At 34.4% G+C, this 72,089-nt stretch overlaps 3 protein-coding genes across 4 annotated transcripts in view; 2 read left to right on the top strand and 1 right to left on the bottom strand.

Annotated features, from left to right (window-relative positions):
* The window catches only part of LOC110445333 (putative ribonuclease), a 6,650-nt gene extending 1,586 nt beyond the window's left edge, over nucleotides 1-5,064 (bottom strand). The window contains exons 1-2 of the mRNA XM_021489889.1: nucleotides 4,818-5,064; nucleotides 3,567-3,701 (exon numbers count right to left, since the gene is read on the bottom strand). Coding sequence (XP_021345564.1) covers nucleotides 3,567-3,701; nucleotides 4,818-5,027 — 345 coding nt within the window. The 5' untranslated portion in view covers nucleotides 5,028-5,064. The remainder of the gene's footprint in view (nucleotides 1-3,566; nucleotides 3,702-4,817) is intronic.
* Nucleotides 5,065-12,321: 7,257 nt separating this feature from the next.
* On the top strand, nucleotides 12,322-15,915 carry LOC110445334 (aspartate and glycine-rich protein-like). Of its 2 annotated transcripts, XR_002462346.1 has the most exons (3): nucleotides 12,322-12,756; nucleotides 13,238-13,263; nucleotides 15,664-15,915. XR_002462346.1 is itself a non-coding variant. In XM_021489890.1 (2 exons), the coding sequence occupies exons 1-2, from the start codon at nucleotides 12,432-12,434 to the stop codon at nucleotides 15,714-15,716; spliced, it is 378 nt and encodes a 125-aa protein (XP_021345565.1). In that variant the 5' UTR covers nucleotides 12,328-12,431; the 3' UTR covers nucleotides 15,717-15,915. The 2 variants fall into 2 exon arrangements, 1 of the variants encoding a protein (XP_021345565.1); XM_021489890.1 differs by lacking the exon at nucleotides 13,238-13,263 and having other exon boundaries at nucleotides 12,328-12,756.
* An 11,843-nt stretch (nucleotides 15,916-27,758) lies between these two features.
* Nucleotides 27,759-43,430, top strand: LOC110445336 (dnaJ homolog subfamily C member 1-like). Its single transcript, XM_021489892.1, has 10 exons — nucleotides 27,759-27,908; nucleotides 30,168-30,269; nucleotides 30,896-30,942; nucleotides 31,731-31,902; nucleotides 33,114-33,396; nucleotides 35,586-35,728; nucleotides 36,898-37,017; nucleotides 39,023-39,086; nucleotides 40,337-40,755; nucleotides 41,586-43,430. The coding sequence occupies exons 1-10, from the start codon at nucleotides 27,762-27,764 to the stop codon at nucleotides 41,670-41,672; spliced, it is 1,584 nt and encodes a 527-aa protein (XP_021345567.1). The 5' UTR covers nucleotides 27,759-27,761; the 3' UTR covers nucleotides 41,673-43,430.
* The last annotated feature ends 28,659 nt before the right edge of the window (nucleotides 43,431-72,089 follow it).

The following is a 72,089-nucleotide window of genomic DNA, read 5'->3' on the forward strand; positions in this document are numbered from 1 at the left end:
CTTTCTCATTTAATCCTGTCCCTCTCCCATTTAATCCTGTCCCCTCCCATTTAATCTTGTTTCTCTCCCATTTAATCTTGTCTCTCTCTCATTTAATCTTGTCTCTCTCCCATTTAATCTTGTCCCTCTCCCATTTAATCTTGTTTCTCTCCCATTTAATCTTGTCTCTCTCTCATTTAATCCTGTCCCTCTCCCATTTAATCTTGTCCCTCTCCCATTTAATCTTGTCTCTCTCCCATTTAATCTTGTCTCTCTCCCATTTAATCCTGTCCCTCTCCCATTTAATCTTGTCCCTCTCCCATTTAATCTTGTCCCTCTCCCATTTAATCCTGTCCCTCTCCCATTTAATCTTGTCCCTCTCCCATTTAATCTTGTCCCTCTCCCATTTAATCCTGTCCCTCTCCCATTTAATCTTGTCCCTCTCCCATTTAATCTTGTCCCTCTCCCATTTAATCCTGTCCCTCTCCCATTTAATCTTGTCCCTCTCCCATTTAATCTTGTCCCTCTCCCATTTAATCTTGTCCCTCTCCCATTTAATCTTGTCCCTCTCCCATTTAATCTTGTCCCTCTCCCATTTAATCTTGTCCCTCTCCCATTTAATCTTGTCCCTCTCCCATTTAATCTTGTCCCTCTCCCATTTAATCTTGTCCCTCTCCCATTTAATCTTGTCCCTCTCCCATTTAATCTTGTCCCTCTCCCATTTAATCTTGTCCCTCTCCCATTTAATCTTGTCCCTCTCCCATTTAATCTTGTTTCTCTCCCATTTAATCTTGTCCCTCTCCCATTTAATCTTGTCCCTCTCCCATTTAATCCTGTCCCTCTCCCATTTAATCTTGTCCCTCTCCCATTTAATCTTGTCCCTCTCCCATTTAATCTTGTCCCTCTCCCATTTAATCTTGTCCCTCTCCCATTTAATCTTGTCCCTCTCCCATTTAATCTTGTCCCTCTCCCATTTAATCTTGTCCCTCTCCCATTTAATCTTGTCCCTCTCCCATTTAATCTTGTCCCTCTCCCATTTAATCTTGTCCCTCTCCCATTTAATCTTGTCCCTCTCCCATTTAATCTTGTCCCTCTCCCATTTAATCTTGTCCCTCTCCCATTTAATCTTGTTTCTCTCCCATTTAATCTTGTCCCTCTCCCATTTAATCTTGTCCCTCTCCCATTTAATCTTGTCCCTCTCCCATTTAATCTTGTCCCTCTCCCATTTAATCTTGTCCCTCTCCCATTTAATCTTGTCCCTCTCCCATTTAATCTTGTCCCTCTCCCATTTAATCTTGTCCCTCTCCCATTTAATCTTGTCCCTCTCCCATTTAATCTTGTCTCTCTCCCATTTAATCTTGTCCCTCTCCCATTTAATCTTGTCCCTCTCCCATTTAATCCTGTCTCTCTCCCATTTAATCTTGTCCCTCTCCCATTTAATCTTGTTTCTCTCCCATTTAATCTTGTCTCTCTCCCATTTAATCTTGTCCCTCATCCATTTAATCTTGTCTCTCTCTCATTTAATCCTGTCCCTCTCCCATTTAATCCTGTCCCTCTCCCATTTAATCTTGTCCCTCTCCCATTTAATCTTGTCCCTCTCCCATTTAATCCTGTCCCTCTCCCATTTAATCTTGTCCCTCTCCCATTTAATCTTGTCCCTCTCCCATTTAATCCTGTCCCTCTCCCATTTAATCTTGTCCCTCTCCCATTTAATCTTGTCCCTCTCCCATTTAATCCTGTCCCTCTCCCATTTAATCTTGTCCCTCTCCCATTTAATCCTGTCCCTCTCCCATTTAATCTTGTCCCTCTCCCATTTAATCTTGTCCCTCTCCCATTTAATCCTGTCCCTCTCCCATTTAATCTTGTCCCTCTCCCATTTAATCTTGTCCCTCTCCCATTTAATCCTGTCCCTCTCCCATTTAATCTTGTCCCTCTCCCATTTAATCTTGTCCCTCTCCCATTTAATCCTGTCCCTCTCCCATTTAATCTTGTCCCTCTCCCATTTAATCTTGTCCCTCTCCCATTTAATCCTGTCCCTCTCCCATTTAATCTTGTCCCTCTCCCATTTAATCTTGTCCCTCTCCCATTTAATCCTGTCCCTCTCCCATTTAATCTTGTCCCTCTCCCATTTAATCCTGTCCCTCTCCCATTTAATCTTGTCCCTCTCCCATTTAATCCTGTCCCTCTCCCATTTAATCCTGTCCCTCTCCCATTTAATCTTGTCCCTCTCCCATTTAATCCTGTCCCTCTCCCATTTAATCCTGTCCCTCTCCCATTTAATCTTGTCCCTCTCCCATTTAATCCTGTCCCTCTCCCATTTAATCCTGTCCCTCTCCCATTTAATCTTGTCCCTCTCCCATTTAATCCTGTCCCTCTCCCATTTAATCCTGTCCCTCTCCCATTTAATCTTGTCCCTCTCCCATTTAATCCTGTCCCTCTCCCATTTAATCCTGTCCCTCTCCCATTTAATCTTGTCCCTCTCCCATTTAATCCTGTCCCTCTCCCATTTAATCCTGTCCCTCTCCCATTTAATCTTGTCCCTCTCCCATTTAATCCTGTCCCTCTCCCATTTAATCCTGTCCCTCTCCCATTTAATCTTGTCCCTCTCCCATTTAATCCTGTCCCTCTCCCATTTAATCCTGTCCCTCTCCCATTTAATCTTGTCCCTCTCCCATTTAATCCTGTCCCTCTCCCATTTAATCCTGTCCCTCTCCCATTTAATCTTGTCCCTCTCCCATTTAATCCTGTCCCTCTCCCATTTAATCCTGTCCCTCTCCCATTTAATCTTGTCCCTCTCCCATTTAATCCTGTCCCTCTCCCATTTAATCCTGTCCCTCTCCCATTTAATCTTGTCCCTCTCCCATTTAATCCTGTCCCTCTCCCATTTAATCCTGTCCCTCTCCCATTTAATCTTGTCCCTCTCCCATTTAATCCTGTCCCTCTCCCATTTAATCCTGTCCCTCTCCCATTTAATCTTGTCCCTCTCCCATTTAATCCTGTCCCTCTCCCATTTAATCCTGTCCCTCTCCCATTTAATCCTGTCCCTCTCCCATTTAATCTTGTTTCTCTCCCATTTAATCCTGTCCCTCTCCCATTTAATCCTGTCCCTCTCCCATTTAATCTTGTCCCTCTCCCATTTAATCCTGTCCTCTTCTATTTAATCTTGTCCTCACCAATTTAATTCTGCCCCTTAACGTTCAATCTTGGTCCCTCTCGTTCAATCCTTTCCCCTCAAGTATAATTCTGTTCCTTCACGTTCAATCCTGTCTATTCCATTTAATCATGTTCCCTTCATGTTAATCCTGTCCTTTCCTATTTAATCCTTTTCACTCCTGTTTAATCCTGTCCCCATCTAGTTTCATCCTATCCTGTTTTATCCTGCCCCCTCCACTCCTTTAGTCTGGTCCCAAATTCGTTTATTCCTGTCCCCTCTCGTTTTATCATGTCCCTTTCCGTTTAATCCTGTACCCTCCCATTCAACCCTGTGCTATTCCGTTTAATACTTCTCCTTCCCGTTTTATCCTGTCCCATTCCGTTTAATCCTGTCCTTTCCCAGTCACGCTTACTGACATATTGGTAACACTTACACTGAGTGTTCCTTCCAGCTGTTCCCTATTTAACTGAGCGTTTTTGTGTATATAAGGGATACCCAACATCAGGTCTCCCAGAAGTCTCCTGTCCGGATCAGCAATCTCTGGCAGTGGTTTCCCGGGCTCCAAGTCCTGGGAATGAAGGTGACAATTAATGCATGATTTTTGTGTATTTTTTCTAATAAAGAAGTTATCACCAAAAGACGTCATATAGTGAATAAACCAAATATTCCGGGTTACACCACCACCTGCAATCCCTAATCTCCTCAACAATACACTGTACCAATCCCTACCCCAACAACACGACCACAATGGTTAGTACGCTGATATTACCGTTTGTGTGTTGTTTTACACACTGAAAATTGAGTTCAAAACGGGAGAAATACATTGAAGTTGGGTGCAACGAGTAAACGGTCTTTAAAGTCTAAATTATCATTTGTCATCGGTAGAAACTAAACCATTGTAAGAAATACCTTAATAAGTTAAATTGAGTCGTCACATTTTGTCGTCAAGTCATTCAGGTATAAACAAAAAAAATGGTATTTCAAAACTTCATGAACAAAATTTTAATGAATTTTAAACAGGCCAAAATTCCACACCTTCCTCTGACTTATCTTTTAATTCAAAATGAAAAATGGCAAGAAGCGAAAACAAACTTCCCAAGCGACTAAATTCACTTCCCTTTCTTGTTTTCATCTTTTGAAATTCAAAATACTTCAAACCCAAAAAAAGGAATACATGAGCACTGCCTGAGTGTTAACATTTATTGTGTGTTTTCCCAAAGGCATCTTAAAAAACATTTCATATGAGAAAAAATTACGTTGAATGATATGTACGTTCACTTTAATTTAACATGTGTCAACATGTTGCTACTATTTCCGGCATAATTCTAGCCACGTTAGTTTCAATTTTCAGGTGTGTTTTTTTCTTATAATAATATTGCATGTTTTGTAACATCTCTACCCATTGTGATAATTTTCATGTGTTCTGCCATAAGAATAGCTCTTCGGAGCTAATGTTTCATATAAATACGACACAAAAAAAACACAGTTTCTGGTATCTTGTACCTTTTATGTTTGTTAGCATAGCTACGGTAATCTGGTAACACGGCTATAATGAGTTGGTATCATGGCATTGGCCCTTGTCGAATTGCCGATGCAGAATTCTGATATATAAAACATAACTAGTGTCAAATGTTTACAGCCCTGTATCATGTCTATGCAATGACCATATGAAATGTATACTTACCTCCAGGAATGGGAAGGCCAAAACGTCTGTCGCACCTTCTACGCCTCGGTAAACTATGTTCGCCTCCGATATTTCATCGTCTTCAACGCACTGAATTCCCATATGGAAACTAGTAAGACCCATCAAGCGCCGTAAATAGCGCACGTCCCTCTCCAACCTCCGCAGGTCCAGTTTGATTAACCTCTGCATGTTGTGAATAACTACGGACATGGTTGTGAAACATGTGGTTTGTGAAGCGAAAGTAGGGTGTTCGGAACCTCTTTAGATCTATCTTAAGGATTATATGAGTAGTCTAAAATTGGACACAAACAGAAGCAGGACAAAAATAAATGGTTTGTTTTGAGTGTTTGGTTCGTGTATTTGTTTGTTTTCTTTCTTGGTTAACTAACACATTTGAAAAACATAATGAGATCTTTTTTTACCAGTGAAATATAACATACGTTTTACAGCATCGATAAATGTGATATTTTTCTACTGAAACAAATAATTGTAACTCTTGTTTCATTCAGTACACTAAACCAACCAATAAGAGTACACGATTTACTGTGAAAAAATAGCAATCGGTGTGGTCAGTTTTAACATCACTGACACCTGACGGTGACGTCAGAATACAGCATTTCTTGACTCATTTGAATGTAGCGAGAGATATTATAATCTAATCACGAAAGCCAACGTCTTTACTGCATAAATAAAATGTTATAAATATAATCAATTGTTGTTTTCTTGATAAACTACAGTTGTAGATTTTTGTTTTCATCTTTTTTTTATCGTATCACTCGCTAGTGAAATATATCCGCAAAATAGTCATCCTTCGTAAAATATAACTGTGTGTTTTTAATCCACCACTTCTCCATAGACTCTTTTGCAACTTTTTTGCGTGTGGTCTGCCGTTATTTTTGTCAATTCACGACTAAAAGACGATCAAACAAGATTCAAGCAAACTATTAAATCTGGTCGTTTCGATCATCCGAGGAATAATATCGAAAATGTGCCAGAAAGTATATCATTTAGATCAATGACGCATAAAGGATATACATGTCTGTATATATACAGTGGGCTACGTTTGTTTGTACGTGTATGTAAATAACCTAATGCAGGCTTATCACGGAAATCGACACACTGATCACTACGTCATTGCTATAGCATGTCTATTAATTATGTCCCTAAAAATAGACACGGTCTGACGTGTGTTACTCATCACCACAGGTGCATGACAAACAAATAAACTAGAAACCTATATTGATACACATACATGTTAAGATGAGCAATACTTGACACGTTTATTCACATGCCTCATATTTGTGGTATTAGTTTGTGGTATTTTTTGTGGTATCATTTTTTGCAATTGTATGAACCACAAAACAGTTATGTTACATGTACATTTATAGAGTGGCCTTGCCGTAAACTGGCCGCGCGCAATATTAACTGACCAAACTGACCACGGCCAAAGCCTTATAAGCCGACGTATAGTAGCTTACCATAATAGATCAATTTTCATTACAGAAGCATAATACAACACAGGGAATAAAGCACAATTGCATAAAAATTAGAAAGATTTGAATTGACACTCGGTCGTATTTAATTTACGAATCAATATATCTAGAAGAATTCAGAGATTCATAGTAACGATACATATGCAAGACCACACACTTGCGTTGTTATTGCGCGGACGAATATATTCACGAGAGCGTGGATCGCACGAGTGAATATATATGTCCGCGCAGAAAAGGTTGGGGTCACCTGCCCGACCAGGTGGGTTNCATCCGGGCCAACAAGAGTGATTAATATAAGTTGAAATAAATTGTTGTTAAATAAATAAAGTTTATATTATTTTATATTAGATGATTTTTTTTTTGCAAATACCGGGAACTTTCTGTTCGCCATGACAAGGAGATTTCCATACAAAGTAGTTAATACAACATTCCGTATTGCGCATGTGCAATACAGAACGTGGTATTTCATTGTCTGAAAATTGCTTGTATTACTATAACAAGATTCAACAGGTATGTGATAAAATGCGTTATGGCCCGGCTACATATGTAAGAGTTTGCCCAATCCGTTTGCCTATTCGTTCGTATGACATCTTGATCAAACCACATGGGGCATGAAAAGGAGAAAGCCACTAAGCACGGGACGTGACGAACTGTTGAATAGCTGAAAGTATGGAATCGTGCCAGGATATCACTGCGCTGGCTGTGCTTGATGGTTCTATTTTTATGACAAATTTTAAAATCTACTATAATTTGTACATAAAAGTAAGAGTGAATGTGTGCATTACATGTTGAATATTGAGATGTACATTATATAAACTGCAATGAATAAGTAATAATCGCTCCCTCTCTCTCTCTGTGGTAATTTAAACTATGAAAGCCATCTCATGATGTGTATATACAATTATTTATCTTATAAGGAAAGGGCGTGTATAATGTTCATGTTACTTGTGCCCAATCCTTTTGCATTTCTTTGGCAATAAAATATGTTTAAACTTAAAACAGGGGCATGCGACCGAATCATGTTAGACTTTCAGTCGCTAGATACGTACATACGACTGAAAATGTGCGTTAAGATATATTACTCAAGTCCATTAGTTACCTAACTTCGTTACAGTAAAATCTCGTTTACTGCCACCATTTGTTCAGATAAATTTTCGAGTTATAAAGGTATTTGGGGATAAATGGAGGGAAACATATAAAGAAATTCTTGAAAAAAAAGAAGAAAAAAATGATAATGACCGTGAAATATGTTGGCGGTAAGCGAGGTGGCAAATGAAACGAGGGGCATTATATCGAGGTAAGCGAGGTGGCAAATGAAACGAGGGGCATTATATCGAAGTTTTTATTAGTAGTATGTTGAAACATCATGATTAGAACCACACCAACATATAATCCGTCTTTTCGTATTGCAGAGTTATCTGCTCTTGTGAGCAGGTATTGATTGTTACGTCATTAGTTTGTGTGAGAAAATTACGTCGTTTTCTCAAGAAATTATGACGTTACTTACTCTCACAAACAAACTCTGCAATACGGAAAGACGGAATATACAAAATGTAGCAAATGTAAGTCACTGAGACTGATATTTTCTGTTTCGCTGTTCATTTGACGTCTTTGATTAGACTTTTTGCATTGTACATGTACTTACACTGTAGCTCCATTTGTATGTTTAAAAAAACCTTTCTAATATTGTACAGTATACACTAAAGTTTCACAAGAGTTCGGAAGACAAAGCTGTGCTTGCCATGAAGGTCTGGAGACTTCCGATTGTGTTCCGTTTACAGAACATATTTCCAACTTGTATGTTTTCAGTACTCCAAGTACATGTAGATGTGTTGCATTTTACAACGTTTTGTAAGCTGATATATATATATATGTAAGTAGTTATGTTGATTATATTAGCATTACTTATGTTAATGTAATTATTAAGTAGTTAGATATACTTACTTTGGTACACGGTATATCACACAAGAACGGAGTAATATTTCCTGTGCAGTTGTAAATGAAATATGTTACCAAATGTCGCGTAAAGGTACCATGCAAACTTAACGAGATATGTAAAAAAAAAAGTGCCAAAGGTCACGTAAATGAACCAAATATCGAAGGAAATAGAATATAAAAAAATCTAGCACGGGATATCGGTTGGGATGACCCTGTCTGGTATCCTAAAGAGACGAACCTAGTTCTGGTTTTTGGTTAATATTTTCTTGTCAGAGTTGGAAAATGATCACATCTGATAAAACCATGAACGAAAATGTCCACAGTTCAAATTTTATCAGTAATGGATACTGAATCTCACACTTTCTATATTATAATTGGAACTAATTCCATTATTTCTACGTTTCCACTGTAAGTTCCTCTTTAAGCAATACCAGAAGAAATTACGTTCAAAGATCAAGGAACGCAATTTTGAAGCTTCTCATCCCGTCTCGATTAAAACATGAGACAACCGTTGGTGCCGTTAGGCTGTTCCAGGAATTACTTTGTCGACAGAGACACATAAATATTTCAAATATAAGGTAAATACTAACTAAATATTTAGAATATAAATGTAAAGATTGACTGGCATTTTGCAATATTCATGTCGATATGAACGAAAATCGGTTACATATATATTTCCCATGAAACCCTAGCGGGTATTTTTGNTAACACAGAGAGTGGGAAAGAATCAGCTAACCAATCGTTTCCCCCTAGTTGCTAACACAGAGAGCTTGCGGGGGGGAAATCAGCTAGCCAATAGTTCCCCCCGTATTTCTAACACAGAGAGTGGGAAAGAATCAGCTAACCAATCGTTTCCCCCTAGTTGCTAACACAGAGAGCTTGCGGGGGGGAAATCAGCTAGCCAATAGTTCCCCCCGTATTTCTAACACAGAGAGTGGGAAAGAATCAGCTAACCAATCGTTTCCCCCTAGTTGCTAACACAGAGAGCTTGCGGGGGGGAAATCAGCTAGCCAATAGTTCCCCCCGTATTTCTAACACAGAGAGTGGGAAAGAATCAGCTAACCAATCGTTTCCCCCTAGTTGCTAACACAGAGAGCTTGCGGGGGGGAAATCAGCTAGCCAATAGTTCCCCCCGTATTTCTAACACAGAGAGTGGGAAAGAATCAGCTAACCAATCGTTTCCCCCTAGTTGCTAACACAGAGAGCTTGCGGGGGGGAAATCAGCTAGCCAATAGTTCCCCCCGTATTTCTAACACAGAGAGTGGGAAAGAATCAGCTAACCAATCGTTTCCCCCTAGTTGCTAACACAGAGAGCTTGCGGGGGGGAAATCAGCTAGCCAATAGTTCCCCCCGTATTTCTAACACAGAGAGTGGGAAAGAATCAGCTAACCAATCGTTTCCCCCTAGTTGCTAACACAGAGAGCTTGCGGGGGGGAAATCAGCTAGCCAATAGTTCCCCCCGTATTTCTAACACAGAGAGTGGGAAAGAATCAGCTAACCAATCGTTTCCCCCTAGTTGCTAACACAGAGAGCTTGCGGGGGGGAAATCAGCTAGCCAATAGTTCCCCCCGTATTTCTAACACAGAGAGTGGGAAAGAATCAGCTAACCAATCGTTTCCCCCTAGTTGCTAACACAGAGAGCTTGCGGGGGGGAAATCAGCTAGCCAATAGTTCCCCCCGTATTTCTAACACAGAGAGTGGGAAAGAATCAGCTAACCAATCGTTTCCCCCTAGTTGCTAACACAGAGAGCTTGCGGGGGGGAAATCAGCTAGCCAATAGTTCCCCCCGTATTTCTAACACAGAGAGTGGGAAAGAATCAGCTAACCAATCGTTTCCCCCTAGTTGCTAACACAGAGAGCTTGCGGGGGGGAAATCAGCTAGCCAATAGTTCCCCCCGTATTTCTAACACAGAGAGTGGGAAAGAATCAGCTAACCAATCGTTTCCCCCTAGTTGCTAACACAGAGAGCTTGCGGGGGGGAAATCAGCTAGCCAATAGTTCCCCCCGAATTTCTAACACAGAGAGTGGGAAAGAATCAGCTAACCAATAGTTTCCCCCTAGTTGCTAACACAGAGAGGGGGAAAGAATCAGCTAGCCAATAGTTTCCCCCTGGTTGCTAACACAGAGAGCTTGCGGGGGGAAAATCAGCTAGCCAATAGTTCCTCCCTAATTTCTAACACAGAGAAGGAGAAAGAATCAGCTAACCAATAGTTTCCCCCTAGTTTCTAACACAGAGATGGGGAAAGAATCAGCTAACCAATAGTTTCCCCCTAGTTGTTTACACAGAGAGGGGGAAAGAATCAGCTCGCCAATAATCCCCCCCCCCCCCGCCCTAATAAATAATACAGAGAGGGGAAAGTATTGGCTAGTCACCAATATTCCCCATTAACAAACACTACGAGGGGGGGGGGGGGGGGGGTAATTAGCTAGCTGATTTCTTCCCCCGGTGAAAAAAACTAACCCCGGGGAAAAAATCAGCTAGCCTATTTCTTTCTTCCCCGGGGAAACTTTCAGGCGGGGATAGAAATGACTTTTTGCGTTTAGAGGGCAGGCCCAAGTTTCATGAAAGCTTCCGTAAATAAAGATTTCCCACTTAACTTAAGATTTTGCCTTAATTCCTTTGATACTTTCCTATCGAAACACTAACGAATTTGCATCCTCGAGGTAGGTTGCAATGTAATTACATTGTACAATATTTACTCGCTTAGAAATGTCTCATTTTCGGGGTTTTATCACCATAAAAATCACAGAGTATGCTGCCAAGAAATTAAATACATGTTCTCATGTTTTTCCATCTTTTTTATACTTCATGCAAAATCGCCTTCCATCTCCTTTTCACACATTTTGCTTATTTTACCAATAGTGTGTCTATTAACTGCACGAAGCAGCAATATTGATATATGCTTTAGGTGTCGAAGTGTATGACCTCGACTGACTGGGTCAGTGTACATGTTCGTGACTCAGACCACCTGTCAATCATTTGTCAGTTATTGGTCGCTCACTGATCAGTTATAATTATTGGTCACTCATTGGTCAATCAGTGGTCAATCATTGTATACGAGTAATTGTTATTTATTGTGTATTGGCGAGGACCAATGGTTAGATAGTGCTTTGTACTTCGGTATACATAGCGTTACTTTGTGACGACAAATAAGTATAGAAATAAGGAAACCGTCAGAATTTATTCCTATAAGAATTAAATGTCAGACGTAGGTAGAATTTTATATCAACATTAGTGTCAGATTATAAAACCAACGTCATATTCCTAAACATCGTAATTTCCCTTACATACATTTGAATATACTTAACGTTTCCGGATATTTTTAGTGGTACCGTTTTTGAATTAAGTTTATGGGTTGACGCGAGAATAATGGGGAGGCATTGCTTCGTTGTTGTTTTCTTGTTTTTGTTTTTGTTTTGTTTTGTTGTTTATTTTTATTTTTTCGTTCATATTTTCCTGCTTACAGCAAACAGACAAAACATGTTGCCAAAAGTCGAGATGGCCGACTTAGAACTGCTATAACACAAGGGACGAGTACATCAGATGGTGGTTTAGCGAGACACGTTTTATATACAATGAATGTATATACGAATACAATGACATACGGGTTTTACTTCTCAGTCTATACTTAAGGCTTAATGAGATTAATAAAACAAATGCTTTGTCATACCGATTCGTAGTCTATGTAATTTACATGAACATCTCCGTGATTACAGATTCGCTTGACAGATAATGCATGTACACCTAATGCAGTGAGCCTCGGGGGGTAATGACAATTGATTGAACAGCTATAAAATCTGTCGGGGAGGTGTCCGTACATGCTACTGCGTCATATGACGAGTTCCCGACAAAGAATATAACGTTTATATATGTTTATTACAATTATTTAGAGTTTTTTTCGTAGGTTTGGAGAATAATTTATCATATTAAATCGAAAACGCTCTTTCAATTATTTGCATATACTTACTATTTCTTGAGTGTTCCTTGATATTTTTCACGCGTGTTTTTTTAAAAAGACAGATGCATTTCCGTCATTAATCTATGTGTATTCCCCCTAAGGATGCCTCTTTAGTATGCATTAATGAGCCAAGCCAGCCTATATGTATTGAGTTCGGGATGTCAGATCGTCAGTGCTCTTGAAGTATTCGATCTCCCTGCTGTAAGAGGAATTATTCTGGGACCATGCACATTTCGGCAATACTGACCCTCCTTTTTGTCTGTCTTGTACAAATCACACAAGCACAATGGTGGGGAGACGACTCAAACGAAAGATTTGACGACGATGATTCTTCCCCATGGGGGTATGGAAGGGGAGGAGGCAGACGACAAAGATTTGGTAATCGTTGGGGAAGCGACGAAGACGATGATGATGATGACTGGAGCAGGGGTAGAATGTTATCAAGAGGATTTAATCGTATGGCTCCCCGGAGAAATACCTGGGGTCGACAACAGCGAATCCAACAACGAAACACACAGGGAGGATGGTCGCCAAATTTTTTAACTGGATGTAAGTTTCATTTTCGCTAATTCTTCTATTTCATTAACTGATTTGTTTTAAATTTGGGGGTTAGTGAAAGTTAAGTATTACCGTAATGGGGGCGTTTTAACCTCTTAACGCATGAAGTTCATTTTTCGTGCTGCAATAATTCCGCCATTTGTACATCTACATGTTAACAGCCCGTGTATTCACATGCGGGTACGTAGCTCTCACTAAAGTTACATAATAACGACATGAGGTTAACCAAAAGTCTTTGTTACTGTTTGAAAATTTACAAACCAGACTTGATTTATTATGTTATACTACTCGCCTCAGTAGTATAAGATGATATATCATCATGAAGAGGATTTGTGAATCTGTGTCTCTCAGAACTTACCAATTTCTGAATTACTTGACGTCACAGTGTATATGAAATATATATAATGTAAATACAATGTCACATTATGGTCAAATTATATAACATTCTCACGATGGCAAATATGTCTTTTAGCCTCGTCAACGTAATTACGCCAAACTGTAAGTACTGTATATATAATTGCGCTATTTTTCAGGAAACGCTTGGCACTATAAAAGGTTAAGGTGCTTACGAAATTTTCGTGTTCCAAGATTATTTTTCTTACGCTTATAAATGTGTGAATGCTGCTGCATAAGATAATTGCTCGTGTGCTTAGTATTGAGTGAGAATGGCGAACTTTGCAATTTTACACTTGCTTTTGCACGCTTTTACGGGAGGGTTCAGGAACAGAGTTTCTTGCGTATTGCTACGCAAGTGCGGCAACCCTAGTAGGAAAAGTCATGCCAGATTTACAAAACTGTAATTTAATTTAGAAATAACAACAACAAAAAACCGAAATATGGTTATGGATGTTCCGAATGGCTTCAATAGCGATAACTTTACAGAACAGAAGAGTCTTCTACTTTGAAAGAATCATATATTTAAATTGTATTCCATTTTCTTTTTCAAATTGCACATTTGATGGAAACGTTTATAGATATTAAGGAAATAAGGTGCAGGGTTGGTATACTCTTCCCTTCGCTGTTTCTAGTTTATGATCTATATCGCTAAAGCAGTTTACGGAAAGTGCCGTTCGTTATCGATTTGGAGATATCCTGTTGTAATGTCAAAGATCAAGCGTCCATGAAAATTCACGAATGGTTTGCCGATTGATCTTTGTCGCCTGACGGAAATACACGGTCTATTCCGCCATTTTGTAAAATAGTTCGTTTAAAATGCATCCCAAAACACACAAGGGAATATGTTAATTATAAAGAACTGGGTTTTAGAACATCATAAATCGGTTAAGAAAATAGATGTCATTCCTAATAGAAATGTAAACCTCAGGGTGAGATTATATTCATAACAGTTAACGCTTATGTTTGCGGGCGAAATCTCAGACGAATTGAAATGTATCCCTTCTACAAAAATAGTTCGTCATAAGGAGCCATTTCATAGAAATTAGCTGGGATTATTAGATATTTTGCATAAATTACAATCTTGTTTCTATTTCGTCTGAATTTTTATGAGACCGTCGCCGATACTCGTTTCATAAAAATCATATGAGATCGTATAAGATCCCATATGCCTGACATCACAAATATCCTCAAGGTACAAACGAGGTACCGAAACCATGTAACAGCGTGCTATGAGTGTACAAACACAGTTGTACCATTACGTGAAGCCGTACGTTTTAATTTGTTAAGAAAGTACTTAATTAAAAAAATTATAGATTTATCGTCGCCATGTCTGGATATATCAAATTAATTGAAAACGTCTACGTAATAAATGGATCCATCAATCATATACATTTTTTATTACAATTTTACTATTATTGCTTTAAGAAAGCAAACATATGTCATTAGTTACGTAGTGAGACTTTCTGCGATACCTCAAATCGACTACTCCCTTTTATATGTTCAGTGATACTATAAGAGCACGAGATAAGACTTTGACGGCTGTGATTGATGTTGTCAATAATCAAATGACCTTCAGAAAAAACATAAGTAATTATACTTACAGCTCGATTAAAGATGACACATTGAATGAAAGTACTCTGTCATGCGCATGTCTGGTGATTTACAGTTCAAGCAGACGCACTCCTTCACACAGTGACTTTACAAAAAATTTACGTCATTTACGAAACAATGTATTTTTTATGAATGAATAATTTTCTAATTTGCATAACACATATAAATTTAAAATACATTTAGCTGTACGCGTTTATCTTTAATACTTATTTAATTGCATTAAAAACAATCCACGAACAAAACTGTGCATACAAATGTATCTAGGGGAAGGTAAAGTGGAATGCGTTCCTTCTTACATGTAAGCACATGTTAGCATATCTCAACACTGCTAGTAGTGGTTTCCATTCGTCCTCTATTTTTACACAAGTTTACAACATTCTCAAAAAATCTAAATAGAACTTAACTTCGCGTTTGTTAAGAATTCAGAAAACAATATTATAACATCTTTCTTGGATTTTTTTTTCTTTCGTGGTCAATTCTCATTGTCGTTTCTCGATGCCATGAAACATGTTTGTATCGCACTTTGTAAGTGTGTTTCCAGGAAACATTTCTGCCTTGCCGTGTTACCATGGAACTTGCATCTGATACATTGTTTATATAATATGTTGACATGGAAATGAAACGTCTACAATGATTTTCTATATATTTGTCTTGACAGGTGACAGAAGACAGTATTTGTGTTTTATTGGAAACATGCATTCACAATGTCTTGTTGCTATGGAAATATTAATTGCCGTGTCTTGTTACCATGGAAACATGTATCTGACCTGTTTTTGCTGTATCCATTGATAACTCTCATTAACAACGTAAACTCTCATTCACCGCGCTGTTGCCATTGTGATAATCAAATATCTAATAGAAGTTTAACACTTGTTCAATTTGTCGTTACAGCACGGAGGATGAGGGGTTATGACACTCCAGACTTCTTCGGTTTCTTCGGCTAAGTGACGTCACATCCGGTTTCTGTCTTCGCACGTCGACTCAAAGTCACATGGTCCTTGCATCACTTCCGCGAACTACGGCATTCAATGCCAATGTTTGATTAGCTGCATGTTTGGATTTAATTATTGTTGTCCCATTTCGCGTTATTGTTTTATGAAGTTTATTCTGTGTTTAAAACATGCGATAAAATAATACACACAATGTATCTGTTTTGCTTTTATTTAAATGTACTATCATAAGAATTTTTCTGAATACATGGATCTTTGGGATGTAAATCTTCGCCACACTGTGCCACATATATATGACGATTGCGATGCCCTACAGAATGCACAGTTTGCAAATGACCATATAAGGATTGAACGGTATTCGTTCAATGTTCATGCTGGTTCATGTCTTAACGCATATCGGTTATGTAACAGGGTGGTAAAAACAAAATCAAAACGCTGGTCTCTTCAAATGGCTGTTGCTTCATTACAACATCTTAAAATATCCCTACATATATTGTAGAGGTATAGAGACAGGGTTCTCTTTGTCATGTTTATCTCAATCTGTCGTATCTCATACTGTTCTCAATCTGTTGTCTCACAACTCAATTTCACTCATGATTCACCCAATCCCCAATTTCTAAACCTGATGTGATCCTCTTCTGCTTAACAAAGAACTAAGTACCTACATAAAATCGTATTGAACTTTCCCTTTCCAGATGGTATCCAGCCAATCAGATCGTGTAAGTCAGGTTATGTCAAAGGTCAAGGTATGAATCGTATTATGAACACATGAATCTTATAACATACAGGTGAGTACAACTCATTGTGTCAAGCAAATAGCTACTTACCTGGTATGTTGATATATGTATATATATATATCTATCCAACTATTACTCATACAAACTATAAATACAAATAAAACACATTAATACATCATTAGATAAATAAACACCTTCTGACCCATGTCAGTAAATATAATGACATAGTCAAAGCATGTCCTTATACATATTATAAAACAATAAAATATAAATAATACCCTGTCACAGTCACATGCATAGCCATGTATTCTGTTAAGCCCGCTATGGTAACTATGTATGCATTCCTATGCCAGTTGAGGTTTATACCGGCGTGAACATTAAATAACACTAAATCACACGTGAAAACTACTTATGCTGGTGTCCCACGGTGTTCGGTTATAGGTCCTTTATTATTCATTATCTATATTAATGATATTTATGATAATCTTGAAAGCCTATCGATGACACATCTGTATTGCGTTCGGAGGAATCTCCTCGGGCTATTTCAATTAAAATTAACACTGACTGAGTTAGATCCAAAATTGAGCAGATAAATGGTTAGGTAAATGCAACCCTGTAAAAACATAAACCTTATTATTTAAAATGTTGAACTTGATTATGTTAAAGATATAAATCGATATAGAGGATCCAATACGAGTTGCGACTGTATATGATTTTTATGAAACGACTGTCTGTGTGCTTATTTTTTTGCTAAATTTTTGTTTTGTTTCATTTGTCATCTTCTGCGGGAGGAAAACAAACCAAAAGCTCCTCAGTTGACGAAACTCAGTAGTAAAATACGAATACTATACAATTTTCCACTTTGTTGTATACTATTTTCATAACATTGAACATTTAGAACTTGCCCAGCAAAAAATGCTACGGTTAAAAGATAATATATATATAACGTCAAAATGGCGGAATTTTAGCATTGCGTACAGTGCAAGAAATAAACAAGAAAAATGGCCGCCGAATTGGTAATTTATTTTAAAATCTGTAAAACAAGTTCTGCAAAGAATGGGCATCGAGTGTTTTGATACATTTTACATTTGTTTATATTTAATAAAAACCCGCTATACTAGATCAAAATTGGAGTTGAACGTGAGAGACACCTCAGAAGAGTACATCTTTAAATGATACGATATTCTTCCATTGTTTGAATACTGTTGCGAAGTATGGGATGGGTGTACACTCAGTGCCGAAGGCAAACTAGAAATAAAATATACAAAAACTTAATTACGGGATTGTCCTCTTATTCAAGCAGAGAACTGAATGGGGACTCGAACCCCTATCTCAGAGAAGATCTAAGAGAAAACTACAACCTATCTACAAAATTAACAATAATTTCACACCAACTTATATAACTTCTTACTGTCTCCGCTTGTCTCGGAAAATTCATAATACAACCTCCGTAATGCGGATAAGTATTGCTTACCTATCCACAGTAACTACGTTGATAGGTTTTACATTATGAGCAGTTCACAAAAAGGAGATTTCAACCAGAGGAACTACTACTTCATACCTGATACACATAATGTTGGAGAAAACTTAAAATGAGAAAGCATTTGAGGTCTACAAATATCAGATGAGAAATACACCTGTATTGTATATACATATAAACTCATACGTATTGTATACAGAGAAGGAGAGGAGGATTGCGCATACAGTGATAAACACATGAGTATTTTATATAGAGAGAAACACAGGAGTCTTGTATATAGAGATAAACTCATGGGTATTGTATATAGAGATAAACACAAGAGTATTGTATATAGAGACAAACACACATGTATTGTATATAGAGATAAACACACATGTATTGTATATTGAGATAAACACACGTATATTGTAAATAGAGATAAACGCATGAGTATTGTATATAGAGATAAACACAGGTGTATTGTATATAGAGATAAACACACGAATCTTGTATATAGAGATAAACTCATGAGTATTGTATATAGAGATAAGCTCATGGATATTGTATATTGAGATAAACACACATGTATTGTATATTGAGATGAACACACGTATATTGTAAATAGAGATAAACGCATGAGTATTGTATATAGAGATAAACACAGGTGTATTGTATATAGAGACAAACACACATGTATTGTATATAGAGATAAACTCATGGGTATTGTATATAGAGATAAACACAAGAGTATTGTATATAGAGATAAGCTCATGGATATTGTATATTGAGATAAACGCACATGTATTGTATATTGAGATAAACACACGTATATTGTAAATAGAGATAAACTCATGAGTATTGTATATAGAGATAAACACAAGAGTATTGTATATAGAGATAAACACAAGAGTATTGTATATAGAGATAAACACAAGAGTATTGTATATAGAGATAAACACAAGAGTATTGTATACAGAGATAAACACATATGGATTGTATATAGAGATAAACTCATGGTTATTGTATACAGAGATAAACACATGGATATTGTATATAGAGACAAACACATTGATATTGTATATAGAGATAAACATATGGATATTGTATATATAGAGACAACACATGGATATTGTATACAGAGATAAACACATGGATATTGTATATAGAGACAAACACATTGATATTGTTTATAAAGAAAAACACATGGATATTGTATATATAGAGACAAACACATGAATATTGTATATATATAGATAATCTTATGAATATTGTATATATAGAGATAAACTCATGTATATTGTATATAGATAGAGACAAACACATGGATATTGTATATATATAGATAATCTCATGAATATTGTATATATAGAGATAAACTCATGGATATTGTATATATAGAGAGACAAACACATGGATATTGAATATATATAGATAATCTCATGAATATTGTATATATAGAGATAAACTCATGGATATTGTATATATAGAGAGACAAACACATGGATATTGAATATATATAGATAATCTCATGAATATTGTATATATATAGATAAACTCATGGATTTTGTATATATATAGAGACAACACATGGATATTGTATATATATAGATAATCTCATGAATATTGTATATATAGAGATAAACTCATGGATATTGTATATATATAGAGACAACCACATGGATATTGTATATATATAGATAATCTCATGAATATTGTATATATATAGATAAACTCGTGAACATTGTATATATAGAGAGACAAACACATGGATATTGCATAGAGAGACAAGCACATGGATATTGTATATAGAGACAAACACATTGATATTGTATATATAAAGATAATCTCATGAATATTGTATATATAGAGATAAACTCATGGATATTGTATATATAGAGAGACAAACACATGGATATTGCATAGAGAGACAAGCACATGGATATTGTATATATAGAGATAAACTCATGGATATTGTATATATATAGAGACAAACACATGGATATTGTATATATAAAGATAATCTCATGAATATTGTATATATATAGATAAACTCATGGATTTTGTATATATATAGAGACAACACATGGATATTGTATATATATAGATAATCTCATGAATATTGTATATACATAGATAAACTCATGAATATTTTATATATATAGAGACAAAAACAAGAGTATTGTATATAGAGATAAACTCATGGATATTGTATATAGAGATAAACTCATGAATATTGTATGTATAGAGACAAACACATGAATATTGTATGTATAGAGACAAACACATGAATAGTGTATGTATAGAGACAAACACATGGATATTGTATATATATAGATAATCTCATGAATATTGTATATATAAAGATAAACTCATGGATATTGTATATATAGAGACAAACACATGAATATTGCATATAGAGACAAGCACATGGATATTGTATATATAGAGATAAACACAAGAGTATTGCATACAGAGATAAACACATGTATTGTATATAGAGATAAACACAAGAGTATTGTATATAGAGATAAACTCATAGATATTGTATATAGAGATAAACTCATGGACATTATATACAGAGATAGACACATGGATATTGTATATAGAGACAAACACATTGATATTTTATAAAAAGATAAACACATGGATATTGTATATATAGAGATAAACTCATGGATATTGTATACATAGAGATAAACTCATGGATATTGTATATATAGAGATCAACTCATTGATATTGTATATATATAGATAATCTCATGAATATTGTATATATATATAGATAATCTCATAGATATTGTATATATAGAGACAAACACATGGATATTGCATATAGAGACAAACACATGGATATTGTATAAAGAGATAAACTCATGGATATTGTATCTATAGAGACAAACACATGGATAATGTATATAGCAATAAACACATGGATATTGTATATATAGAGATAAACACAAGATATAGAGATAAACACACGTGTATTGTATATAGAGATAAACACACGTGAATTGTATATAGAGATAAACACACGAGTATTGTATATAGAGATAAACACACGAGAATTGTATATAGAGATAAACACACGAGTATTGTATATAGAGATAAACACACGAGTATAGCATATAGAGACAAACATACGAGTATAGCATATAGAGACAAACACACGTATATTGTATATAGAGATAAACACACGACTATAGCATATAGAGACAAACATACGAGTATAGCGTATAGAGATAAACGCACGTGTATTGTATAGAGTATTGTATATAGAGATAAACTCATGGATATTGTATACATAGAGATAAACTCATGGATATTGTATACATAGAGATAAACTCATGGATATTGTATATATAGAGATCAACTCATTGATATTGTATATATATAGATAATCTCATGAATATTGTATATATATATAGATAATCTCATAGATATTGTATATATAGAGACAAACACATTGATATTGTGTATAAAGAAAAACAAATGGATATTGTATATATAGAGACAAACACATAAATAGTGCATATAGAGACAAACACATGGATATTGTATATATATAGATAATCTTATGAATATTGTATATATAGAGATAAACTCATGGATATTGTATATATATAGAGACAAACACATGGATATTGCATATAGAGACAAACACGTGGATATTGTATAAAGAGATAAACTCATGGGTATTGTATCTATAGAGACAAACACATGGATAATGTATATAGCAATAAACACGTGGATATTGTATATATAGAGATAAACACAAGATATAGAGATAAACACACGTGTATTGTATATAGAGATAAACACTCGTGTATTGTATATAGAGATAAACACTCTTGTATTGTATATAGAGATAAACACACGTGAATTGTATATAGAGATAAACACACGAGTATTGTATATAGAGATAAACCCACGTGTATTGTATATAGAGATAAACACTCTTGTATTGTATATAGAGATAAACACACGGGTATTGTATATAGAGATAAACACACGTGTATAGCATATAGAGACAAACACACGTATATTGTATATAGAGATAAACACACGACTATAGCATATAGAGACAAACATACGAGTATAGCATATAGAGATAAACGGACGTGTATTGTATATAGAGATAAACACACGTGTATTGTATATAGAGATAAACACACGAGTATAGCATATAGAGACAAACACACGTGTATTGTATATAGAGATAAACACGCGTGTATTGTATATAGAGATAAACACACGAGTATTGTATATAGAGATAAACACAAGAGTATTGTATACAGAGATAAACACATATGTATTGTATATAGAGATAAACTCATGTTTATTGTATACAGAGATAAACACATGGATATTGTATATAGAGACAAACACATTGATATTGTGTATAAAGAAAAACAAATGGATATTGTATATATAGAGACAAACACATACATATTGTATATATATAGATAATCTCATGAATATTGTATATATAGAGATAAACTCATGTATATTGTATATAGATAGAGACAAACACATGGATATTGTATATATATAGATAATCTCATGAATATTGTATATATAGAGATAAACTCATGGATATTGTATATATATAGAGACAACCACATGGATATTGTATATATATAGATAATCTCATGAATATTGTATATATATAGATAAACTCGTGAACATTGTATATATATAGAGACAAACACATGGATATTGCATATAGAGACAAGCACATGGATATTGTATATAGAGACAAACACATTGATATTGTATACAGAGATAAACACACATGTATTGTATATAGAGATAAACACAAGAGTAGTGTATGTTTAGAGACAAACACATGGATATTGTATATATATAGATAATCTTATGAATATTGTATATATAGAGATAAACTCATGGATATTGTATATATATAGAGACAAACACATGGATATTGTATCTATAGAGATAATCTCATGAATATTGTATATATAGAGATAAATTCATGGATATTGTATATATATAGATAATCTCATGAATATTGTATATATATAGATAAACTCATGAATATTGTATATATATAGAGACAAAAACAAGAGTATTGTATATAGAGATAAACTCATGGATATTGTATATAGAGATAAACTCATGGATATTGTATATACAGATAAACTCATGAATATTGTATGTATAGAGACACACACATGAATATTGTATGTATAGAGACAAACACATGAATATTGTATGTATAGAGACAAACACATGGATATTGTATATATAGAGATAATCTCATGAATATTGTATATATAAAGGTAAACTCATGGATATTGTATATATATAGAGACAAACACATGGATATTGTATATATAGAGACAAACACATGGATATTGCATATAGAGACAAGCACATGGATATTGTATATATAGAGATAAACACAAGAGTATTGTATACAGAGATAAACACATGTATTGTATATAGAGATAAACACAAGAGTATTGTATATAGAGATAAACTCATGGATATTGTATATAGAGATAAACTCATGGACATTATATACAGAGATAGACACATGGATATTGTATATAGAGACAAACACATTGATATTGTGTAAAAAGATAAACACATGGATATTGTATATATAGAGATAAACTCATGGATATTGTATACATAGAGATAAACTCATGGATATTGTATATATAGAGATAAACTCATTGATATTGTATATATATAGATAATCTTATGAATATTGTATATATACATAGATAATCTCATAGATATTGTATATATAGAGACAAACACATGGATATTGCATATAGAGACAAACACATGGATATTGTATAAAGAGATAAACTCATGGATATTGTATATATAGAGACAAACACATGGATAATGTATATAGCGATAAACACATGGATATTGTATATATAGAGATAAACACATGGATATTGAATATATAGAGACAACACATGGATATTGTATATAGAGATAAACACATGGATATTGTATATATAGAGACAAACACATTGATATTGTATATAGATATAAACATATGGATATTGTATATATAGAGACAACACATGGATATTGTATATAGAGATAAACACATGGATATTGTATATATAGAGATAAACACATGGATATTGAATAGATAAACACATGGATATTGTATATAGAAATAAACACATGAGTATTTTTATAGAGATAAACACACTTGTATTGTATATAGAGATAAACACACGAGTATTGTATATAGAGATAAACACACGTGTATTGTATATAGAGATAAACACACTTGTATTGTATATAGAGATAAACACACGAGTATTGTATATAGAGATAAACACACGTGTATTGTATATAGAGATAAACACACGTGTATTGTATATAGAGATAAACACACGTGTATTGCATATAGAGATAAACACACGTGTATAGCATATAGAGACAAACACACGTGTATTGTATATAGAGATAAACACACGAGTATAGCATATAGAGACAAACACACGTGTATTGTATATAGAGATAAACACACGAGTATAGCATATAGAGACAAACACACGTGTATTGTATATAGAGATAAACACACGAGTATAGCATATAGAGACAAACACACGTGTATTGTATATAGAGATAAACACACGAGTATAGCATATAGAGACAAACACACGTGTATTGTATATAGAGATAAACACACGAGTATAGCATATAGAGACAAACACACGTGTATTGTATATAGAGATAAACACACGAGTATAGCATATAGAGACAAACACACGTGTATTGTATATAGAGATAAACACACGAGTATAGCATATAGAGACAAACACACGTGTATTGTATATAGAGATAAACACACGAGTATAGCATATAGAGACAAACATACGAGTATTGTATATAGAGATAAACACACGAGTATAGCATATAGAGACAAACACACGTGTATTGTATATAGAGATAAACACACGAGTATAGCATATAGAGACAAACACACGTGTATTGTATATAGAGATAAACACACGAGTATAGCATATAGAGACAAACATACGAGTATAGCATATAGAGATAAACGCACGTGTATTGTATATAGAGATAAACACAGAGATAAACACACGTGTATTGTATATAGAGATAAACACACGTGTATTGTATATAGAGATAAACACACGAGTATAGCATATAGAGACAAACACACGTGTATTGTATATAGAGATAAACACACGAGTATAGCATATAGAGACAAACATACGAGTATAGCATATAGAGATAAACGCACGTGTATTGTATATAGAGATAAACACAGAGATAAACACACGTGTATTGTATATAGAGATAAACACACGTGTATTGTATATAGAGATAAACACACGAGTATAGCATATAGAGACAAACACACGTGTATTGTATATAGAGATAAACACACGAGTATAGCATATAGAGACAAACACACGTGTATTGTATATAGAGATAAACACACGAGTATAGCATATAGAGACAAACACACGTGTATTGTATATAGAGATAAACACACGAGTATAGCATATAGAGACAAACACACGTGTATTGTATATAGAGATAAACACACGAGTATAGCATATAGAGACAAACACACGTGTATTGTATATAGAGATAAACACACGAGTATAGCATATAGAGACAAACACACGTGTATTGTATATAGAGATAAACACACGAGTATAGCATATAGAGACAAACACACGTGTATTGTATATAGAGATAAACACACGAGTATAGCATATAGAGACAAACACACGTGTATTGTATATAGAGATAAACACACGAGTATAGCATATAGAGACAAACACACGTGTATTGTATATAGAGATAAACACACGAGTATAGCATATAGAGACAAACATACGAGTATAGCATATAGAGATAAACGCACGTGTATTGTATATAGAGATAAACACAGAGATAAACACACGTGTATTGTATATAGAGATAAACGCACGTGTATTGTATATAGAGAGAAACACATACACAAGCATACCTCTTTCATCACACTGAACACGTATACATTCATTATATGAAATGAAGCATATCCTCAAATTACCTTAAACGTTCATTCATGTAGTTCGTTAAACAAAATAAAACCAAATAATTTCATATCATTACGCACTTAAGTTTTAGGATGTGAAGATAAGTATTCATATAGCCACGACAAGCATTAATGATAACCCTGTTGCAAAATCCAGGCCTATTGAAAATAGGATCTTTAAATTAAGATAATGTTCTTTTCTTCTTTCTATCTTTTCCTATATGTGTTTTATAACGTTTTCAAGATTAGTACTTTATTTCAAGGGAGATAATTTTGCTCCTTTTTCAGAAGTATATTTCAAATCGATCTGAATCTGAATGTGTACGTTGAAGACACCAATACTGGTATTTAATCAACGGAGCGTTTAGGTAATTTAGTCTTTAGAAAGTGAAGTCCGAAAAATGTTCACAGATGGAGCAGGAACAGAAGATTCTTCCAGTTGGTTCCAGTCTTGTACTGTTCTGATATAGAAGCCGTTTTTATAAGTGTCAGTTTTGCAGTTTTGAATTTGGAAGCACCGGTTGTTGTTTGTCTGCTGTTTTTCCACGATGTTTTTGGTTGAAAATCAGTGAATTTAGTTGCAGTGATTTTACGTTTGTTCCGGATAGGATGTAAATATGAAGAGGCTGGTATTGCTGGCACCAACCCCTCAATCACCTTGAATAAACATGTCTATCTGTCAAAACGTCTAAGTCTGGTGCCAGGGCCAGAAGAAACTCGGGCAAACGGGCCGGGTGTAGTCGCCTGTTAAGAATCGTACTGCCTTCCGTTGGATACGTCCTAGTCGGTCTATGTCCGATTGTAGGTAAGCCGGGTTCCATATAACCGCTCCTTATTCCAGAGTTGATCGTACAAGTGATACGTATGCTGTCCTTCTGTTTTTAGTTGGACTGTGACGCAAATTCCAGCGAATGAAGCCTAATGTGGAGCTAGTTTTCTTACAAATGTTAGTAATATAGTTACTCCACTTGAGGTCGTGTGATATTGAAAGGCCTAAATACAGGTTTGATTTTATACCTCCTTCAGGGTTAACGTTTCATCGTTTAAATTATGTAGTTTTCTGTCGAACCCTGAAAATATAACACGAAGATAACGCGATTTTGTAAATATTTTCCGCTGTAAGAAAACAGAAGATTGCTATTGTATTTATGATGAAGTAAATTCGAAGTTGATAATTATTTAGACATCTTAGGGAAAATCTAGCACGTCCAAAAAGGAGAATAAAAGCCATGCGTTAGTTCCATTGCTTCGATCAACGCTTCAATTCCACTTAAAATATAAAAAGAAAATGTTTCTTTCATATCACGGAATTATATTAGAAATCCCGTCTATTAAAGTCAGTGGTCATATAAAATAAAATAATTATTTCAAAGATACTGTAGATGAAATAAAGTGTAAATGATCTTATCATACAAATTGATTATTTTGTGTCGTAGATAATACACAAAAAGTACTAACGACGTTATCCCGTGCAGTCAAGACAGAATCTCACGTCTTGGCTCTATTGTCAAAAATTACTCGGCAGTGCGCGTGGTTAGAAGAATAACTACGGTATTTAAATGAGAACTCTTTTGTGTCAGGAAATTAGGAATGGAAGGGGGAGCACTTATTGTCCAACAATATTGATAGAGTACATACTCAAAACACAAACTTCTATCAAAATATAGTTTTAATTGCTATGAAAATATTAAGTATTATTTGAATGAGATACTAAATACTTAAACATGGACCAGCATATTATAAAATTTCAAGAATTATAATTCTTTCGAAAACAAGCAATGATTGCTCCCAAAATGGCACCGACAGGTGGATTATTGACGTGGATATTATTTGCGTTGAATATCGGCGTGTCCGTGTGTTGGGATAACGACGACCTGGAATTGTTCGATCTTGTCGAAGAAGTGAACCAGAATTTCTACGAAGTATTGGGAGTGGAGAAGGTAAATAGAGTGATTAGACAATAAAACTTATCCAGACGACATCTGTTCCGACACTTCTGATCGATGCTCGCCTGGTAGCATTTTCGTTACCGATACAATTACCTTGAGTATACACTTTTCACAATACCTTAAACAACTTCAAATCCAATTATTGTTTCAGTGTTACTAGTGTAACAGGAGAAATATTCTTGCCACAATAAACTATTCTTTCACTGTTAGCAGGTGATAGCAGTACGCATATGGAACACTCTACCAGAACCTGTGATATCCGCCCCAAACACATGCTGTTTTAAAAAATTACTAGACACGTTTTGGGAAAACCAAGCCCTGGTTTATAATTACTGATATAGCCGAAATTTTTATATAAATTTAATGGAACTTAACTCTCTATATATTATTTATGTAGCCACATTTATATTACATTGTACATTTTTTCTATGTATCGTATGATTTTGAGTCTGGTAAAGAGTCAGACTGGGTTCGAACCAAGGACTCTCTGAACTGCTTTACAAATTGAGCTACCTGGCCGTCGCCGATCGACCCAGTCCAGTTAGTGTTGTCGTTGATGTGAGCTGGTCCAGCTTCTTGTGATATTCCTCCTTCCTTTCTCTAAGTCTTTGCCCCCGACGACACTACTATTTACAACACTAGTTCGAGAATCCCTTGCTAAAGCATTCACCCAGTTGCGTGAAACAAGGATTGGCAAGCTTGCCATTAATGTTGTGACAGGAGAAAGAGAAATGCTATTGAGCTACCTCAGGTCACCGACGATCGACCCAGTCCAGTTTCACTAGATTACAATAAGTAGTTGTAGGCTATCGTAGAATGCAGTAGACATGTACAATAGCAAGTTTTCTGTTATGATGAAAAATATAGCATATTGTCCGGCGGTTTACGATGAAGTAACACACTTGTTTTAGTTTTTAACCACTCATTTTCATTTGCTTAATTTAATGAAAATATTGATTAAAAATCACCTAAAAGTTCAACAAGCTAGCTAGGTTTTCAACACGGGCCAAGTAGATCGGGGAGTGGGTATTTTACCCATTTTTTTATCATTATGCAAGTGTAAAAGATGTGTATTAATTAGCTTGCCTTACAGGCATCAGCGTTAGAGCATCAGGCTGGAGAGCCAAGGGTTGTGGGTGCGAGCCCCAGCTATACTGTACTATCACTCAAGTTAAGATTCCTGTGTTTTTTAAAGTTTGTAACGTTAACAGGAAGGCAATACAACAGGGCTGGACCGAGATTCAAACCTGAGGATCTCGAAACACGTAGATACTAGATGGCTGTAACCATTTGAACTACATGTACCGTGGTACTCTGACCCTAGCTGTTGCATGTCCCAATCCCTCTCCACACCTCCCTCTCTTGATTATCACTTTGCCCCTGAAGACAATACCATTTAATACAACCCTGGTTTTAGTATCCCATAACACATTATGTATACGTAGCATACTTTAAACATGGGTTGGTCAAATTTTAAGGCACTGTGCGTAACATAAAAGGGAAAATGCCGTATATCAGCCAGACAGGAAATCTGTTTTAATTCATTTTAGAAAAGAAAACCATACTTTGCGGGACTTTTATGGGGAAAATAAAGATGATTGAAATAAACAAAAGATACTCATCTTCAGTGTTATACATGTATGAGTGTAAAAATTAATACAATCATTGGGACTAGACGGTAAATATCATTGCTCTATAATAATAGCCACAGTGCAGTAGGTGGGACAGGGATCCTTAGTAAACTTAATTATATATAATTGTTGAGTCACTCTTGTTTGGACTTATTTTACTGTATCTGTATCTTAATGTACTATAAACGTTTTGTTACTGTATAATGCGATTGAGATCTATGTCTTTTACTTCACAATGAGTATAATCTTATTTCATTATATAATATATAGTACTCGTTCTACCTTCATGTTGAAGTTGCATGATTGAGTTTGAAGTTTTGTTATTTCCTAGAAATTTGGTTAGATTAAGGCTTAATTGTATTATTTCATAAACAACTGAATTATGCTTCATAAGAGTCCGCTAAGTTACCTTAGGAAAACCTTTAAGTTTCTCCCAACTTATGACTATTTCATGAATTTGTAATTATTATGTATGGAATTGAATCTATTGCATACATGTATGTTCTCCGCCATCGTACAAGATATTTGTAAAGTATTTATCTATATGTATATTTCTGTACGCCTATATGCAATGTGCATTTGGTAATAAATTGAATTGAATTGAATCTTATAATTACAGGACTGTTCAAGTAATGATGTCCGCAGAGCCTATCGCAGATTGTCCTTGCAACTACATCCGGACAAAAACAAGGAAGAAAATGCTGAAACCAAGTTCAGACAGGTTTAGAAAATACTTATATGGATATATATGTGCTCCCAATAATAAACTTATCATACAGGTCAATATTGCTAAATACTTGTACAGAGAATCGAAGAACCAATATATAAAGATTATACATGACTAGAGCAGAGCTTACAGTCAGATTTTTCTACGTGTATGTAATTAATATAAGTCAACCAAACTTGAAGCAAAAAATACACTACATCATTGATATTTTCAGGTTTATGTAAAACATGAATTTATGCAATTTTGATATTGTTTGATAGTGTTAGAATTTGAATATATGTTAGATTTAAAAATAAATTATGCCTTTTTATAATTTGAGAAAATATTGCACTCAGGAAAACACAGTAAATTTTGAAATGATTTTTGATAGCACACTGGTGAAATTCTCAGCTAATTTTTTTTATTTTTTTTTCTCTTCATTTTTCTTAAAAACCAAGACTACATTGATAATTTAATGTGTAGCCTGTATATACAGTATTCCAAAATAATAAGAAAATAGACATACCTTCTACAATGCACATAACTGAATTGATTTATTAATTTGTATAATGTTATAAATTCTATGGCTTCTTTTCATTGAACATGACATTGTATTTATATCTTACCTGTTTGGTACGTAGATGGTAGCAGTTTATGAAACACTGAAAGATGAAGACAAAAGAAAAAGGTAAGTACGTAGGTATAGATGTCGGCAAAACAAGTGTTTCTTCTTTACATTATGCGTTTGATTCAACAAAATCATGCTAACTTAGTGTTCAAAATCAACACCTCCAATCTTGCTAAAGTCTTACATGTAACGAGTACATGTTTAGCCAAAGAAATCCGAAAGTTTGAATTCTTCTTTTTGTACAATACTGCATATGAAGGTACACTCAAGTTGTACTTGTAAGTGTAGTAATTGTGCTACGTTAGGATATATATGTGTAATTCCATATTTTAAGGTACATGTGTACATATATATATAGTCACTGGTTTTCTGTAGCTATTTAGGAAAAATGTACCACATGTTCAGGGGTACAAAGACAGCACTGTATTTTGTTTTCCAAAATTTTAAGTTGCAAGGGTAATTTATGTTTAATAACTGTAGGATATTTCAATCTTAATTTTAACCTTTGAAAATATTTATTGGTACATGTGTAATCTAATGTTCTTTTGAAGGAGAAGAGTAATATGAGCAGGTGAATTTCACATTTAGGGTATACTAGCCTGCAGTCAGATTTTGTATTTTGAGATGTTGGTTGGCTATTCAGGGTTTAATTTCCTATCAACAGCTAAAGTCATTTCAAGTCATCAGAAATTGAGACATAATATTTATAATAGCCCAACCTTTAATTTCATAGAAAATAATGAACATTTTCACTAGCCCTGGTGGTATGGTACACCCCGGTCAGTATTTGTTCGTTACAAGTAAACTGTATACAATGTATTGGAGAAGTTTTTGCTACATTTCTATAGGTACGAACTTGTGCTGGAGAATGGCCTTCCTGACTGGAGACAGCCAGTCTACTACTACAGACGGGTGCGGAAGCTGGGAATGCTGGAGTTACTGGCCTTTATGTGCATCATATTAACCTTCGGCCAATACCTTGTCCTCTGGTCCATATTCTTAGAGAAGAAGTTCTCCATGGTAAGACATACCAAAAGAAGGTCACTTTTATTACAAGAAGTAAAAATCGACATTGTATCTGACTGTATCAGATTTTCCTAGTATACAAGCAACATATACATACATATAAATGTGTCCAAACATTTTGAGACCAATTTTGTATACATCCGTCAAAAGATGTTATCACATGGGCGGGTAGTTGCATTGGCTTGGCACCGGGCGCTTGGTTTCCACTTGATATCTTCATTAATTTTCAACAGATTAAATTCAAACTTTACAAGAAGGTTCATTACCATAACAGCTTGATCCTTTATCCACTTTACGAAATGGTGTGTGCTTGATATCTTCACTAATTTTCAACTAATTTTCAACAGATTTATTTCAAACTTCATAGGAAGGTTTATTACCATAACAGCTTGGACAAGTTTGATAACTACCAATTTCCGACGTTAACATGCATTATATGATATTGTATTACACTTATTGATCTATCATATTTTGTCAATCTAAGACAAGGAATATTCAGATTGCAACTCTATGCAATAATATGTAATCCCTCAACTTGAAGACCTAATTAATTTAGATTGATTTTCATAAATATTTAACAATTTTAATGAAATAAAGCATTATAATTATCTTGCTAATATCTGTTATAAAACCTCTAGCAAAAGAAACTTTCAATATGTTTCCAAGTGTAAACTAGTTTGAACTGTTAAAACGATTCCACACTTTAAGAAGACTGGCCAGGACACAATGTACATGACCTATAGCCATAGACCAGTATATTAACACAATCACCCCTGAAAGTTCATAATGAACTATTCCAACCTATGAATTGGAAGAGTTCAAGTGTGTCTACAGGGGTGAATGAGTTAAATATTTGAAAACTGCATTGTTTTGTCTGAAGTGTTAATGTGTTAAGAAGAATAACATGGCACAAAATGAGCATATAAGGATTAAAGCTGTGAGCTGCGAGGCCATTTACTTCCTTGTTGGATATTATTTTGGCCACTAAGTTTCAAATTTTGGCAATTTAGTCACCCAACTGTAGACCTTTTGGTTTGTATGATCTTGTTGTTTTAGTGCATGTGTTGTCCAGTACTGCTCTGAAGTTGTATTGAAGGCAAATTATTGTCAGGTTCTAAATTGAAATAAAGTGCCAAAACATTAAAATCGATTTTTGAGGAAAGCACAAAAACTAAGACTCTTAAATGTTGTTCTCAACATCTTAGGAGGAGGACCATGAGTCTCGGAGAAAAAAATTTGAAAAGAAACTGCGGAAAAACAAACTGGAGTTGGAGGACCAGTATGATGAACTACAGGAGGAGATGGACTCCCTGCCCCGGCCAAAAGTGTCTGACCTTTGGCCTATTAGACTGACCATGTGGACGGTCAACTTTACAATCAACCTTCCCACTACAGTCAGAGAGACAGCAGCAGCTCTTAGTGAGTGGAAGCAGCAACGGAACACAGTTGTCAAAGATGAGGAGGATGAAGATGAGGAAGAGGAAGAAGGTATGGCAGAATTCAGAAATAAATATCTTAGTATTGTTAGGGCTGTTCCAGAAAAAAAGACATCCCCCCCTGGGCCGGCACTTTTTTCCAGACCCCTACCACCCATAACTTCAATAATCAGCTGACCCCTACCACCCGTAATTACGAATTTTGTTCCATACCAACGACCCACAATTGTTTTTTAGTTTAAAAAAAAGGGGAAAAAAAAGTAGTACCCACATACCATGTTATTTAAATAGTTAATTTATACCCATATACTATTAAATTAGATAATTACCGTTGTTTTACTATCATTTGATATAAATAAACTAAAATTTAGTTTAATATATATATATATGTGTTGTATTCTTTTTGTGCTTTTGCGAGGCGGAAAATTGGCCTAAACCATGCCTCGCCATCCATCTTCCCACATCTTCCAGGCTCCAACCACGCGAATGGGCAGCCATTTTTGTGAAGAGTGATAACAGCGCCCTCTATCAAGATTGATTTTTTTTATCATAGGAGTTGCGTCCCTTGACCCACATACCGGAAGCGACTTGCAAGCGATACAGTAATGTCACGCTGCCAAAGTTTCAGCACGTATTTCAATAACGCAAATCTACATCCGAGCTTCAACCAGATATTTTCATATCACACCACCATGTAAATTAATTAATCAGGTTTTATTTATTTTTTAAATATTTTTTTTTATTTCTCCAACATACAACGACCCACAGAAACGAAAATACAACAACAACAACAACCAATAACTACGATTTTATTCAATGTTCAACCACCCACGTTAACAAAAAAAGTTTGCCGTCCCAGGGGGGGATGTCTTTTTTTCTGGAACAGCCCTTACCGTATTTGACCTTTTAAAACAACTGCACTTGTAATTAGCCCCAATAACAACAATATCCAAATTATATTCCAACAATTTTGTGATAATTAACCAATCTATAGTACCTTTAAATCAGTGGTAAATGCAGTCTACATATTGATGATGCTTCCTGTGTATGTGGTGTACAGAGGGAAGATCTAATACATTTTTTCTTTCAATGTCCTCTGTATTCTAATATTAGGCATCATATTACCACTATTTATAATCTAGTAGGATATTTAAATCTGCACTGTTTAGTATATGGTATTAGTAATGCATCCAACCAATTAAATAAAACTATTCTTATACATGTTGACTCTTATATTAAATCATCAAAACGTTTCGTTACTTATACGTGCTAGATAAATTTCCAAATGAATATTCATGTATTGTTATAATTATTGTTATTCAGGCAAGTTTTATCCCTTAAATAACGAGTATTAGACATAAGCTGGTGTGGGTGTGGGTGTGCATGAGTGTGAGAGGAAACGAATCACAACATTTTATATATTTAAGCATTGTACATATCTACCGGAATTAGAAGAAGACTGATATAGGCAAAGCCTGTTGTCTTATTCTTTTGTCAATACTGTTCAAATATCTCCTTTAATGTTAACTTATATGTTTGTATTATATATGTATTGTCAATAAAATACTTTTGAAATTGAAAATCCAAATTATTTTCCAACAAATTTGTGATAATTAACCAATCTACCCTACCTTAAAATCAGGGGCAAATGCAGTCTACTTTTTTTTACAAATTTGACTAAACAATTAGTTTGAGTTGTCAGGCACGTAGCTACCTAAACAATTCGTTTGAGTTGTCTGGCACGTAACTACCTAAACAATTAGTTTGAGTTGTCAGGCACGTAGCTACCTAAACGCTTGTACACAGGGGAATCCACAGAACAAAAAAGAAAAAAAAAGCAACAACAAAAAACAAAAACACTGCTTGTGGCATACTGAGTGTGTCATAGGAAATTATGTATGCTGATATAAGATACAATTAAACACATGGTATTATTGTAGAATGTCTTAATTTTGCAATTTACCATCTGAAAATGATCCTGAGGCGGATAGATACATTATGAATTTATTTGTATATTCAATTTTCCGTCAAAGTGGGGGGTGGATGGATGGCTTTTGGCCACCTTGGTCCCTCTACCAGGACCTTCTCTTGACCTGCTCCTTAATGAATCCACTCCTAGCAAGGGCTATAGCTGTGTAAGCCCCTGGATGTCACTTTCGATTCTTACTGGGGCATATCTTTTTAGCAAGGTTCATTGATTTATCATTGGTAATACATTATAGCTTACAATTTAATTGACAGATGCTGCTAGAAAAGCCAAAAAGAAGGCACGGCCAGAATTTGTGGACATTGTGCCAGTTTTGTGTACTGATGCTGCCCCCGTAGTTTACACCGAGATGTTACAGTCTAGTGGTGCTGATGAGGCCAATACAGACTCTGTCCGGGTGTGTGATCAGGTTACATTTAAAATATTTATATATGGAAATTTTATTTGCATGTATTTTATTAAGCTGTCTTCAATATTTTTGTGTTTTGATTTATTATCAAATCTTCTCACAAATTTATACAAAAAATATCGGTTTTCTTTTCTTAAGTTATACATCAATCAGTTGGAAAGTTGGGAAACTTAATTGTACTCATTGATGGGTTGAATTGGTAATGTTTTATTTTCACGCTCTGTAAAGAGCAGAAACATGTACATATTAAAATGTGCACATCCTGCAATATGCAGCATCATAATTTTTAGCTTGAATATTTTATTGTAATAATAATAAATAATATACAGCATTTATATAGTGCCCTATATACTTTGTAAAATTACTCTAAGGCGCTTTACAACATATGGATAATAGTGATGGTTATAATTGTGAAAACAAACAACAAAGGCTTGCAATCAAGTTCATACAAAATTGACAAGCAATGTGCACATAATTGAACAAATAAAAGGGTGGTATTTACATGACGTCTTTGCAAAAGATTCTAAAATGCAGACGTGAAGAGGTGAGTTTTTATGTCCCTCTTGAACTTATTCAGCCTCTAAAAATAAAAGAAAATGTGTATTCTTATGTCAGTCTAGATTTTCCATCTGTACGCTAGAGACTATTTATATTTATAGCTGTTTTACTTGTAAATAGAAAGTTTTAGAGGAAATTCTGAATTAGCAGTGTAATTCCAACTGAGGCTGCTACATAAAGCATGAAAATGAAATAACTGCATAGGTGTCAACTCTTCCTCATTAGGAGGGAGACTACCAAATTTTGACCAAAATTTACCAATCTCCCTCGAAACTTCGTCATTCGATCAAGTCCTAACTCACACAAACTCAAAATCTACATCATGCAGTCAAATGATGACCTCCTAGTTACTGCAGTTTGTGTGCAATGATCAGAATAGGTGTGTCGAAATCAAATGAATGCTTTTTGGAGTCATTTTAGTTATTTTGATGCATAAAAAGGGAAAGATAACTGGTAAATGGTAGATGGTTCACAGTCAGTAAGCAGTTGTTGTTGGCACAGCTTCTGTTTTTATCCCTGTTCTCGACGACGTTGCCCTGAATAGACATTTAAAATGGTTTGACTGTACAACATAAGTCATACGTTTCTGCTTATCCCAGGGTGGTGAGTGGACGGATGAAGACCTGGCCCAACTGTCCAAGGCAATGTCCAAGTACCCTGGTGGGTCGGTCAACAGGTGGGAAAAGGTCGCAGGTGTTGTCAACAGAACTGTACCCGAGGTATGATTTATATGTTGTCTATAATGTAAAAAAAAAAAAAAAAATCTAGCAGAGCTGTTTAACTCACTCACCCCTGAAGACACATTTGAACTATTCCAATTCGAATGTTGGAATAGTTCATTATGAAATTTCAGGGGTGAATGAGTTAAAAGTCATTTTGGAATTCCTCTCCTGTCTTATGACTCATAATGTTCAGACTGATTGATGGGGTTATTTTTTCGAATGGTAAGTAATACAGCTTCTACAAAATACAAATCTGGTTGAAGACACATACAGAAGGTGGTAGCATTCCTGTACTGAATTGAAGTTACTATAGTATGTGTACCAGGTGCATAAATCATAAGATGAGGACAGACTAATGCCACATCTGTTTACACGTCTCTATTTACTTTATAACAGTACGTCTTACTTTATCATATGCATCACGTTTCTCATAATGATTCAAAAGAAGAGACCTGGATTAAATTTGCTGAGACTTCCCGTTCAATGTTGTCCGGTCTTCATCCTTTTTAATTTCTTTTACTCTTTGTGTCTGGACTTGTGAGTTCTATTTGGGAATCTATCAACTGGGGCACACAGAACTTCACTGAACATTCACTAGGGGGTCTTGGATCCCATTCTCCCTTGTATTTTTCATAATGATTTTGACACTGTAAATGCTAGCAGTTTAAGAGAAGCACAGCTAGTTCAGTTGTTTAAGTAATTATCAAGATTTTTTCTGGTTATGACTTATTTATCAAAACCATTTGAACTTTAGATAAAACTGCAAATATACAGCATTACTAGAAGAAAATCTTTGTCATTTCTTAAGGCCTTTTCAATAATTTGAAAGATAAACACAGGTTTTATTTAAATGCAAAGTTATTTATCAAAAATGAGCATTTAAATTAAATTTTTAAAAAGGTCTACTGTCTTTACCACTACTGGAGCATAGCCCATGAAAAACCCATGAAAAGCCAATGAAAACAAACCCATGATAAACCCATGAAACAACCCATGAAAATGTCAAAATGATCATGGCCATGAATCTCTGTATTACCATGAAAATGCCATTAAATCCAGCCCATGAAAACCCCATTTTCATGGCCATGATGTTGTGCCCTATTTTCATGGCCATGATGTTTTTATATTTTATATTTTTATGGTCATAACATTAAGAAGTCATGGCCATGAAAGATTACAAAACGAAATATTATATTTTCATGGTCATGAAATTTAACTTTTGCAACAATATCACATTTCATGGCCATGAACTTAATATGGTTCATGGCCATTAAAACAACTTCTACATAAAATAATGGCCATGAAATTATTTCGTTGGTAAATCCAACAAAAATCATGGCCATGAAATACAATTTCACAGCTATTTCATGGGTGCAACAGAACACATCACTGTTTTTTCATGGTACCATGAAAAACACTACAACAAGATTTTATGGTACATTTTATGGGTTCATGGGTTTTTCATGGGAATTTCATGTTTTTTTCATGGATTGTACTTCCAGTAGTGTACCCTCATACAAAGACCCAAGGTTACACTTGTTGTCAAATTATTGTGATGATTTAAATAATTCTTAAAGAAATAAAGTAAGGTTTTTGTTTCTATGAGATGTAATGGCATAATTAATAAAAATAAAAATCATGTTAATAAAGATTTTCTCTTGGTGTGTAAGTGATAAGGATGTGAAGAGTAGGCAAGTTATCTCCCCTGGTGCATACATTTCATACAAATAATTGCTTATTCAAGTTATAACGTATAAATTGAGATAAAAATTGAAGTAAAATAGAAAAAAAATATTCTTTCAATAACTTTGAAACCTAAGTGTTAATCTACACTAATCTTTGAATGCCTACCATCAAATACTGTTCCTATATATATATATATCAGGTAGAGCACACATACCTTTGCATCTACATGTAGTTATGTATTTTTAAAAATGAATAGCCTTTGGTTTAGAGTTCTGATGTGTGATGTCGATATGACCAATGTTACTGTTTGTTTCAGGTGATAGCCAAATCAAAGACACTAAAGACAACTTATGTAAACAAACTGGACGCCTCTTTACAGAGTAAGTGTTTACTTATACAATATTGTGTTAACCCCCATTCAAATTGATTGTGTACGTGCACGTGGTTCAAGAAATTTGACAGATTTTATATTAAGAAAAGACAATGGATTAACGTATTTAGATTTTTGATTTTTTTCTCCCTCAAACATGAATGAGTTTATCAATATGCACTGGCATGTTTATGAAACAAGCTATGTAAAGATTTATTAATCACTCGATCCTGTTAGCCTGGTTGGTGGCCCTCAGGGGGTCTTGTCAGAGGAAACCAGAGTACCCGGAGAAAACCCATGTGGTAAGGCAGGTGACCCCATACCTGTTCACGTCAGATCAGGAACTCAAAACCAAGCCGCATTTATATATAGAAACAAATTAACTGTATTAATTGTACATGTACTGATGTTTTTTAAGCACATCAAGGTTAAAGTTTTATCTGCAAGTTATTTAGACGCTTGTCGGTCATTAAATTGTGTACTAGGATGCTGATATTTGGCATGGAGGGCCCTGTGGGGTATAATATTGATGTAGTGAAGTGAAAATTAAAAAATAAATTCAAGTTTTTACACTTTTGACCTGTTTTGAACTTTACATTTTTACAAACAAATTTTTAAATACGATTAAGTTTTAAACAGGTGAGCATGTGTTGGCTTTGACACCATCTCTGGTTAAAGGACAGGTATCAACCTAACTATTGGTCATGTTTTTTTTTACCTAAGGCCAATCAAATAATGAGCTGTGTGCCTGCAATTTTGCTATGACACATTCAGGGGGTGCAGAGACCTTAAGTGAATGTAACCCCTGGAGTATCAAGGATACAAAGACTCTTTTTTGTGACAACCTGTCTGTATCTATCTTTATAAAGACAATTTGCCTGTTTCTACTTATGTTCACTGTGAAATCAGATATTTTCGTGGGGCCCAAATTTCATGATTTCCTGACAAAAACACAACACATGAATTCAAGGGTTACGTATACGAGTACCCACACAAATGGAGACTTGCTTTATATCAAAATTGTAATCGTTTCGTGGACCTATGAATTCGTGGATGAAGACTTACCTTAGAAATGAACAAAAAAATATTTAAAAAAAAGGAAAATTTGTGATTTCACAGTATTAATTAGGGTCTTTGATATCCATAAAGGTCCACTTAATATGTTAATATTTTTTCCCTGTATCTTCCCTGGGTGATTGTTATTAATAGATGTAACTCTTATTCATTTGTTTCAAATTTTTGAATGTTTTTTCTATGAAGGTGGTGGTTTAAAAGGAGGTAAGAAGACACAGTTAATAACAGAAGCGATGATATCACACAAATCTGATTACGAAGGAACAACCACAGAAAATACAAATGGAGATATTAAGAGTGGGGATGTACGCAGGCGTCACAAACCCAAACCAAAGAAAATAGCAGAAAGGACGTTACTGGCTGCTGTGGAATCTCAGTCGGAGAACAAACCAGGGGAGGTAACAAAGCCAAAAATAGTTCAGCCAAATAAACAGACCGATTCTGACACAATTAGTGAAAATTCTGTTACTTCAAAGAGTACTGGTGATGGAGACAATTGGAATAAAAATCAACAGACTATTTTAGAATGGAATTTACGACAGTACCCAAAAGGTACGGATCAAAGATGGGAAAAAATTGCTGAGAAGATTATCGGCAAAACAAAGGTTAGTTGTTCTGTTATATATCTTATTGATGAAAGACTAAAACTGGAAATTGATCAAATGGAATTTGCAAAACTTTATTTCTTTAATGTAAGTGTACATGTTTGTTGATAACTACTGATAACCTTTATCTACATAGAAATTTGTCAGTGAACGTAAAAGCAAAATTTGTGTTTCGTTTTTGTATACTCAAGTTGCCAAAAAAATCACTTTCTGGGACCAGATACATTCAATTGTTTTAGATACACAAAAATAAAGTTAACCTAAAAATACTGATAAAGGGAAAATGTTGGGAAAATAAACAAAAAATAATTATGCGTTATAAAGTGTCCGTTTGAACCTTTTTAATCCTGACACTTATAATTCCAGAAAATGTTTCCTGAACATTTTAAAACTGTACTTTTCTTAATTTTTAAATCAGGGCACAGTTGTTTGGATTTTTTTTTCTAGATAACACATCTTCCAGATGATATTGATACAGAAAGTATCATTTAAGATGTATCAGTTCCTTGATTTACAAAATATAAGCTTTCTACAGTAAATTACAGTAAAACCTGACTAATCTGACACCTTGTGGGATAGAACCCATAGGTCAGATTAAACAGGATGTTGGAATGCCCAAATGTCAGATTAGAATGTTGAAATAAACAGGTTTAATTTCAAATTGGTAGTTCTCATAATAAATGTTATTGCAGCATTATGTTGGATTATAAAGCATGTCAGAATACTCAGGTGTCAGATCAGACAGGTTTTGATGTATTCCAGATTTACAGTATTAGAACGTTTTTTATAACATTCACTAATGATGTGATTTCCACTTGTATTTTTTCCAGGAGGATTGTATGATAAGGTATAAATACTTAGCTGATCTAGTCAAGAAGAAGAAGGAATTATCACAGAAACAGTCGGACAACAGCTGATGTCAACTCACAAATTAATTACTGCAATTTCAATCAGAAAAGAAGGCAATAGTAGGTTATTCCTTATTATAGTGAGGCTGGACTAGGCCTAAATGAAAGTTTGGTATGTTTGGTGTGACACGACCGACCTAGGAAAGAAACCCAACTGCAAGAATTATATGGATATTTGGACATTTGTCAGTGTACATTAAAGTACAATTTTTTTGTGTTCCGTTTTGTATACTCATCAGGTTGCCAAAAAATAACATTCTGGGACCAGGTCTATACATTCAATATTTTTGATAACATTCACTAATAAAAAAATAAATCTTGTAAATCATGGAAAAAATATGCTGTCTCTATTTTGAAATGAAGATCTAATAAGTGTTTTAATGACATGTATAAATATAGAATACTTAACCCTTTCACCACTGCAAACCATAATGGACTCATCCAGATAAATGTATCAGCTAGAGTCTACTCAAGATACCTAGGGGTGAAAGGGTTAAAGTACTTATGTGACTGGGTCGACAAGGTGGTGAAACAAAATGGACGCATTGCTTCTGTTGAACAGAACGTTCTACTGATTAGTGTTGATTGATTAAAGTTAAAAAAAAAAAATTCAGATAAAACAAATATTTTTGCCTTTAGCTACCTACCTACTAAATCCTAAAACACTTGGTTGGGTTCCGCCAAACAGAAATGTTTTTAATGGTGGCGCTTTACCGACATAAAGCTAGGGGTCTTGGATCATTTTGTGTTACAGTGTATGTATAGCTGTGTAGATGGACAATCTTGTGGGACCAGTAAATCATGTCTGATTTTATTGCTTTATAAAATATAGGTTGTTCATACGGCTTGTGTACATTATTTAGGTGCTATTTATTTAGTATACTTACTGAGTTGTGTTGAGAACTGTTTGGTTTTCTTCGGCACCACAGTACTATAATTTGTTCAGACAGGTACTACTGTACATGTTGTATAGTCCAAGATGGGGAACATACAGTTGTGTTATCGCACAACATTGCACCATGTTTGGTGTGTACAGGATATGTGCCCGGTGTGTGCAGGACGTGTGCAGGATGAGAAACTGTGTAATAAGTAGCGAGCACACAACAGCGTGTTAGCTATCGCACAGTTGTTCGGTAGGTATCGTGGTTGATATATATATCAAGCAATGGCCCCGATCTTACCATATTGCAAAAATGTGAGCATTTTATTGCACACAGGGTGATAGATTGTTAAATCGCACATAGTTGTGCAGAAGATGTGTACATGGTTAAGTTATAATTTTGGTGCCTTGTGTGATCACACAACTGTACTATGCTAGGATGTCATAACTGAACAACATCATTGACAACTAAATTGAGGTTGTTTTCATGTATCTGGTTCAACCACTTCAGCTGATTAAACCTGAAAGGAAACGACAGGCACAGATTGGGTACAAGGCTGATTTGAGAAAAAATTGGCACATGCTTATCAATTCAAGGGGTCCAAACGTTTGCAGTATATTTTGTAGTATCTCTACATAAAACAAGTTTGATTCAAACATGTACATGTATTTTCAGATATGTCTTTCATGTGCTTGTCACTTGTCAAAAAGTGTAAAAAATAAATAATCATAAAGTAATTAATCATTGAACAAGAGGAAGACTTCTACGCATTGCAAATCATTTTAAAGCTTTGTTCAATACAAAGCTATGGGAAGCCTTCAATTAAGGGAGAGCAAATTAAAACAACTTATATCAAAGACTTCTGTAATGGGAGGCTATTTATAAGTGAAACTCCAATGGGTGGGCCAATTCAAATTGTTAAAGTGATGTTTCCAATTTGAACATCAAGTTCAACAAGGGACAAACAAACTGTTGCAGCTGGGCAAGTGTTTCTATTCTCAGCATTTACAGCTCATTGTTAACAGCCATTTTACAAAGAAGCTGGATTTACAGAAGGTGTGCTGGTATGTTATTGTTTGCCTTGTAATCTGGCGTTCTTTTATACAAAATAAAAAGTGATATAACCGATACACGAATTAGCATTTGTGGGTACTTTAATTTCTTTTACAGCTTTAATGTTTAAAAGCTATTTATAAGACTTGCAGGATCAGTAAGACCATTTTAATTGGAGTCAGTTAACCCTTTCACCCCTATGTAACTTGAGTAGACTCTACAATGCATTGATATGGATGAGTCCATTATGGTCTACAGTGGTGAAAGGGTTAAGTAAAGGGTACCACACGTACACTGCACAAATTAAACGTGATGAAGTGTTAACTAGTTTTTTAATTTGAGTGTTTTCTCCTATGTATACAGTAAGCAAAGTAACATAAAGTTAATCATGTTTCTTTTTGATGCTGTGCACTTCAATAAAACAGCATTTTATTATATCCAACGTATAGTTATGATAAACATACTATTTCATAGGGATGGCAAAACCAGCTTAGAGATTTTACCAATTCCTCTCTCAAAACAAAAGAATGCTATTGATAAAGTTTAGGATGATTATATGATTGGTCTTTGGTTGTCTAACCCGAGGCTCTGCCGAGGGTTAGACAACCAAAAAACATCACTTCTCGGGTTGGAGATTTCTCTATCACACCCTCAAGGTAGGGGAAGATTCTATTATTGAATAACACTATCATTACCTACATTTGTATAGCAATATATAGGTTATTGAAGGTTGTCTACATATACTGAGACTTTGTGAATCTCAAATTTGCTTTACTTGAATACTGTGTTATCAGATATTTTTGATGGGGCCCAAATTTTGTGGTTTCCCGACAAAACACAATTTCAAATTCGTTGATGCATGAATTCGTGGATTACGAGTATCCACTCAAACGGAGAATAGCTTTATATCAATCTTGTAATTATTTTGTGGACCTATGAATTTGTGGATGAAGACTACCCACAAAAACAAAAAATAAATAAAACCCCCACAAAAATGAGTGATTTCATAGTATGTTGTTATGTGATTTTCTGATTTGATACGAGTCTATAGCTTTAATCAAAATCTAACATTATACAGGGTTAACATTGGCAAGAGCTTATATAAAGGGGTTCATACATTTATAACTGGTTATTCCACTTGTCTGATGGAATGGTTCTCAACAAATTTAACAGAAATTAACAAGCCTTGGTTCATTTGGGTATACTGGGAAATGATTTAAGCTGCAGTTGAACTTTTATCTTTTTCACCCTTCGTTATGGAGGTGAATGTATGACAATTACACATCAAGTGTGGAATTAACTTGTGTTAATATGTGGATGTAAATTTTCCAAGGAAAGGACAATTATTTTCCTGGTATACAGTTCTCCTGTCGAGACTCATCCCAGGAAAACTCATGATAAATTCAATAAAAAAAATACTGAATTGGAAAATACTCTATCTGGAACTTGTATGATGTTGACAAATAGAAGCATGAGAAAAATCACACTTACCAGTTTTTTGGCCAAAACTTATTCTATTTTGTTTTGTCTGAATGGCAACTTTGAATATTTGATTGTGTTTCATGGTGGTATGAAATATTCCAGAAAATATTTTTTTAAGTGCAATGGTCAAATTTATTTATTTTCCAAGAAAAAGTAAAAGATAATCTTAAAACAAAATTGCAAAAAAAGTAGTTTTAAACAATTTCAAATATTACTCTTCAACAAAAAACAGTGCAAGAATGTTGTTCAAAAATATTTAGGAAGAAAGAAAAATTGAACAAATACTTTTGTGACTGCCAGATTTTAACTTTTAACCTATGTTATTGACCTTAGTAAATTATTTGTACATCTGAATTAATTGTTATAGTTAAAACTTGTTTGTATAATTTACATAATTTCCAACTTACATAATATTTCACAATATGCCAATCATGAAGAGCCTGATGCCATTGATAATCATTAAAGTGATTCAAATTCTCTGATGTTATTGTTTTGAAATATGATTACCTGTTTATAAAGACCCTTTGTTTTGAAGACATTTTACCTCCTACCATAAGATAGGGAAATAAAGGAATGGGAAATAGTGGAAACTATTTTCGTTTCTTATGGTCATTTTCTTATTAGCTTACCGGGTCCGAACTTATGCCATACCGTGGCGTCCGTCGTCCGTCTGTCGTCCGTCCGTCAACAATTTCTTTAAACGACTTCTTCTTCTTAACCACTGATTGGAATTTAAATAAATTTGAATGGAAGCATCCCTAGGTGGTGGGGATTCAAAATTGTACAAATGGTGGGGCTGACCTCCCAGGGGGCTGAGGGGTGGGGCAAAAAGGGGTTATTTGGTTATATTGCTTTAAGCAACCTCTTCTCTGGAACTAAGTGATGGATATCAACCATATTTTACTGGAAGCATCCCTAGGTGGTGGGGATTCAAAATTGTACAAATGGTGGGGCTGAGGGTGGGGCCAAAAGGGGGCAATTTGGCTATATTGCTATAAACGACTTCTTCTGTAGAACTATGCCATGTATATCGATCATATTTGGTTGGAAGCATTCATGGGAGGCAGGGATTCAAAATTGTACAAATGGTGGGGCTGACCCCCTGGGCTAAGGGGTGGGGCCAAAAAAGGTTTATTGCTTGGAAATGGTTGAGATCCCCACCATATAACCACATATACAATTGCTGAGTATAAAGAGGAGAATGCACATTTGCTTCCAGGATGGCCCTAGGGTCTGGCCCCACCCTTGGAAATATAGTTCTTGGGCCATAACTTTAAAACTGTTGAGATCCCCACCCCAAAACTATATATACAAAAGCTGGGCATAAAGAGACGAATGCAGTCACGATGTTAGAATAGACCCTGGGGTCTGACCAAACCCCTAGGGACCTAGTTTCTTAGTCGCAGTTTGGAAACAGTTGTTATCCCCTCCCTATAACCATATAGACAATTGCTGAGTATAAAGAGATGAACGCACATATGCTTCCAGGATGGCCATGGGGACTTCCCCACCCTTGGAGACCTAACCCCTGGGTCATAACTTCGAAATGGTTAAGATCCCCACCCCAAAACTATATATACAAATGCTGGGCAAAAAGAGACAAATGCAGTCATGATATTAGAATTGATCCTGGTGTCTGGCCACAACCGTAGGGACCTAGTTTCTGAGTCACAGCTTGGAAACAGTTGAGATCCCCACCCTATAACCATACATAACATTTCTGAGCATGAAAAATCGAATACAGATATATATGCTACAAGGATTGGCCTTGGGGTCTGGTATATTTCCCTTGGATCTCATTTGCCATGATTGCTTAGATATCCAGGTCAGCGATACAAGCACTATGGGCCTCTTGTTTATGGTATCCAGAAGTGAACATCTGATGATGTCATCAAAATACTCTTATTTAGTGAAATCATCAAATCGGTTTATAATATTGTAAAAAAAAGAATCTGTGAATTAATACCAAAACAGCATTTCAAATAGGAGATAATAAAAAAAAACATTTACCAAAAAAACAATGATTTCGTAAAATTAAATGTTACACCATGCAATATAGACTAGACAGTTATTACATCATCAGGTGTTTTTTTTATTTACTGGAGAGTATTGTTTAGAAAGACTTGGATAAAATCTTGATCTGGTTTCTGAATTTAGGTCAAAGAGGTATATCTACAGTACTGAACCTTGAATTCTAAATAACCTGAAAATAAGTGATTTAAATTAGAAATAAATTCATTATTCTTTTGAAACATGGGAAATTTCTGATTTTTTTTAAGAATGTGTAAGTCACTTTAAGCTGCAGTTCAATCCTTCAAAAGTCCGTAGATGCAGAATTTAAATTTTCAAGTTAATAAAAAAAAAAACTGAAATAATGTAACCTTGTCGCAGCCGGTATCGAGAGTTGTTTCCCTTTGACTGTATTCTTTCCAGTTTGGTGACGGTTGTGAAGCGGCTATTAGGTGTAATTAGGATTTTTTTTCCTATTGTTTAAAGAAAAGTGTGCTCCGTATGATAATCAACCACTTATTGTTAGGATAAGGCTTTAAAGATTTGAAGATTTATTTTTACACTCATGACACACAAGGTGTGTTACAAGAGGTCAACATCTTAATACATTTCAATTATATAGCAAAGTGAGTACAGATTGTTTATATATAACACTACAGAATAATAGCACAGCATTTTATCTTATGTCACTTAAAAATATTTTTTATGATAAACCAAATGGAATGTATGTGGATATTTTTTGGCGGATGAAGAGTCGATATCCTCTCAGGGTATGGTAGAAGGTGGACCACGATGGTGAAATGCCGTTTTACTACTGATTTACCATTCTCGAAAATAAGTGATATACATTTTCAATGTGTACATAACACCGAAAATTATTTCTTCGCAGCTTATCAAGAGGTTGGTGTAGTATATAAGTCTCTGGTTTGTGTCATGTTTGTTATTTAAGATATAATGTTACATGTAGTTACATTATTTTGAGATAAAAATTAAAAGAGTAAAAAAGAATTGTGATTTCAAGTCTCTGGCGAACTAAAACTTAAACGAAATCGTGGAGACTTCCATCTGACATGAAATAGACACGTGAATACAGTTTTTTAAAACAATGAACGTTTTAAGGATTTTTTCGAAAATATGAAAAAGAACATCCTTTTACGTGTCATTTAGAAACATAAAATATGCAGTCATTTTTGGAAGTCAGTGACGTCATTGTCATTTTACGACGTCATGGATGACATGCTACAGTAGTTCAAACGCAAGATATATGGTATGGGTTTATTCACCGCATATCGTGACAATCGTATTATGAATATCTTTCCAATGCTGCTTTCTATTTCAAGCACAACTGTAAAATAAGATATTAACAAAAATTGTGATTTAGGTCAAAGCTATACACATAATTAGTACTTGTGTCATTGAAGAACTGCCATTATCACCAATTCAAGCTACCCTCATACAAACTTCGTCCAAGTGGAAACAATTCCATTCTATCAAGCTAATTATTTGTCAAAATGGCTAAACCCTAAATCGCTTTTCACAGGCTTGCTCAGCTTAGGACGTTAAGTAGGCAATTTACAATAAATTAGTTCCGGTTCAAAGTCAACACTCCGTTTCCGATAAATTAGCTGCGGTCAAACTCGGTCTGTTCCACGTGACCACCGGCTATTTGATGACATAGATGCCGGTGATGACAGATGTCTGGTCAGGATTGATTGACGTTGAAATTATACTCCGTGATGCCAGGAGTCGAACCATTTTAGACGGATATTTTTACCCTTAATTTCTCTGACACTATCCAACGTTGGGGTCAAATGAAACTCGAACTCTAATTATACATGGCGACCACACGATGGCAATTTCGGAACCTGGAGATAAAAAGTAAATGGCCGTGTTCAAAATACACACAATTAACTGCCATTATCCATCAGTATTGATACTTGGTAACGTAAGCTCTGTTTACGAATATCATTTTCAGATGTAGAGCGATTACATTGTGCAAATCGTATGTCTGAATTGTGCATAAGCAATGGATATATTAATCTATAATCTAATAGTGATTTTTTGGTCCAATAACGCACATCGCTATTTCTAATAACATTTATGAAGCACTTTAGTTTATCAGCAATAGCAATGTGTGTTATAGGATCATAACACCATTTGTCAAATCGTCCATTACTTATAGTTTTAACCATTTACAGTAAAACACTTGTTATTAGATTGCATTGACCTTCAGCCAACAAGAGAACATGTTTATAATAATATAACAGATCTAAAATCTTTTCGAAACAGTTAATATTTCTACAATTCTAACCTACTTAAAAATGTTGGTTTGATCAAAAAGATATATAACTAAATCATAGCCACTTTTACTTTACGAGTTGACTTTTATCCTTTCGTTTGTTTGATGTTCTTCACTTTATTTATCGGCCCTACTGACCTCTTTTTGTGCTGATGGGACGTTAATAATCCAATTATAATAACTTCCACAATGTAGTGTCATTCAATAGAGTATCTATGCTCCATTTAGTTAATTTATTTTCCTACAATCAGTATGTGAACTTCTTGGAACAGCAAAGTGAGCATTGTCACAAGCACCAATGACATCCCATATATGTATTTAGATAGATTTTATCATACAGCTGATCAATCGAGAACCATCGGCTTTTTTCAAAAACGAAAACAAATACAGAGAAAGCCTTTTTTGACGAAAGCTTCGAATTCTCCGCCTTCTACTCCCGAGGTATTTTCTCGTTTACGGAAAGTGCCGACGGTTCCCGATTGACAGATAATTAGCGCATACAATAATTAATAACATATCAGGGGAATATTATTCTAGTAATGCAGCCAGTTTGTACTGCTTCGCACTGTGATAATACAAGATGTTGTAAAACTCCTTTCTGGCTGGATATGACCACGATATCAGATTGCTCTCCAAGTCCGTGGTATGGCTAAAGTTCTTGAGAAACAAATTATACAACAATACGGGATATGATTTTAGAAGTATCTTGCAGTAATTATAATATGCAAATGTGTTCATCTGGCGTCTCGGATTGTAATCGCTTATTGCACGTATGGATATATTTCACTCTGGCTAAAGCCCCATGAAATGCAATTTGAGACATCAGATGCACAGGGACCTGATAATTTGTTACAGCCGCTATATTTGGACCTAAACTAAGGTGTTCAGGGTAATTTTACATGTTTGGGGGTTTAGATCGATTTTCGTTAAAAATGACACCCTAGTGATAATATCTTTACCGAAAGTCGATCGAATCCCCCAAAACGTGTAAAATTACTCTGACCACCTTAGTTTAGGTCCAAATATAGCTGTAACAAATTAGCAGGTACATAATGGTCAGGTGAACGCATACTCTGGTAGTGCCTCTTCATTTGACCGTACACATGGTCATTGCGACGAAACAAGTACACAATACGTGTGAAAGGGAAGTGTTTCCTTGAATCTATATTTAATAGAAAACGGATTTCAGGGAGTGCATGAGAAATGTGACCATCAGATAATTTGCTGCGCGGAGTCTCCGTAAAAAGGATATTCTTTATTTTATTATCGCCCGCACGCGCACCAGCCAGACCCTATAATACACAGAACCACTGAATCCTCCATTCAATCGTTTTTGTTACCAAGTGACCGTTACAGCGGATCGATACAATCATTTAGTGAGAAGTGGCCATTGTGTCTGTCCACCCGCTGACCCGCGCGCGCACGCGTCAGACCCTATGGCGGGCGTTCATTTCACGTGAGTGTGGTCATCGTCTGGTCGATGAGGCTTTTTACATTGTTATATCTCAATATCTCGCTAAATTACACACTGAAATATGTTTTATCAAGCTGAATGCCAGAAAAACCACGCGGTACTTCATCTGAATCATTCTATATCAAGCATCGTTAGCTTAATGTCAAGTGTAATTATTTTCAACGCTTAACGCTCGACAGTATATATGTTCTTTTATTATGTCTAACAGGGAATTTTATAAAATGTTGAGAAACCATGCTTGGGGCTTAATACTTAAGAAAATATCAACGATTCAATATTTACCTGAGTATTATGGCAAACTGATGAAGCTTTAATACTCCATCCAACACTCTATAGAGGCTAACGTGGTTAACATCGACCTCTTGAGAACCAAACGCCCAACACCACAGAGGTCCACACTGGTCTCGTGTCTGGTCGATGGACGGAAGTCACCGAAAGTACTGACCTTGTCAAGGCCAATTGTCAAAAACACACGTTAAAAAACAATCTTCTATTCAACAAATAGAAATATGTGTTACCTATATACATGGTAAGCCATAAAATTGGAACAAGAAAAAACCCCAAAACATTGCCGGTATATTTTAACGGCATGTACAAATCCCAATTCTGATTATACTTTCATTTCAGAATGTAGCCTGTCGGGGGGAAAAGTTGAGCTCTAATCAGCGCGATTAAAATTTAAGCATGGCAGTGTTTGTTGAAACTATGAATACAAATTTTAAATTATGGAAATGGCGTGATGAAATCTTAAAATAAAGATTTTTTTAAGACAGCTTTCGAAAAATATAGATAAGGGTTGTTTTCTTTTCAGGTTTGGTTCGTTTGATGCAGGTCTAAATAAAAATTCAAACAAATCACTTATTAAAAGACAAATTGTGTAAAAAAATAAAAAATAAGAAGTACTTTGAAAAAAGGAAAGAATTTAAGTATTTTCTATATTTTTATCTGAAGGTACTGTAATGGATCGGACTCCTCTGGTCCTCGTTTCAAGAATGTTCATTACTATTATTCGCCATTTGTTTATTCAAGTTTTTCATAGAAAAGCATTAACTTTTCCTTGAGAATACATTAACGTAAAGACCATTTAATTTGACGAGTGCCACGTGTTACGCCGGACACATATGCTTCCGGAACACGTGGCGTTGTCGCTAGATTGTGTGGGTCCGCTTATAATAAAATTTGAAGCTGGCTTAAAAAAAAAAAAAAATCGTCGTATATGATAAGTACACTGGTTTATGATAGCATAAATACAGTAATTGATAAAAGTAACAACAATCCTAAGATTTATTGGAAACTTCTCCGAAATATTCTTAAAGCTAAAAAAAAAAACCCACCGAAATATCCCCGCTATTAGACGGTACTACAAATGAAATAATTTATGACAACGATAGAAAATGTGATCTCTTAAATAACTACTTTAGTTCTGTGTGTTCGTTATCAGAATTTGATACAGACAAAGAATTGCCTTTTTTTGAGAGGAGGACTGACTCCAACTTATAAGAAATAAATGTAATTCCCAGTGAAGTTGAAGATATTATAAAAATTATAGATGTAAATAAGGCATCAGGTCCTGACGGTATTAGGCTAGCAATAAAATGCTCAAATTATTATCTAGCGAGATTTCTGTACCGCTATCCATTATTTTTAATTATTCTCTGTCTTCTTGTACATATCCCGATAACTGGAAAATCGCTCATGTCATGCCTATTTATAAAGCGAATGATGCAAGTATTACCTCCAATTACAGACCGATTTCATTGATAAACTGTATTGGAAAACTGTTTGAGCGTTTGATTTATAAACATGTATATACATTTTTGATTGAAAATGACCTTTTTTACAAATATCAGTCAGGATTTTTACCTAACCATTCCACGACACATCAACTTATTGAGCTATATCATTCAATAGTTACCTCTTAAGACAATTACGAACATTCTCTATTAATATTTTGTGATTTTTCAAAAGCTTTTGACCGCGTCTGGCACAGAGGTCTAATACATAAATTGAATAATTATGGCATTTCTGGCCCTCTTCTTCAGGGGATAACTAGTTATCTTTCAAACAGACAACAGGCGGTTTTTATCAATGATTCTCTTTCTTTCTTTAAGGCCATACAAGCTGGTGTTCCTCAAGGTTCTGTTCTTGGTCCTCTTTTCTTCCTTATATTTCCTGTGATCTTTCCTCTCTCTCTCGACTTTTTGCTGATGATACCACTCTTTCTTATTCGTCCCAAGACTTAAACACAATTTCATCCAATGCAAAATCTGATCTGATGAAACTTGAAGTTTGGTCCAAAGAATGGCTGATGTCTTTTAACCCTACCAAAACTGAGGCCCTAGTCATCTCAAATCGGCAACTTCCATTCATCCCTGCATTCACATTTAATAACAGCCCCATTCAAATAACTAACCAACATAAGCACTTAGGTGTTATTCTTACTAACGACTGTAAATGGAATGTTCATGTTTAATATATTGTCAGTAAAGTAACCAAATATATAGCAACCCTTCGTAAACTAAAACTCATTTTAAAAAGAAATACATAAGAAAAACTATATCTTACTTATGTTCGACCATTACTGGAATATGCATGTGAAGTATGGGACAACTGCGGTGAAACAAATGCCCTTATACTAGAAAACATCCATCTAGAAGCTACAAGAATTAGTCACAGGGCTGCCCACATTCACTAAAAAAGATTTCTTATACAAGAAACCGGATGGTTACCCCTTTCGAAAAGAAGAGATGCTCGAAAACTTTCCTTGTTTTATTCTATAGTGAATAACATGGCACCTAAATTTCTTACTGACTTATTACCAATGCATATTGGAAATATAGCTCCGTATAATTTGCGAAATGCACATTTACTGCGGGAACAGCACTTCCGTTTACAACTATCAAAAAATTCTTTCTTTCCTTCCACATTAAAATTCTGGAACAACTTGAACAACACTGTAAGAAACTCACCCTCACTAAATTCTTTCAAGTCTAACGTAAAAAAGTCTATGATAGTAAATAATTTGTTTAGCAAGCATTTCGTAAACTATGGACCGAGAAAATTAAATATACTCCTTTGTCGACTTAGAAATCAAGCTAGCTCATTAAATTATGATATTTTCAGAGCAAATCTGGTTGGTTCAGCTGATTGCGGGTGTGGGCATCCCTGTGGAGATTGTTATCATTTTTTCCTTATTTGTCCTTTGTATTCTAATTTACGAAAACCACTCATTACCGAATTAGAATGGTACGAAGGCGACATAAACGTAGATACTCTTTGTAAAGGTGACCCCAACATCTCACCAAATGGTAATATGAAACTAGCCAAGGCNCCCCCCCCCCCTCTCTCTCTCTCTCTCTCTCTCTCTCTCTCTCTCTCTCTCTCTCTCTCTCATATACATATTTATTTTCTTACCATCATGTGACAATTGTGTATTATTATATTTGTCTGTATTACGGGAGAAGTCAATTGATGATAAGTTGGAAAAACTTACCGACTAATCCCTTTGTCAATATGTTGTCAATAAAATATGTTTAAACTAAAACTGGTTAATAGGGATGTTAATAGGATCTGGCAACAAGATTTTAAATCTTATATAAAGCCATCACCCTTGAAATGTAATTCAAGAAGTACTACAACATACAGTTACTTGATACACATAAATTGTTTAAATCAATAGTTTGTGTTAACACTGACCATTTTATGTGATGAACAAAACAAAAATCATGTGAAGGTATGATAGAAGATAGGAAAACAGTAATGAAGAGAGAGCATGAAAAGATCCCAACTGGCACCTAGAATCTACCCGACTCTAAAATGTTTGAAGCTGATAAGACAAATATAGACAAGAACAGGGGAAACACCAAAACCAAAGGAGGAAGGTATTTGTATACGTTTTGATCGTTATTGATTCTCAAAGTGAACATAATTATTTTGTTGACTTTTTTGAAATGTCGTTATTTAATTTTACTAAATAACATATTTTCTATGGTTTTATTAAATTATACTCAACGGTACTGTGAAAATACTTACTTTTGCGGACTAAAACTTAAGCGTGTTATCGAGTTTTAACAGATTAGTGCATTAATAAATTGTCGCACGAAAATATGTATGAAAAAGAATACTTTATACAGGAATTTCAATCAGCGCTACATAATTTAGCGCAATATTTGAAGAGCGAAAAATCGCTAAAATTTGAATACCGCTAAAAATGATATGTTTACAATATTTGTCTCTTTTATGATCTCGATCTTTGTTCTAATTTCTTATATATTTGGGGCCAGTTGTTCCAAGGCTATTAGTTCGATCGCTATTTAACGACTTTTTTATTCAGCGTCTAATAATTTGATAAGCATACAAAGAAAAAAAGTCATGTACATTTTCTCTACTAAAATATTTGCTGTATGGACACACTTTCACGAAGTTAATGGTTGTGTTTTAAAGATACACAATTAATAAATAAAAAAATCACTTATCACTGATTAAACTAATCGCCTTTCTACCAACTGGGACCTGATTGTTTTCTTTGAATAATACCGTTAAAAACAACATTTAAGCAATGAATGTTTTAGCAAATGTTGTTATGGTACTATAACACACATTGCCATTGATGACAAACTTAATAAAGCCCGGTAGAGCTTTATGTGAGTTTGTCAGCAATAGAAGTGAGTGTTATAGGACCTTAACAATATTTGCTAAAATATTCATTATTCATACATTTTGAACAGCAAATTTTAAAAGTGCTGACAACAACGAAATTAATGACGTCACAAAAGAGATTGATGGCGTTACAATGATAGCATATGTTGTGATTGTCTCACAACAACATTTGTCTTCTCAATGTATTGCATTGAAAGGATGCAGAGTAAATGTAAATATGTATAGTTATGTGCCTTATTTAGGTAAGTTGGTACATTTGTATACCTTATTGGACACTCGATGGTGTAGAAGCATGGCGAGTTACCTCGCTGTAATTGTAAACTTATTGAAACCGATTTCACTGTCGGTGTCCACACCAGTAACACTACCTCTGCTGTTATTTAGGAGGTAGTAAAACAATACTACGGTATACTGTGACAAATTTCCCAGTCCAATAATCGGTCTACACCGGTAAAAACCCATGTTCTCGCTTCACATGTAATTTCTATCTTAATGGTATGCCATGAACTAACAGAAGCTGTCATGATAAAATTTGCCCTTATGAACACGGAAGGCGCGGACACGGCAAACGTTATATTTTGGCGGAAATATCCGGGTAACGACAGATAGGAGACATTATTTACTAGTCAGTTTTACATGTATATATCTAAAATATTAATGTAAAATAAATATTCGTGAACATTACACATTTTTTAACAATGTCTCACTAATACGAGTATTCGGTGTACTTAACTATGTTACTTGAGACTAATTGTCCAATTACATTAAAATATCAAAACACCGTCAATTCATGAGGACCAAAAGAAAATCGAGACCGATTCGTACCCCCGTGGTATAGCTAACAAAAGAAATACAAGGAGCACCAAAACAAAAGGAAAGACAAGATTGCTCTCGACAAATAATACTAGAAACACGAACTTCTAATATGTTATGCAATTGATTCGTGTTCATTTTTTTACCTGTTGTATCTATTATCGAATTTTAACCCTTTCAACACTGTAGACAATAATGGACTCATCCATATCAATGAATGGTAGAGTCTACTAAATTTACATAGGGGTGAAAGGGTTAAAGATGCACCATTGAAAAAAAATACAAATAAATAACCTTGCTTCCTTTTTCATTTATTTTCTATATAATTATGTACATGTGTGACCTCTCGAAGTCGTAATATCTGTCCGCTGGAATCTGTTTTGAACTTTTCAGAATTCTATCATTGGTGACTTTTATTGTACCTCTATCATCGTTTCTATTTATAGGTCAAAGGTCGACGGGTGTGCAGTTACCCATCATAAAAACGACCCCAATTGAGAAGGCGAATCGTTTGTTCGTTAGGTTTGGAGTCCTCACAACAGTAACCTCATATTGTATGAAGAAGGAAGAGATACGGATCTCGAGTGCTACACTGTGGGCGGGAAATCAATTCTGAGGAAGGGATTGTATAACCACTTGATGAATAAAAAAGAATAGATAGACGATAGTGTCGGCCTACAGGACACAATACACCTCAGTATCAATATACAAGGATAAAAAACCGCGAATGAAATACACAACAGGGACACTTTACATCAGCGTAAACACGTACATGTAAGGGCATAATGCATCACAGTCTCCACACAATTAGACAAAATGTACAAACTTGTCAAAACAAAGCCACGCATGCTACCATTGTGTCAACACACAGGGACGTAATGAATCACTGTGTTAACACACAGGGACAAATGCATCACTTTGTCAGAAATCAGGGACAAAATGCATACATGTGTCAACACACAGGGACAAAACGCATCACTGTGTCAAAACACATGGACAAAATGCATCACCTTGTCAACACACAGGGACAAAATGCATCAATGTGTCAACACAGGGACAGAATGCATCACTGTGTCAACACACATGGACAAACTGCATCACTGTGTCAACACACATAGACAAAATGCATCACTGTGTCAACACACAGAGACAAAATTCATTGCTCTCTCAACACACATGGACAAAATGCATCACTATGTCAACACACATAGACAAAATGCATCACTGTGTCAACACACAGAGATAAAATTCATTGCTCTCTCAACACACAGGGACAAAATGCATCACTATGTCAACACACATAGACAAAATGCATCACTGTGTCAACACACAGAGACAAAATTCATTGCTCTCTCAACACACAGGGACAAAATGCATCACCTTGTCAACACACATGGACAAAACGCATCACTGTGTCAACACACATGGACAAAATGCATCACCTTGTCAACACACAGGGACAAAATGCATCAATGTGTCAACACAGGGACAGAATGCATCACTGTGTCAACACTCATAGACAAAATGCATCACTGTGTCAACACACAGGGACAAAATGCATCACTATGTCAACACACAGAGACAAAATTCATTACTCTCTCAACACATTAGGCCAAAATGTCTCAGATGTCCGGATCATCTGATCGTATTTACAATTATCGTCATTATTTTTGATGGCGTTGATCCAATGAAGAACATATTATAAGTCTTGGTTAATCTGTTTTTAATTGACTATTTGCAATAAAACATGTTAGAACCTTGTAATAAACTAAATGATAAATGTATCACTAGGAAAGGAATGGATAACGGCCTCCTAACTTCGTCATGTCTTAAACAGTCACTTCTGGCGATGTAATGATGATGATATAATAAAGAAGATAATGATTGTTTATATAATTATGATGATAATGATGATGATGATGATTGTGTGTGGATGGATGAGTTGTGCATGTGTGTCCATGTCATTGTCGAAATCCTGAAAAAATATTTGAATAAATCAAAATGTTGATTTTGTTTTGAAAACGAAGAGCTATTTAAAAACTGCTAGCTTTCGAAAAAGTCTGTTTCCTTTGTCAAACAAAGAATTATCGACTCTATACCGATGTAAACAACTCAGTAAGCAACAGTGTGCTCAATCAGTAAAGTAAGATATCAAAAAACTTCGAGACATTTCGCCAAGGAGCCAATACTGCAGGTAGTCAGAGGGGCGGGTACACATGTAATATATTTACCTGTACCATCTATTGCAACCAAAGCTCGGTTAATTATTGTTTGTGTTCAAAACAAACATGACTCACTCTGAATCCAGATAATTTAGCTGTCGTGAGTTAAGGCCTAAAGACAGAGACGTTTGATGAACTTGATCGTTGTTTGATAGATTCTTATTTACAGTTCGAATTGGTATTGCTACCCCTGATAACACCCTTGATACTCCAGTGGTTACGCTCACTAACGCTTTCTGCACCCCTGGAATATGTCATAGCAAAATTAAAGAAATAAAGACATCTGTTTGATTGGTCTAAGGTAAGAAAACCTGACTTATCACTAGGCTGATACCTGTTTGTCAAGATGACAAAGGAGCTACACCCGACTTTAAAAAAAAATCATTTTTTACTATTTCGCGATCGCGAGATTCTTTTCATGTACAAAAAAGGATCGAACTAGTCTTCTTGTCTCATCCACAAGGTGGCACACACTGCGCCTTCAATTTTGCTATGGCAGATGCCCTGATAATTGATATTTGCAAAACTGAAATGTTTTCCCCCACAACTTAATTGATCTCCATTGAATTTATACTATCTTTGAAACAAAACTTAACATTGAAGTGAAGTCTCCAGAAAATCACTTACCGTTTTCAAATAATGTATTATGTACATACATTAAGCAATAATAACAGTAATATGGTTAGTTCATCATTAACTGTTCGTTTGTGGTTTAACGTCCCTGCGACAGAAATGATCACATGAAGACGGGTGTCTAAGGGAGGAACTACCGGAAGAAGGGAAGTGGAAGAGGAAAAGATAGCGACACAAAGCGTTGTAATTAGGACAGAAGAACAATTATGGTTTCTCTATGTGCCCCTAAACAGCAGACACCGAAAGAGAACCCATGAATCAGCGGATGACCCCAACATTAATACCAAATCGATTGACAACCAATAAAGGTATAGATGGTCGTGTTAATACGCTACGGTTATTGATCTTTTATAAAACACGTGTCACAAATAATTGATTATGTACAATTGTACATAAAAAATTTAAACAACGGATATTCATGTACATATGTATTTTGTCGGTAACAGATGTATACGGGATAAATGATCTGTACAGTTTAATCCCATTAACCTCATCGATTTTTGATCATAAATGAACAATGAAGTAAATTTAAACATGTTTTCATCGGCGAAAGCCCCAAAACGTATAATGTGTTTTATGTCTCTATTGCCTATAGCTTGTTTGTAATATCACTAATACACAGTGGATTACTAAAATTTGTGAAAATTTCTTTGGTGTCTCGTTATAATTAGAACAACTTAAGTACCTGTAGTACCCTTGCTAACACAAACTCATACACGTGGATCGTTTTGCTTGGGTCAAATCTTTTCTAGTTTTAAAAATATGGGAGCGTATTTTATCTGTTCTATTTTATATCATAACTTTAACGAATAAATGAATACAATAATCGTACGAATTAATAAATTTGAGTAAAACAGTGAAATATTGAACCAACGCACACTAGACAGCAGCATGTCAGTTCGATAAAGAATGGTATTCTTTTCGTGGAAGAAAACACAAGCAGTTACAATGAAAATGTACACAAACTCATACATGTGTATCGTTTTGCTAGGGTCAAATCCTTGCTAGTAATAAAAATATGGGAACGTATTTTGTCGTTTCCATATCATATTATTACAATAACAAATAATAAAAAGATTCAGGGAGTTATTGCCTAAAACTTTCCCACTGCGATATTTTACATCACTTTTTCTTTGTATAATATCCGAAATTTAACAATTGTCAATTTTAAATGCTACTGGAATAAATATGACAGTATAAGAGTCATATAAATATCAACTTCCTAAAAATGCACATGGCAAGGTTTTCGGGCTTGAATGTCTTTTTATTTAAACATATTTTATTGCGACTAACAGATGTTGCAAACGAATTTGACACAAGTTTTGCCAACTTATTGAAGTCCTCTTCGACAACAATTAATTGATTACAATACATATCACGCAATGTTAGAGCTACTTAAATATACATATGACAAGAAAGAATTGTAGGTAAGAGAGGGGACAAAGAAGAGATCGAGATATCTTTCGAAAAATATTGGACACAGCTAACTTAAGTTTTATTACATAATATAATTTGTTTTCATCTAGATTGTGAGCCATGTGAGAGTTCATTTTCCACGTAGACGGAGCTTGTGATATACTTATAACTTTTCACACACCTTCAGCTTGTCTATTGACCATTATATCCTGTACCTTGTGATGTTAAAATCCGTTTCCACTTGTCCGTCTTCGTGGAAAACGCCCACCCACATAGCATAATCAGTATGGATAAGTATATATTGTTTTATATAGATTGCGAATGTTAGCTGTGTACGGTATTCAGGTAACAGTTGTATATGGGTAGGAAAAATTAATTCATGTGTATAATGAAAAGTGCATGTTTTGTAGTGAATACAACCAAATTAATCATAAAAGTAATTGACAGTAAGTAAATAATATCAAAGTCTACACATAATACACATTCATTATCAATTTACTTATAATGATATATATCTCGTAAGACAAAGAGGGCAGAGGAAAGAGTGAGAAGAAGTGAAAGGCGTGAAGGGCTAAGTCCGAGATTCAAAACTGAATGTGACATATGGGCGAGGACCACACAATCCCCGGTGAAGGGCTAAGCCTGAAAGCTTGGACACAGAGTGACTTTGTTATTTATTTATATATATTTAGTTTTACTTTATTACACTTGTTACACGTACTTATATATATATTGTTGATATATTTGGATAACATCTATTTTTAATTGAGGAATGCGGATGTTTACCATGTCGCGTACCAGGTGCATAAATTAATGCCTAAAATGTAATTTTTAACTTTCTGTAACTGCTTCCTTCTTCGTATTTCTAGTAATTATTTAACACACAAGACAAACATGGAAATTCACGAGGATGTATAGTATGAATTACCCTGTGCATAAGTCACTAGAAAATGGTAGTTTTTTTTCTGTAATTCGCTAAATCTTGTAATACATTGTAATTATCTAGAATATGTGAATAATTAGACTGGCTACGCGCCCTCAGTTTTTATGAAGAATTTCTCAGCTGCATTTTACTACTATCTTATATCCCCCTAGTTTAGAACTTTGGATCAGACATCCAAGAGATCAAAAAATTTTGAGTTAAACTTTTTTCTTAATAATTCAATATTCTAGCGACGGTGGCCAGTCTAGTGAATAATATGTACGTATTTCATAAGTATACTATGTAAGTAATTTAATAAAAAAAAGCAATGAGTTATTTGCTAGAACGTGATAGTAAATCATTATCTTGAAAGTGTTAGAAATTTACTAGAAATGTCAGTTATTCATTGTAAAAGTACATGTAGAAATTAACAGAAATGTGTTAATGAATAATTACATATAAATGGTATCTCACTTGTATTTTCACTTTCTGTTATTCGCTAGACCATATAATGATTCACTGGATTGTTCTAACTAATCATTCACTAGAATATGTTAGTAATTCACCAGAATATGAGAGTAGTTCACTAAAATACGTTAATAATCTACTACAAAATCATAGACATTAGCTAAAGTATGTTATTTTTCACTTTATTTTTGTGAATACCTTTTTGACAATAAGAAGCAAAAGCATGAACATTTTAACAAAAGTGACATTAATTAGGTCACTACACCAGCAAACTCTAAATATGTATATATAATTATTTTTTTTATAATTAAAATTAGCCAAATCTATTTTCGAACAGTCGACGCAAAGGTAAAATTTGTATTCTATCAAGGTTGACAATCTTTTTTTGTCCTGATGAATTATTTTAACAAAGAGAACTTAGTATTGGATTACCTGTGTGTGTGTGTGTGTGTGTGTGTGTGACCGTGAGCTATTCCTAGGTGGTTTTATATGCTAATGAGTACACCTTTGTGATACCAGCCGTGTTTACACATATACCCATTCACATTGTTGCTCTAATAGACATTGCACACTGTTAGATGATCGTCTTTACCTGTAGTGTTGGGAAATACCTTCGTTATTTAACTGTTCACCTATTTTCAGGTATTGCATTAAGCATGGCTAGTTATTGAACAGATGTCTCTCAAAATATACACTATATTAGTTGTAATTTAATAATAACTGACTATCTTATTGGATTAATTAATGCAAATAATCAATTAAGCATTACATATTATGCAATCTGATTAAAATCATACCCTACATTCTCTAAGTATCACGTTAGTTGATACGTAGAGAATGTAGGATATTATTTTAATCAGATTGCATATTATGGAGAAATAGATATTCATCTTTTTTTAAAATCTATTTTTAGTTATTAGCGGTCGATACGCTTATAAACATTAATGTACAGTGTAATTACTTATGTTATAGTTTCTCCCCTAATCGATATATATATATATATATATATATATATAAGATGATATCTTTACTGGACAATGATGTTTGCTTATTTAGTAGTTTCCCCCTAAGGGGCCCCCATAAAACAAGCTGTGGTCTACAGATAGGTACTTATACTATACACCTTATGCATAGTGTATTATAACACTCGACCGTTCACCACAGGCACATAAATCATTCTCATTTACATTCACTGTGGTCTGACGAGGGGCGAGCTGTCCTACTGAGAACAGTGTGTGTGTGCTGTGTATGTGTGTGTCAATACGTGGTGTGAAGGTTTGTATGGAGGCCAGTATAAACCAGAGATATCAATGTGTACATACGTCTACATGCATGCGGCAATTAGCTACCAGTTTCTAGATCTGTATGCGTGCATATGTGTGCATGGGGTATGTCTGACTAGGTGTATGTGTGCGCGTGCGTGTGCATTTTAGTCCATATATGAAGACCAATATAGACTAAAATTATCACTTGAAATTGTTGTAAGAAACTACTGTATGCAGCCATCTTGATCCTTTTCATGATTTCTGATGGAAGCGATTCCTAACAGCCGGACTTTAGTCATTTAATATTTAGTGTTATGCATATAAACATGTACATCTTTGTTAGTCCGATAACACATGTTTTAGCGGCTTAGTCACTGGTCTTCCAATCAGAGGGCCGGAGTTCGATTCCTGATCGAGCAAGGAATTGTAAAAGGTATTCAATCCTGCCTCGCATAGACCTTCTCCGAGCTCGTTACAAGAATAGTCAAATGCGTAATTCAATGCCTTATGTCCTCAGCCTGCAGACACGTAGAAACGCGTTGTAGAGAATGCAATGTGATAAGCCTCTCAGCAAATGACGCTTACTGCAGAAGCGTTTTAGACAGACCAAGAACACTATGCGGATGTGATCTATAAATCAGCTCTGTAGGGGTAAAGCATTGATACATGACAATAACGCCCCCGAAATGTCTAAGGTATTCCCCGATATTTTAGATCCGGCCCTCTGCGTCGAAAAATCAGCCGCATTCATAAGGCTTTGTTTGGTTAGGTAGGGAAGCCAGCAACATCCATGTTAATATGGAAGCAAACTAAATATGCAATGTTACATTTAATGGTGTTTGTTTCCAGGTCTACTGTTTCAAATTCCTGTGATTTTTTTTTGTAATGATATACTATAGTGTAAACATGCGGACAGATTCGTTACGATGTGGAATAAAAGGAAACACTGAAGATATTCAAAGTAAAATAAAAAACACCACGCGCCTCTAAAATGGTCGGAACCAGGTGTTATAGAGGATAAAGCAGTCCTTTTCATGATATTCCTTAAAATCTTGGACACAAGTATCTGTCTACAAAAATATAAAGCCCAGTATACTCATTAAATTTATGTCCTCTGTATTAATAATACGTACATGTAATGACAATTTGGTAAAGTGTACATTTGACTTTTGTTTTCTAATATTTTATTTCCTCCAGCCAAAAATAAATAAATATATATTTATAACAGCGTTCCTGAGATGCTCTCAGCTTAATTGCTGCCTTCGGCTGTCTTTAGCCGAGGGGACTATTGGTTTTATATAATAGCTATATTTTCTATTATAGTATATTAGCTCTATCCTCTTGTAATATGATGTNTATATATATATATATAATATAATATACTGATAAGTATATACCGATATATTTATAAATAATTTGATATGAACTGTCAGTGTTGAGGAGCCTCGGAGTTAGCCCCCTAAACGATATGGTGTCTTCACATAGGAGGGCTCTCATTCATTTTTCTCTCGTCCATAAATGCTATGTTGTTAACAGTATCGTGTAAAATCACTGTTTGATCTCTTATAAATGCATGCTTTTATTGTAGCTCTATGTCCAACTGAATTACATATCGTTACACTAAGTAAAATTTCAGAGGGCGATCATTTAGTATGTAGTTTTCTGAGGGTGATATGTTTGTGTTTTTGTGGGTTTTTTTCAGAATACGACAGTGTTATGTATTGTATCCGAGGTAGATTTTCTATTTAAATCGCAAACCCCACATTTTTGGTTTTTATTATTATTATTAATTTTTACAATACTTTGTTTATATCTAGCGTTTGAAAGTTAAACAGATAAAGATAGATAAAGCAGAAATGCAAAATGAAATGTAGATAAAGAAATATTGAAGGTGAAAAATAAAGAAAAGCTGAATAGGAAAGGGCTGAGATGAAGATAAGACAACACAGCACCAAAAGCGTACTGTATCATATAGAGGCAAACACATATTAAGGGTGCTCGTACCACAGCAACATATGTAACGACGTATGGGAAACAGGGGTTTTCAGCATGACATAACTTGTTATGTTTGGTCGGACTTTTCTCCCTTAGTTAAAGAGGTACAATATTTCTTCAATTTTATATATTTTTAAAACATCAATAATTCACAAACCACATCATTTTTTCCCGCAAAAGTCTCGAAGTTAAGAAAACTTTCCACAGTCATCTTTCCTATGTAAAACACTGAAGTTAAAGTACTATAACTGGCCAAGTAACATGAACGTTCCTTATCTAAGTTTTTCCACAGGAAACAATTATCGCAGTCGTGGGAAAAAAACTGATGTTAGGGGCATTTCCTGATATAAGGAATTTATTTAGATTAAGAAGTGTTCGTATTTTCAAAAAATAAAAAAATACATAAACATCAAAGTCTAAAAGCGTTCTTAAACTTCATAGCTAAAAACTGAATATTTTCGCTTAACTTTTAACTGTATTACTTGTTAAGCGCCTCATATAGTAAACAAAATGGAATATATTTCTTAGTGAGTAAAGGTGTTCAGACAATGCTCTCATTGATATTGGATTAACCACATGTTTGTAGTGTTATGTTGTGTACACCCAGACACGTCTATTGTCCAACCACAATGGTCAACCACCTATTGGGAATTGTGTTTGTCTGTCACTTCTCTATGTATTGTCTGGCCACTCACTGTCCAGTGAATGGTCAGTTTTTACTATTGTGTCGTAACATAAGCATAAAACAACTTGATGTATGATCTTATAATTTGCATTATATTATTGTATGATAGAAGTTACTGTTCTTTATATACAAAAGTATAGTCCACTTCACGTGGAATTGAATACTAATCACAATGTGATAATGAACGGGCAGATGTAATTTAGACCGAGAACGCAAGCTAACCGTACTTTAAACACGGCGACAAATCTATATCGTCTACATATTCCACCGGCTGAGAAAACCACAGACCGCATTATACACTAGTGCTAAGTCATTAGTGTAAAGCTCACAGTCCAGCAAGCAACGCCCGAAGAAACAAGCCTAACGTTATCCGACAAATCTTTCCTTCCGCTAAATGAATGCCTTTAGAAATCTATTACACACATATATCCGATGTGACAAGGTATTTGTGTACATAACCTTGAGTCAGCACATCCGTCATGTTTAATATATTTTATGTGTGTGTATGATAGCAGGTCTAACTCGCGACACGAATCGCATTTGTCAACGACTGTGAATCACTAATGTATAAAATACAAATTATATATATAATTAAAAATAAAACATTGACCAAACAATACATTGGTACACATCTATTATCTATAAATACGAATTATAACATCATTAAATATGAAACATTGACGTGTTCAAATTTACGGAATGCAAGTTGATTATATAACAACTGGGTTAATTGACCAAATAATGTGTTACATTTTGCATGAACGTTTGCACTGTATTAGATGTTCAGGTGCATATGCTAGTCTATGCACATGAAGACATGATACAGTGCAAATCCTACTGCCTTCCGGTGTCAACTAACTCATTATACGAAGATATATTACAACGCCAACATGACCATGGTAACGAAATAAAACACATCACTGTTCATTATATTTATGTACTTGCACATATTAAATTTTATAAGCAGAACAAAATATGTAAAAAATAAGCTACCCAAGTAGAGTGAAGAAATTAAATTTCTTAATGAACGATTCTAATGTACACATAAACTATGTTTAAACATTATAATCTACAAAGTGTACAATTGAAAATGTATTAAATATTGATGATTTGACTCTTATTATGTTTCGTAAGCCTTAATAGGTTGGTGTCAATTAAATTGTAGAGCTGATATGAATTATCTATAATATCAGTGTTGACATATGACACTGAATAATAAGTTGTATTGTATCGTCATGATATAAAAAGAGATAATGAAAAGGCTGAAAGCTGTTCCAGGATATTAAAAAACCCCGAAGACAATAAATACTTGTAGCTTTGAGATTAAATTGGGTTGTATAGAGCAATATTTTTTTCTTCAAAAATTGAAACATGGAAGTTATTTTTGAAAAAGAGTGATATCAGAAGTGTTAAAAGGTTAAGGAGTGATTTGTTGACATAAATAATTTGAAAATATATCGAAATAATTATGTCGATGTTGATCCGTTGCAGGCATACACAAACAAATAGGTAGATATAAAAAAAACCATTATTAGGTACATGAGAACGGAGTAGGTGAGTGAAAATAATCCCGAGAAACAGTGCGATACGACATCATAAATATCTTATCATTTTTTTAAAACATGGAAAACTATATGTTCAAACAAATGTTATAGGAAATAAATGATTAACATCTGTCACAAACTCAAAACTTTTTTGAAATGAAGAAATTAAATGCTGTCAGTTTTTTTGTTTTCCTAAACTGACTTTTTGATCAAGTGTTCCATTTTGGGTACTCGATCAGCTTAACATTTCAAGTGAATCTGACTCACTTAAATGAGCTCTATAAATAGACAAGGGCGCTGTTGATACCCAAGAAATACATAAAATGAATGCTAAAAAAATGTGTTGTTTCATTTCAGTGAAAACTCTTTTGTCTTCTGAAACTTTATAGGAAATGTTAATATTGATCTTTAAAAAGTGTTCCATTTTGAGTACTATCACCCTATACGTTAAACATGTTAACGCAAATTGAGGTAGACACCCACAGCAGTAAATAAAAACATTAACAATATAATAATGAAATTGCTGCAGATTTGTGTATACAAATGTAATTACTTCATCTCACAAACTAATATAACATATGCATAGTACCATAGTATTTGACATAACAATAGAAATCAATTACAAGACATGATTTGATAGATGTCATATAGCAATAAATATTTAAAGATTTTCCTAATGTTATACAATGTGATACAAATACTTCTAAAAAATATATTTTTATTTGATTCTACCAAAACAATTTGTTACATTTGCCATTGTCGTTATCTTTGTCTGAAGTTTTGTACTTATTCTAACAAATCTCTTATTGTTACCCCCTTTTGTCTGCATGTTTTGTCATAACAGATTTGTCCGTGTGTTTTAAAGTTGAACGTATGACAAACACATTATTGCCCATTTAAAAATTAGATAAATCTTGTTTTACATAACATATGATATCATACATATGAGTAATTCTTGATTTATGGGACATAAGGGCTCATCACTCATACAAATATATAAGTCAGTATTTGAATCATACATTCTTTCATAATGAAACATGAACTACATATGAACTCCGGAATTGACTATTTAATTATATTCATCTGTAAACTTTTAATAAACAATTCATTTTGTTTCGAAACCCTATATTGAATGAACTAAGAGAAATACATTTAAAAAGGAGTGACGTATTTTTGGTTAAATGATTTATTAAAAACAACATTTCAAATTCGTTTGATGGTATTATTTCACCTTGTATAAAATATTTCGAAATTACTGAGGCCATTTATGGATGATTCACAAATATGGAATGCCTAAAAATGTATGACCGAAAATTGATGTATTGCCTATCATTAATTTGCGAGCGTCTAATCAAAGCGCTAAGATCAACTCAACACTTACACATATTTTCTCATAGCTTATCTTTGAATATTTCTCAAATACAAAATCCATATATAAATATATTCTGATACAAAAGTTAAAATAGTGGTTTATGAAAGTTGAAGGACTTAATTTAAATTTCTTATAGCTTACCTTCAAATATTTCTGAAATATAAATCCTATAAACTATATATATATATGGGGCAAAGAAGTAATTCCAACAGTGAGGACAAGTTTAGGTTGTCAAATTTTCGGAGCGATCCGCTCCTTTTTCAAGACACAGTGAAACAGAACAGTTACATGTATATATACATCATATTACAAGAAGATAGAATTGATATGCTATAATAGAAAATATAGCTATCATATAAAACCAATAGTCCCCTCGGCTAAAGACAGCCGAAGGCAGCAATTAAGCTGAGAGCATCGCGGAAAAGGAACGCTGATGCCCCATATAATATTTTAAGTAATTCGTATCCTACGGACATACCTCCATTAGGATCCAGTGTTATATGGGATTTTACCGTCTATATTAATTCTTTGACCTATATATATATATTATAAATCAGTAAAATGATCCTTACGGACGATTAAATATTATATAAAGAAAAATTCTTAACAACGAAGAGCAATTATACAAAAGACATTTTCATTGTTTTATGTTGACGCATATTGAATTTTGTAACGGATTAATTATTACCATATTGAAAGTGTGCCAATTTTTGGTTTGATACTTAATTTGATTTTATCTTTTCATATACATCACATACGTACTTTTGTGTATACACCCTTCTAGTATTATTTATAGTGATGTCATAAAAGATATAATTGAAATGACAGACACAGACTTCCTGATTAACAAGACGCCATACGGGTCGCAATAGAAGAAGAAGAAGAAGAAGAAGAAGAAGAAGAAGAAGAAGAAGAAGAAGAAGAAGAAGAAATCTTAGACTTGCTTCCTAAGAAATGGAAACTCATTCGCCTTAATTGTATTTATCATAATACACTTTATTTTAGTATTACGCTGCTGAAAGATGGCAATTAAAAGCAATGCTAACTGCATTTCAAAGAAACTGCTTTAAACAAACTGTTTCAAAATTTATACCGACATTTTAATTTTATTTACATCATAAAAAAAGGTTTTGTTCTGAATTACAAAACCGTTATATCAATATTTTTTCTGAATACCATCTTTTGTCTTCTAACTGTATTCAACTGAGCAAATCAAATCTAATACATGTTAGTTATAATAGGAAACACGAAAGTTATCTCCAATTTTTATCATCACCCTTGTTTGCAATAAGTAAAAAGGCGTTTGTCAAGAAGTTTCACTGACATCAAATGTCATCATCGTGACTTCCTTTATATAGATGTGGTCACAATGTTGATGTTTGATATCACTAAAACGTGTTGCAGTGTTATTGATAGCGCAAATGTCATTTTATTTTGGTGAAAATTTGATCATTTATCAACAATTGTATTTCTGGAAGAAACTGGATTCAAACAACTAGATTATATAAAAGATTAATTCATTGATGTGCTTGCGATCGATTGGTTGGTGACTTATCTTTAATCCAGTCTGCCGTATAAACTGTCAATGATTACGATTTCAAAAAAAATGAAATAATATCGCCATTTTCAATTACATTTTAAAACTGCAATTGTAATTGTTCAATTGAAAGCAGATTTAAGAAAAAATAATGACATTTGGAAAAGAATGTCAATGAATATTTATGTGTTTATTTGATTTCTGAATATCCACATCGTTTTTCTCATAACTGCATTTAAATAATTAAATACTATCAAATTGCATTTTTTTATATTAATTCTCTCATAACTCTCTGTCACTGTCAGCATATTAAGACTTTGTTCATTACTAGGCAGAACCTTTCATTGATCACGAAAACATGTGCTTAAAGATCACATTATCTATACATGTACTTTTTTCAAAATTAGAAAAGGCGAAAGTGTCCGCGGTATTAACAAATAACGTTCACAAATGACAGACAAAAGTATGCATACTAATATCTGGATCATAAGCATGTATGTATTTTCCCTTCAAATACTATTTGAAATACTCTAGGAGGAGATGTTTAAACGGCAGCCTACCGTCATATTCCTGCTTGCAGAATACAATGTTTTGTATAATATTAACCGTTCTTAGCTTGTTATATTTTCGCCGCTTCGAATATAAGTACAATTAGTATGTTAACAGCTTTACGTACTCATCAGTTTTGTATGTTTTGGCTATCTTATAAAGTTAAGGGCTCACTCCCGATTTACAAATCTAATTAATCTATGCACCTTTGCATGTCTTCACAATATCGAAGGATCACGTTTAGGTATTTGGTCAATCTGATAAACAAAATATTTTATTCCACTCCGAAACTATACGATCGGAGTGGAGTTAAAGCTCTGGTTTTAAACAGATTGCTGTTTGGTTGGTTACAGACATCATACACTGCCCGGCTGCACTCTTAGGACTATCAGATAACTACTTTAGGATCAAAGCCGGTTAATTTTACCGTAATGCTGCAGCGTTATTCACTTGTACTTTAATCATAGCATTACGCGGAGGTGGCATGCTTCCATATCTGTAATAAAGGGACTTTGACTTTGTCCTGAGAAAGTTCAAGGGTGCATAGGAGATGCAGGAACAAAATACAATGATGCCGAAAACACTTATTTGACAACTTAGAAAGTCTGTACATGTCCCAACGAAATATTTTGCAGACAAAACACCACACAAAAATCTTATCACTAATTTTCTCTGTTTTACAGTATATTCATTGGTTATTACTTCATTAATGTTACCTGGTATAAATTGACATACCAATTAAACATACTTTGGAGATAGATATATCGTTCCTAATGACACTGTAATACAGTGTTGGACACGCAATTTAGCTTGTAAAAATAGCAATACACACTATTGCTTTTATTGATTGTAACATGTGTAGACATACATTAACCTCGAAATCGAATTACTTTAAAAGTCGGTTACGTATCCAGAAATTTTGTAAAGCTTCTATTTTGCGGGTATTTCTGATTTAATGAATTAGTATAGGATTATATTTCATCACAAACATAAAAAAAACCCTGAAATTAGTATAAAATCACATAATATTGCAAATAGAGAACTGAGTTGGGTATCAAATTGCAAACAAATATATGAGAATCGATATAACTAGAATATTGCTCAAATAATGCTGAAAGGTGTTGTACAGATAGATGTACAATATCAT

Source organism: Mizuhopecten yessoensis, unplaced genomic scaffold (genome assembly GCF_002113885.1).
Source record: "Mizuhopecten yessoensis strain PY_sf001 unplaced genomic scaffold, ASM211388v2 scaffold2213, whole genome shotgun sequence".
NCBI classification, from domain to species: Eukaryota; Metazoa; Mollusca; class Bivalvia; order Pectinida; family Pectinidae; genus Mizuhopecten; species Mizuhopecten yessoensis.

Coding starts and splice junctions, on each gene's coding strand:
- LOC110445334 (XM_021489890.1), top strand. CDS start 12,432: ATGCACATTTCGGCAATACTGACCCTCCTTTTTGTCTGTCTTGTACAA. Junction 12,757..15,663: donor GCCAAATTTTTTAACTGGAT/GTAAGTTTCATT, acceptor TTGTCGTTACAG/CACGGAGGATGAGGGGTTAT.
- LOC110445336 (XM_021489892.1), top strand. CDS start 27,762: ATGGCACCGACAGGTGGATTATTGACGTGGATATTATTTGCGTTGAAT. Junction 37,018..39,022: donor TCAACAGAACTGTACCCGAG/GTATGATTTATA, acceptor TGTTTGTTTCAG/GTGATAGCCAAATCAAAGAC. Junction 40,756..41,585: donor AGATTATCGGCAAAACAAAG/GTTAGTTGTTCT, acceptor TATTTTTTCCAG/GAGGATTGTATGATAAGGTA.